Source organism: Phalangium opilio, unplaced genomic scaffold, assembly GCF_054372755.1.
Source record: "Phalangium opilio isolate 3A_F unplaced genomic scaffold, DU_Popi_V2 ptg000085l_1, whole genome shotgun sequence".
Classification (NCBI taxonomy): Eukaryota; Metazoa; Arthropoda; class Arachnida; order Opiliones; family Phalangiidae; genus Phalangium; species Phalangium opilio.
This window is the reverse complement of record NW_028324190.1, coordinates 696130-753791: the sequence shown is the minus strand read 5'-3', so window position 1 is coordinate 753791 and position 57662 is coordinate 696130. Positions and strand designations below refer to the sequence as shown.

Below are 57662 nucleotides of genomic sequence, written 5' to 3'. Positions count from 1 at the left end.
TATCTCTTGCGATTTATGCCTGAAATCTTTTTACAAATATAATTTGTTAAAAGAGCATAAATGCCCCGAGGATACAAAACCCTATATATGTTTTCGGTGTCAAGGAGAAGCTTTTCATTTAACCAGCGAGGATGTTTTAAAACGTTGCGACGAGTGCCACCGCTATTTCTTCCCCGGCCCCTGCTTCGACACTCATGTTCTTAATGGCACCTGTGCGAGTCAAAAACGATGTTTAGAATGTGGGCGGCTTATGGGCGAGGACCACGACTGCAATCCCGAATGCTCTCAATGTAAAATAGTTCATCCGCCAGGTGAACATTTTGTTATGCCTCTGGAAACCAAAATGAAAGCCTCGCGGTTTATTTATTACGACATTGAGACTATTCTCAGAAATAATATCCACGTACCCATTTTACTAGTTTGCGACGTAGAGACTGAAGCTGGCTTTGAAACCAAAATTTTTTACGGCGCCAATTGCGTCGAGCAATTTTTAAATTATTTATTTAGCGTAGAGCAGGTAGTTTTGACTGGACAGAAGCGTAAGACGTACCAACCGCGCTTTACTAACACGCAAGTCGTAGCTCATTACGCGAAAGCTTTTGATAACTTCTTAATTCTCAACGCTTTAGTCCATAGACACGTCACCCCTGCCGTTATTTTTGACGGCAGTAAAATTTTAATGATTCATCTCGAGGGACCGCAAATTAGATTTCTCGATAGCTTTAATTACATTAGTCAACCTTTGCGTAATTTCACCAGCATGTTTAGCCTCGGCGATGTGGCGAAGGGATTTTTTCCATTTGATTTTCATACCGAAGAAAATCTTAATTACATTGGCGTCATCCCTGAAGCTTCGTACTTTAACGTGGCTCAAATGAAGGCCAATGATTATCGAGATTTTCAAACTTGGTACGCGTCAATGGAAGGATCTATTTACAATATCAAAGAGGAGCTTATTAAATATTGCATTCAAGATGTCCGAGTCCTAAGACAAGGCGTCGAAGCTTTTAGAAAAATTTACGTAGATCTAACAAAATTAGACCCTTTTTGCTTAAAAAATATTACTTTGGCGGGTGCTTTAACCACTATCTATCTTAACAATTACTATAAACCTTACAGCATGGGTATTGTTCCTTCTAACGGCTATAACGCAAAATTCAATCACAGTCAGATTAGCTTAAAATATCTCGCTTGGGTGGAGAAAACGGAAAGTATTAAATTGCGAACGGCTTTAAGCTATGGGGGTGAATATCGGGTGGGTCGCTACTTAGTCGACGGCTATAGTGAAACTCCGCCCAAAATCTACGATTTCCACGGTTGCTACTTTCACGGTTGTCCATGCCAAAAACTTAATGCCTACAATACCCAACAAAGCCAGCAACAGATTTCTGTACGAGCGGACTCTAGATAGAGAGCTGTTTATTAAAGAGAAGATGGTCGGGTATGAATACACTTCCATCTTTGAGTGTCAATTTGCTAAGCTTTTAAAAGAAAACGCCGAAGCAAAGGCTTTCTGCAAAAGTTTAACTTTTCGACCTCAAATATCAGCCCGTAGCGCTCTCTATGGGGGACGAACGGAAAATTTTGTTCTCAACTGCCACGTGCAAGGCGAGGAGAAACTTTTCTACAAGGATATTATTTCTTTGTATCCAAAAGTTTGTCGCGATTGTCCGTACCCTAGCGGCCACCCCGTAATCTATAACAGATATTTTGACAAAACGCCAGGCTGGTATTTTGGCGTTATGAGTTGTCGTCTGCTGGCCCCTCAAGATCTCCACATCCCCTTAATTCCCTTTCGCAGCGGTGGTAAATTAGCCTACGCCCTCTGTCGCACGTGTTTAGAATTGCGAGCGGAAATCTGCGATCACACTGTCAATGAACGGGCTTTCGAATCAGTCTGGCCAACGGTCGAAGTCTATGCCGCTATGGAGCATGGTTATAAACTCCTCGATATATTCGAGGTTTACCATTATCCAAAAACGGAATACTTCTTCGCCCAGTACATGACTGATTTTATCGCCTTGAAAGTGAAGAATTCCGGATTTCCCGCTCACGCGCAAACGCCTCTGCAAAAAGAGGCGTATATCGCTGATATAAACAAGAATGAAAAGCTCTCGCTGACGGTGGCGGATATTCAATCAAATCCTTCCCTGCGTAATATCGCAAAAATTAATTTAAATTCTCTTTGGGGTCGCATGGCATTAAATACGGGAAAGATTCGCAGCATCTTTATCAACAATTATTACGAATTGATACGATACGCGAGCGATTACACTCTGGAATTAGTCGACTTACCGTTTAGGCGTAGTAAAAGAACTGCCCGACGCGCTTGTTGTCGGTGATGACGTGGCATAGTTCGGCCATGACAATTGTTTTTTTCGCGGGGGCATTTTAGGGGTGACCGGTAATGGCGGCGTGGGGACATTAGACATTGTTTGTGTTACGACCTCAAATTTAGGTAAAGGAATTTGTTTCTCGATACTTAAATATTTCTTAAAAGCGTCTAAATATTTATATAATTTATCGTAGGCATTCAATGGCGATTTTAAAATATCCTCAATCTCTCGGTCCAAAGCCGAGTGTTCTTGGGCAGCTGTTGAAGTTACTGCGCTAGCGGGCACAAGAACCATTTGTTTCATAGTTTAGCAGCTATGGCTTGGACAATTGAAGGCAAAATTGCGGCAAGCAACGTCGTAAGAAAACCACCTGATTGCTGCAACAACAGCTTTTTTTTGCTTTTCTGCGACAAGGTACTTGATCCGAGTTGTCTAATAATTTTCTTGTACTTTGCTAGCTTTTTCTTACGGTCTTTACTCAAAAAAATACCCCCGCCCTTTAAATTCTTACAAATTGTCTGAATGCTTTTTAATTGGGGCGTGCTACTATTGTTTAAGAGGGTTCGCCGTTGTTTACAGCTAGTTTGACGCAAACTTTGTAAATAAGGGACAAATTTGGCAAACTTTGTCGAGGGACGGGCTACGACGAGTCGGGAGCGTTTTCCTGATCGATGTTTAACGTGCGGGGCCATTATTCAAATGACAATTAAATTTAATCGACATAGACATACATAGGTGATTCGTGAGGTAAAACACGCGACCTTAATCGTAAATTTTCCGGAGTTTCTTGTTTTAAATCAATTAACAAATAACTATAGGGTTCTTTAGTGGCTAGCCTGTACGCATCCGTAATACGTCTCGGGTTATCTGGACTTATTTGTTGCGCTAAATATCTAATAGAGGCAGCATCTCGAGGATTTTTCATTATTATAAAATAGGAAGAGTTTTGAGAAATTATCCGCGATTGGCTACCCTTGGGAAACAGTTGTTGAGTAATAATAATGACCGTATACCCTAAATGATGCGACGTCACGCACACTAAATCGGCAATATGAGCTTGCTTAAATAATTGGCTAGCTAAGTCGTCTAGTATCAAGTAGGAATCGCGATTCATTTCCCAAAAGTCTGGATCAGCCGTTGGTAAGCCTTGAATAAATTGAATTCCCGGAATCAATTGTTTCAATTTTTCGTAGTTTGGCTGCCAGGCCGCGTAGCAATAAATAACCTTTTTATGCGGTGGGTCAAACATAAGCTGATGATTTTGCAATAAGTTACTTAAAAGAAAACTCTTCCCCGCTTGCGTTGGCCCCACAATTAGAAACTGGGCGGGTGTTTGGAACTTTAAAGAATGCGAGACTGACGCGGCTGGATTCATCTTGATTAATAAACATTTTTATTTTAATTAACAGTTTATATATATATAATATATATAATATATATAATCAAAAATACAATTAACCCAAAACCCAAAGACCCTTAATAAACACAAATTAGAAAATATTTAAACAATATAAACGAAACCCTTTTACCCAAAAAAAATCCCCTATTAAGTAATTGTTTTTTTAAAAAGTTTCTCTTCTAATTCCAGACAACGCTGGCGGAAGCGTTGGGCGTTGAGGAGGTTAAAGTTGACGCGCGACTCGGAGGGTGGTAGGATGTAAACACGCACTACAGTAGCGAACACGACGGATGGATGCGCACGCGCACTTTTTCGGTTCCCGACTGTTCTTTGTTGGTGGTTGGGCATGTCTGAACCAGATGGTCGCAAACATCCGTGCCCTCGCTGGTCGGGAAGTCGGGAAACCCCTGCCGCAGTGGTTTGTTGTTGCACGGCTTTTTGGAAACCATCGCGCACGATGGACTGTGCTTGCGGTGCTCCCTGGATGGACTGTCCGTGCAACGCCACTGGTACAAGGCGATGCCGCAAAAGGCGCAGCGCGTCGTCTGTGTTTCTACATCTGCAAGATAGAAACCGTCTTTGGCCAGGGCTTCGATGGGAACGCAAGATTCCCACAAGCCCTCGAAAGTATGTCTTCGCCTAGCCTCGTAATTCATGCGCGAGAGATGTTGAATCGGATGCTGACTCTTTAAAACCGTAGGGTCGACTGGTTGTCAAATCGGCGTTCAACAATCTCTTATTCGAGGTTTGGCGAAACCTTTTGGTGATTTTAACGGCCTCTAGCTGCAGCTTGTATTTGTCCCGTTTAAAATTAAAAGGGACATTGACTGTAACTTCCTTTTCCGGATTCATCGCCACACTTTCAAAGGTTTCAAAGTCAAGTTTTTCCAGATTTTCTCGATTTAACGTCAACCCTTTAATTTTCTTGACTTCTTTTCCTTTGCTAGTGCGAAACGAGTAACTTTTGGCACCGGTACTACAAAAGGAAGTTATATAATCACCGCCGAGTTCGTCCGCCCAGCAACCAATATGATTGCCAGTTGGAATGTCAAACTTTCCCGGTAGATGGCGGTAGATTATCGAGTCGGTGTCACAATACAAAGCTGCGCGGTCCAATTGAAGCAGCATCTTGTTCAATTCGAGTCGCCCGTAGCACGAGACGAAGCTCCCCACGATGGCAGACCCCAGTTTGTAGTCTAGAACGTAATCGCTTTTGGCTTTGTACGATACGCGAGCGATTACACTCTGGAATTAGTCGACTTACGGCCAGTTACGGAGTCGATCGCTCTCTTATCGTACAAAGCCAAAAGCGATTACGTTCTAGACTACAAACTGGGGTCTGCCATCGTGGGGAGCTTCGTCTCGTGCTACGGGGGACTCGGATTGAACAAGATGCTGCTTCAATTGCACCGCGCAGCTTTGTATTGTGACACCGACTCGATAATCTACCGCCATCTACCGGGAAAGTTTGACATTCCAACTGGCAATCATATTGGTTGCTGGGCGGACGAACTCGGCGGTGATTATATAACTTCCTTTTGTAGTACCGGTGCCAAAAGTTACTCGTTTCGCACTAGCAAAGGAAAAGAAGTCAAGAAAATTAAAGGGTTGACGTTAAATCGAGAAAATCTGGAAAAACTTGACTTTGAAACCTTTGAAAGTGTGGCGATGAATCCGGAAAAGGAAGTTACAGTCAATGTCCCTTTTAATTTTAAACGGGACAAATACAAGCTGCAGCTAGAGGCCGTTAAAATCACCAAAAGATTTCGCCAAACCTCGAATAAGAGATTGTTGAACGCCGATTTGACAACCAGTCGACCCTACGGTTTTAAAGAGTCAGCATCCGCTTCAACATCTCTCGCGCATGAATTACGAGGCTAGGCGAAGACATACTTTCGAGGGCTTGTGGGAATCTTGCGTTCCCATCGAAGCCCTGGCCAAAGACGGTTTCTATCTTGCAGATGTAGAAACACAGACGACGCGCTGCGCCTTTTGCGGCATCGCCTTGTACCAGTGGCGTTGCACGGACAGTCCATCCAGGGAGCACCGCAAGCACAGTCCATCGTGGGCGATGGTTTCCAAAAAGCCGTGCAACAACAAACCACTGCGGCAGGGGTTTCCCGACTTCCCGACCAGCGAGGGCACGGATGTTTGCGACCATCTGGTTCAGACATGCCCAACCACCAACAAAGAACAGTCGGGAACCGAAAAAGTGCGCGTGCGCATCCATCCGTCGTGTTCGCTACTGTAGTGCGTGTTTACATCCTACCACCCTCCGAGTCGCGCGTCAACTTTAACCTCCTCAACGCCCAACGCTTCCGCCAGCGTTGTCTGGAATTAGAAGAGAAACTTTTTAAAAAAACAATTACTTAATAGGGGAATTTTTTTTGGGGTAAAAGGGTTTCGTTTATATTGTTTAAATATTTTCTAATTTGTGTTTATTAAGGGTCTTTGGGTTTTGGGTTAATTGTATTTTTGATTATATATATTATATATATATAAACTGTTAATTAAAATAAAAATGTTTATTAATCAAGATGAATCCAGCCGCGTCAGTCTCGCATTCTTTAAAGTTCCAAACACCCGCCCAGTTTCTAATTGTGGGGCCAACGCAAGCGGGGAAGAGTTTTCTTTTAAGTAACTTATTGCAAAATCATCAGCTTATGTTTGACCCACCGCATAAAAAGGTTATTTATTGCTACGCGGCCTGGCAGCCAAACTACGAAAAATTGAAACAATTGATTCCGGGAATTCAATTTATTCAAGGCTTACCAACGGCTGATCCAGACTTTTGGGAAATGAATCGCGATTCCTACTTGATACTAGACGACTTAGCTAGCCAATTATTTAAGCAAGCTCATATTGCCGATTTAGTGTGCGTGACGTCGCATAATTTAGGGTATACGGTCATTATTATTACTCAACAACTGTTTCCCAAGGGTAGCCAATCGCGGATAATTTCTCAAAACTCTTCCTATTTTATAATAATGAAAAATCCTCGAGATCAGTCTTGGAAATAAGGATTTTTTTGAAACTAGTCCTCGGGACCAGTGACCCCCAGCGTCTATAATATTAAACTGGTTTTTGGGACCAGTGACCCTATCCCTTATTTATTTTTTACTAATCCTATTAAAAAATTAAGGGAGTATTTCGTTGACGCACAGCCCATTCGATCGCGCTATAAATGCAAAAGTATATCAAAAATCAGAGTTGACTCTTAACATTGCCATCAATGGGAGGAACACAGTTTTTTGGTCCTAATTTTGAAAATACTGGTTGAAATCTCTTGAAATTTTAATGAGATTTGCAAAATAATGTTTAATATTTTTGTGCAAAGTTTTTCTCTTACAAAGCTTTTTGTAACAACATTAAAACGAAAATTAACCATAATTTAATGGCTTAGTCTCAAACAGTTTAAATTTGTTTCCTTCAGTATCACTGGTTTCAGTCTCTTGAAATTTTAGTGAAAGGCATATTGAAAGGTTTTAAATTATCGTGCAAAATTTCGAAGTTTTAAAACGAATAGTTCTTGTCCTAAAATATCCCTAAGCGACTAAATAGGTTGTAGGATTATGAACAAACAAAATTTTAATGAATTTTTTGGAAGTGAATTGTTTCTTTGAAAACTTTGAAACTTTGCATCATAATTTAAAACCGTTCAATGTGCCTCTCACTAAAATTTCAAGAGATTTGAACAAGTGAAACGGAAGAAACTTATTAAACCGTTCCATGACCAAGCCCTTTAATTAGGGCTAATTTTCGTTGTAATATTTATACAAAAATCTATAAAAGGGAAACTTTTGAAAATTTCCAAAACATAGCAAACGTTGTTTTGCACATCAATTTGAAATTTCAAGAGATTTGCACCTGTAGTTTCAAAATTAGGGCTAAATAACTGTGTTCCTTCCATAGCCGGTCATGTTAAAAGGTGGCTCCTTGGATTTTTCGAGCGAAAAAGCCCAAAATTACCAACACGCGCTTTTACATAGGAAAAACATAGTGTGGAGGCCTGGAGGGGCTTCTATAGCGTGTGAAGCCAAAGCGTGATCGAGTGGGCTGTGGTTGTAGTATGGAAGGCAAGAATGAGAACCAGTCAAGGCTAGGAGTCTATATCCATGGAGTAGAAATTTATAATGACTAGATTTTTTAAACTGGTCCCTCCTGAATTTTCATAAAAATTCTCAATTAATAAACTGGTCCCAAGGACCAGTGACCCCCGGATTTTGAATAAAAAAACTGGTCCGAGCAATTAATAAACTGGTTTTTGACCTGTGGACCTGTGCTATTTCCAAGACTGCTCGAGATGCTGCCTCTATTAGATATTTAGCGCAACAAATAAGTCCAGATAACCCGAGACGTATTACGGATGCGTACAGGCTAGCCACTAAAGAACCCTATAGTTATTTGTTAATTGATTTAAAACAAGAAACTCCGGAAAATTTACGATTAAGGTCGCGTGTTTTACCTCACGAATCACCTATGTATGTCTATGTCGATTAAATTTAATTGTCATTTGAATAATGGCCCCGCACGTTAAACATCGATCAGGAAAACGCTCCCGACTCGTCGTAGCCCGTCCCTCGACAAAGTTTGCCAAATTTGTCCCTTATTTACAAAGTTTGCGTCAAACTAGCTGTAAACAACGGCGAACCCTCTTAAACAATAGTAGCACGCCCCAATTAAAAAGCATTCAGACAATTTGTAAGAATTTAAAGGGCGGGGGTATTTTTTTGAGTAAAGACCGTAAGAAAAAGCTAGCAAAGTACAAGAAAATTATTAGACAACTCGGATCAAGTACCTTGTCGCAGAAAAGCAAAAAAAAGCTGTTGTTGCAGCAATCAGGTGGTTTTCTTACGACGTTGCTTGCCGCAATTTTGCCTTCAATTGTCCAAGCCATAGCTGCTAAACTATGAAACAAATGGTTCTTGTGCCCGCTAGCGCAGTAACTTCAACAGCTGCCCAAGAACACTCGGCTTTGGACCGAGAGATTGAGGATATTTTAAAATCGCCATTGAATGCCTACGATAAATTATATAAATATTTAGACGCTTTTAAGAAATATTTAAGTATCGAGAAACAAATTCCTTTACCTAAATTTGAGGTCGTAACACAAACAATGTCCAATGTCCCCACGCCGCCATTACCGGTCACCCCTAAAATGCCCCCGCGAAAAAAACAATTGTCATGGCCGAACTATGCCACGTCATCACCGACAACAAGCGCGTCGGGCAGTTCTTTTACTACGCCTAAACGGTAAGTCGACTAATTCCAGAGTGTAATCGCTCGCGTATCGTATCAATTCGTAATAATTGTTGATAAAGATGCTGCGAATCTTTCCCGTATTTAATGCCATGCGACCCCAAAGAGAATTTAAATTAATTTTTGCGATATTACGCAGGGAAGGATTTGATTGAATATCCGCCACCGTCAGCGAGAGCTTTTCATTCTTGTTTATATCAGCGATATACGCCTCTTTTTGCAGAGGCGTTTGCGCGTGAGCGGGAAATCCGGAATTCTTCACTTTCAAGGCGATAAAATCAGTCATGTACTGGGCGAAGAAGTATTCCGTTTTTGGATAATGGTAAACCTCGAATATATCGAGGAGTTTATAACCATGCTCCATAGCGGCATAGACTTCGACCGTTGGCCAGACTGATTCGAAAGCCCGTTCATTGACAGTGTGATCGCAGATTTCCGCTCGCAATTCTAAACACGTGCGACAGAGGGCGTAGGCTAATTTACCACCGCTGCGAAAGGGAATTAAGGGGATGTGGAGATCTTGAGGGGCCAGCAGACGACAACTCATAACGCCAAAATACCAGCCTGGCGTTTTGTCAAAATCTCTGTTATAGATTACGGGGTAGCCGCTAGGGTACGGACAATCGCGACAAACTTTCGGATGCAAAGAAATAATATCCTTGTAGAAAATTTTCTCCTCGCCTTGCACGTGGCAGTTGAGAACAAAATTTTCCGTTCGTCCCCCATAGAGAGCGCTACGGGCTGATATTTGAGGTCGAAAAGTTAAACTTTTGCAGAAAGCCTTTGCTTCGGCGTTTTCTTTTAAAAGCTTAGCAAATTGACACTCAAAGATGGAAGTGTATTCATACCCGACCATCTTCTCTTTAATAAACAGCTCTCTATCTAGAGTCCGCTCGTACAGAAATCTGTTGCTGGCTTTAAGTTGGGTATTGTAGGCATTAAGTTTTTGGCATGGACAACCGTGAAAGTAGCAACCGTGGAAATCGTAGATTTTGGGCGGAGTTTCACTATAGCCGTCGACTAAGTAGCGACCCACCCGATATTCACCCCCATAGCTTAAAGCCGTTCGCAATTTAATACTTTCCGTTTTCTCCACCCAAGCGAGATATTTTAAGCTAATCTGACTGTGATTGAATTTTGCGTTATAGCCGTTAGAAGGAACAATACCCATGCTGTAAGGTTTATAGTAATTGTTAAGATAGATAGTGGTTAAAGCACCCGCCAAAGTAATATTTTTTAAGCAAAAAGGGTCTAATTTTGTTAGATCTACGTAAATTTTTCTAAAAGCTTCGACGCCTTGTCTTAGGACTCGGACATCTTGAATGCAATATTTAATAAGCTCCTCTTTGATATTGTAAATAGATCCTTCCATTGACGCGTACCAAGTTTGAAAATCTCGATAATCATTGGCCTTCATTTGAGCCACGTTAAAGTACGAAGCTTCAGGGATGACGCCAATGTAATTAAGATTTTCTTCGGTATGAAAATCAAATGGAAAAAATCCCTTCGCCACATCGCCGAGGCTAAACATGCTGGTGAAATTACGCAAAGGTTGACTAATGTAATTAAAGCTATCGAGAAATCTAATTTGCGGTCCCTCGAGATGAATCATTAAAATTTTACTGCCGTCAAAAATAACGGCAGGGGTGACGTGTCTATGGACTAAAGCGTTGAGAATTAAGAAGTTATCAAAAGCTTTCGCGTAATGAGCTACGACTTGCGTGTTAGTAAAGCGCGGTTGGTAAGTCTTACGCTTCTGTCCAGTCAAAACTACCTGCTCTACGCTAAATAAATAATTTAAAAATTGCTCGACGCAATTGGCGCCGTAAAAAATTTTGGTTTCAAAGCCAGCTTCTGTCTCTACGTCGCAAACTAGTAAAATGGGTACGTGGATATTATTTCTGAGAATAGTCTCAATGTCGTAATAAATAAACCACGAGGCTTTCATTTTGGTTTCCAGAGGCATAACAAAATGTTCACCTGGCGGATGAACTATTTTACATTGAGAGCATTCGGGATTGCAGTCGTGGTCCTCGCCCATAAGCCGCCCACATTCTAAACATCGTTTTTGACTCGCACAGGTGCCATTAAGAACATGAGTGTCGAAGCAGGGGCCGGGGAAGAAATAGCGGTGGCATTCGTCGCAACGTTTTAAAACATCCTCGCTGGTTAAATGAAAAGCTTCTCCTTGACACCGAAAACATATATAGGGTTTTGTATCCTCGGGGCATTTATGCTCTTTTAACAAATTATATTTGTAAAAAGATTTCAGGCATAAATCGCAAGAGATACAACCCCCCATCATGCCGTGCCAAGTTTTCGCGGGGTGTATATGGTCGCCAATTTTTAAGAGATAGATAAATTTAGGAGCTTGGGGTCCTTTGAAAAATATGGTAAAATTATTCGCAGCATCAACTATTACGATCCTATAATGGGGAGCTAAGTAATTTTGAAATTTTTGAATATCCTCTAGAGTAACGAAACCTTCGGGGACGCCGGCTTTTCGGTGCAAGATTTTCGCAATATTACCCACGAGGGTGCTATTGCGTTTCAGTTTGTCAAAATTGTTCTTGTTAAAGGGCGGACCTTGCTTATTTTGTTGGTAAAAATTGCGATCGGCCATCTCTTTACCCAGAACTAAACTTCGAGCGAAACAGAGGTTATCATTATTCTCCATAAAAATAAATTGGTTATTTTGTTTAACGAAATAATCCAAATTAACCAAAGTTCTATTTTTAATGGATTTATACAATGTCCCTATATTCGCATCGAGGTTTAAAAAAATTATGTCAAACTGAAAATCTTCACCATTAAAGACAAAGTCCCGACTAGATTGCGTCACTCTATAGATGGTGCGCATAATTCGCTTACTGGTGAATTTGTCAATTTTTATAAATTTAATATTAACGGGAGTCGTCAATCCGGGGAAACTTAAAACAAATCGAACCCGATTATACCCGGGATTCTCGGTTACTAATTTACGTATAACTTCGTCGAGAATTTTTCGAAAAATTCGAAAAAAATCTCGCGTTGGGATGTCATCCAAATTTTTGAAAGCTATACGCAAATCGATTTGTTTACAATGCCATTTGCGACTCGTTTTGTCAATCTGCCGCTCAATTGTGTAGTACCGGTTTACCTGCGCGTGTTCTTCTCCCTCACTACCCTCCGAGTCGCTGCCGCTGCTGCTGCTCGAACTCATTTTTTGAATTTCTATCAGAAATAAAACAATTAGAAAAAACTTGGCTTGCAGATTCATTGTTAAATAGATACGTACTTTACTGGGAGGCTGCTGTTTAGCCTCCTCGTCCTGTTTGACGGTCTCCACCAGCTTCTTGAAGGCGTTAAGGAATTTAACGCCTTCTTTGTTGTTTTTTTTTAAAACTATTTTCAGTCTTTTGTGGTTACACTCCCAGACCTTATCAGGCTGGGAATTTCTAATATCGAAAAATTTATAGACTGCCGCGTCTATAAAGTAATCCCCCTGGCGTGGGGGGACTTTAGTTTCGTAGTACTGCCCTTCCTTTCTAACGCGAAAGGAACCCTCAATACCACTGGACCCGACAATATTTTTCTGCAGGACGTCCTGCACAAAGCTTTCGTCGTCCGAGTCCAGCAGTATTTCGATGGGTTCTGGCTTCAGGAACTGGGTGATGGTTCTTTTTCCACTGCTGGTAGAAGGGGCTGGAAAATCTTCTTGCGACGACGGCGGTGAATTAAGGAGCGATTGTGATAGAGACTGCGATTCTTGATACTTGTTCATGGTGGCAAGTTAGATTGTGAAAATACAATGCCGATGCTCCAGCTTTTATACCAAAATCTCAGGGCCATTTTTTTAGAATACAGGCCCAGATATGGTTTTTTTTATAAAACCACCTTATTTTACTTTTATTAAGTGTATTAACAAGCGATTTGTTAATTTAACCTTAAATGCATTTTTTATTGACGAGTTGATACTGGAGATTATGAAGGATATTAGCGTAGATACGCATATAAAAAACACCTCTATAGTTTAATATTAATATACGTTTATTCATATTTAAATCATGTTAAAAATAATTTCACTTCCTCCCAAAATAATTACTTTTAACCTTCATCAAAAAATTTTCCTATAAGGAAATCTTATACATATTATTCAAAATATATTATTCAAATCACGCCCAGACAGGCTCAAACAAACTTTGCAGACCCATAAAAAAACCTGCCCCCCCTCGGCCTTCTGTCAAGGTAACTCCTTCTTAACCTTCGCGCATAAATTTTTAATATCACACGATCTTATTTGAATTATTTAAATCGTGACTAGACAAGTTTTGCATATAGAAAAATAAACCTAGACCTTGGAGAGATTTCTCATTCTATGAATATATACCTAATTAACTTTTTCCTTATTATCGAAAAAATAGTTTCTTAAGACTCTTGAAAGCTAGACACTATTAGATTTAACCTCCATAATTTACTATATAAGCCCCGTGTTTCAAGGTGAAAGTTATCAGTTGTTTAACTTCTGTTACTTAATCACCAATCCCAACCAAGATGTCTTTCTCTACCGCTCCTCGATTACCCGCCCTGTCGTTTGTCAAAATTCATCCGGCAGCGCTTACTCCTCGTCGTGCCACATGGGCTTATGGCGGGAAATTCAAACAGGGATCTGGCAAAATAACACAAGTCTGGGTTGATCCATTAAAAGGATCATAAAGGAGGCAAAGCATGCTGGAAGGCAGGGTATGTCAGGTAAGATAAAATAGGCTAATCTTGGTTTGGTTTGAGTTTGAGTTGGTTGGATGGCGGCCATCTTGGGGTGGCGGCCATCTTGGATCTCTGCGCAACTAGGTGGCTATCACTACTTTCTTCTAGTGGGATGCTCTAAAACTGGTCTTAAAAGATCACAAAGCTCGAAAACCTTTGTTCTTGGAAGCCTATAATAGTCTCTAAACACATGTTCGGGAAACTCAAACGCATTAGTTCTATCCCTAAAAATTCTCGGACGCCGCAGATCTCTTCGTTCGGCAACTGCGAGTAACTCCAGAAACTCCATTTTTGTTTTTGAAATTAAAATTCGCGCGCGTTTTGAAGTAGTTTTCCCGCGTTTTTCTACTTGCGATCGATAAAAAAGTTGCGTTACAAAAGAACACGTGATTAACGCATTTTGCGTCGATTTTTTATCATGAATACCAAGTTGCGTCAGGTGAAAAAAGTTGCGATTAGGGCGTTAAGGTCCGTCCACACTACGGCTTTTTTTCGGCTTCGCGCGCCAGTTACGCGCCTTGTCCACACACAAAAAACGTCGCTTCGCACGCATGAAACGCGTGGTACGCAGCTCCCCAAAAAATCTTTGAAATGTCGAACATTTTCGCGTCGTTCGCGCCTACGCAGCCAATCAGGAGAGACATTGAATTACGTCATCATTTAAGATGGCGCTGATCTGTGAAGCACATCGGAGACAGTTTTTAGAATTAAATAACCTTATTATTTATTCCCTGCTTCTAATAAAGCGTAGAAATAAATTAAAAAATAAAAACAAAAGAAGGATATGGGTTAGGGAAGTATTCGCTGACCGTGAGATGGACGGGGATTTTCACAATTTAATTCCGAAGTTGAGGCTGTACAATGAACTTCATGTTGATCCACTGTACATAGAATATTGCAGGATGACTCCGAACCAATTCGATTATCTTCTTGGCCTAGTTGGAGATAGATTGACTAAACAAGAAACTCACCTAAGGAAAACAATATCAGCAGAAGAGAGATTGTATTTAACCTTACGGTACGTGACTAAATCATTTTATGGCATTTTGTTTATAATTATATGGACTGTCAATGAAATTAATTAATATAACCATTGTAGATACTTGTCAACTGGCGATAGCTATCGATCGCTTTCCCTTGCCTTTAGAATGGGCAAATCTACAGTGGCGAAAATTATACCCGAGACATGCAACGCTATCTGGGAGACTCTTCAACCAATAGTTTTGTCACCAATATCAAAACAAACTATGATGAACACTGCACTTCACTTTTTTAAAAAATGGAACTTTCCAAACTGCGTGGGTGCCATAGATGGCAAGCATATAAATCTTATTGCGCCACCAAATTCAGGGTCTCAATATTTCAATTATAAAGGACATCACAGCATTGTTTTGATGGCATCATGTGATGCTTTCTACAAATTTAATTTTGTTGACATTGGCAATTTTGGAAGGATAAGCGATGGAGGAGTTCTCGCAGCATCTGATTTGGGAAGGATAATTGAAGATGACGATTTCTTTCCTGATGCCCGAAGAATTGAGCTAAATGGGGATGAACTACCTTTCTGTTTTATTGGAGACGAAGCGTTCCCATTGCAAAAGCATTTGATGAGACCATTTTCTGGGAGGTTTCTTCCAGATGACAAAGATATATTTAATTATAGATTATCTCGCGCAAGGAGATGCATAGAAAATGCTTTTGGAATTGCAAGAGCACGCTTTCGTGTATTAAGAAACGCCATTCCTCTGGAACCTCAAAATGCTGAAGCTATCGTAAAGGCTGTTGTCTGCCTACACAATTATTTATTGACCAAAGAAGAGGATACCATTGTTCGACACTATTGCCCACAAAAGTTTTCGGATTATATTGACGAAGATGGCAATTTACAAACTGGAGAATGGAGAAATAACCCGAATACCTGCATGGGAAGATTACAACGACAAGGAAAAAGAACCCATAAAAAAGATAATGCTCAAATTCGTGAAAAGTACAAAGAGTATTTTATAGGAAGTGGTCAAGTACAATGGCAAAGAAGAAACAAATAATATTCCGCCATACTATCATTCATTACATGTTCTTAATAAAAAATAAAATATTCTACAGGGCCGGTAGGCCCTTGTAGATATGACATGACACCCTTCCGTAATGTTAAAAGAAAATTCACAGTTTTTAGGGTTAGCGTCCCATAGAAAAAGCATTAAAAAATTTTCGGTTTTTTAAGGCAATTGTGGCAGGCCATACGGAAAAAGTATAGCGAAGTTAGTTTTCGGAATACTTCTAAATTAACAAGCATTTCTTAAATGGGAAACTTACGTGTTTCGATTTTTAATTAATGAATTCTAATTTTTGTAATTTAACTAATTAAGATAGTACGTCAAAAAATTACTTTTGGGTCAGAAGTCAGCCTAACCTTATAGCGCGCTTAAACCTATTTCTTCATTTCGTTCTCGTTGACAACTAGAAGGGCCTAGGTTTGTGGGTGCTAACAAGTTACGTTGACAAATTTCAAATGTTGGGTTTCTTGCTGATTTTCCTAATTTCTTAGCAGTAGACCCTAACAAATTACTTTGGTATTTCATCCGAGCTTGAGCACCTTTATATGTATTTTCTAATTAACTGTAGCACCCTTAATAAGAAATACGTCGTTATCAGGTCGAATTTTCGTCTAGAAAAGTAATTCAGGTAAATAATTACAGTTAATAGAGGTTTTTATATCATTTAAAGTAAGCTTTTCGACGTTCTTTACGGCCAAGGCTTAAGTTGTATGTTAGTTTGTCCATGGATGAAGGATGCGCGTGAGGAAATTTGTTTTCACTCTACAGGATAGGCAACTCCCTATCTCGAACGACAGAATATTCTGTATACACTCTGTTACCACGTCGGTTGTCAGCACGCGCAAAGCTATTTCTCTATGTAACGTAGCTTTGTACGTGCTGTCAAGAGACAAAAAACTTCAGGATCTTCAGGATTTAAAATATCCGCGAGTTTTTTTAGCTCGAGTGCACGGACCTCTAGACCTTGTTTCAAATACGTGTGAAATTGCATACAGTCTACTACACGCATTTGAAACTAAGGCCTAGAGGTCCGTGCACTCGAGCTAAAAAACTCGCGGATATTTTAAATCCTGAAGATCCTGAAGTTTTTTGTCTCTTGACAGCACGTACAAAGCTACGTTACATAGAGAAATAGCTTTGCGCGTGCTGACAACCGACGTTGTAACAGAGTGTATACAGAATATTCTGTCGTTCGAGATAGGGAGTTGCCTATCCTGTAGAGTGAAAACAAATTTCCTCACGCGCATCCTTCATCCATGGTTTGTCTATGTAATATAGTGCTTATAGATTATAGTGTCTTTCCTTTTAAAGATTATAAGAAAGCTAATTTCCAGCTCTGTTTGGAATTACAAAATACGTAGTCTGCTTCGATTCATGCTACTAATCCCAACCCTAGGGCCTAGGTTTTACGCTACTTGTAACTTAATACTGTATCTATGACAGTTTGTTGGCGCTTAAGTAAAAAATGGCATATATATCGAAATTATTATGGTTTAGAAATCAACGGTAGTGTTTTCACCCTGTGAAGAATTCGACTTCAAAATATTACAGGAAAGATGACAAAATTTTCAATGTGTTTTCCCTACGGCAGTTAAAAGAGTGGTGTTAATGTTAGCGCAGTTAAGTCAACATTCTCATTTGAGGACAGGTATAAACGGTTTCATTATTTGTTAATCTCACTAAAATTCTACTAATTGTGAAGGTGTGTGGTATAATTCCTGAAACTAAACCAATGTAGAGGACCAGATTATTCGTTAAAACAATTTTGATCCTAGTGAATCAGTCGTACTGTGATGTTACGTTATCATTTTATAAACTATTTGTTACCAGCAGTGGATTGTTTAATTCATAAGTAACAGTTGTGCTGGTTAATGCAGTAGGACAGTGTCGTTATATAATTTAATTAGGCAAATAATTTTCATGTTTACATCACAGATTCTCTCAATGTAACCACGTTGGAAACGGAGGGTTACGTTGTTTGCCATTTTCAACGGTCCACATTGCCGTTTGTTTATTGGTTTAAATTGCTATGAATTGTATAGGTATTTGATTTAATTACTGGTATTCAAGCTAAACTATAGAATAACATCATTCATTAACATATTGTATAGATAATCTTTATGTTACTACAAACCTAGCACAGGATATGATAAAAATTGAACGCAATTTGTTGGAAATAATCAAAAACTCCTCTAAACATTAGAGTTAAGGTGAATTATTTATTAAAAGTCATTTTATAAGCTTAATGAGCACTGACAACAAGTTAATTTCAACGTAATTAACTGTAATTAAGGTAAAATTAAACCAAAATATACATTTTTTTGGATGAAAAGTCAGATAACTCTTAAATGATGTTCTTGATTAAGATTGTATCTACCCAAGCCGTTGGTAAAGCCCCATGTTTTCTCTTTCACACTCAAGCTAATTTAAATTATCTCCAAAGTATCTTAATAGGCGCGAAATTCAAAACTTTAGCGTAAAATGAGAATCGAAAACTCCACTAAAAATTGCTATTAAGGTGAAGTATACATTTAAACTCATTTTATAACCTAAATGTATAGTGCCAAAACACAGTCCTACGTTAATTAAATATAATTAACGTGAAATTAAACCAAAATATACACTTTTTGGATAAAGGCTCAAATAACTTTTAAATAAACTCTTTAATTTTGATTAAAACTACCCAAGCCATTAAAGTCGAATATTTTCTATTTGACACATAAGTTAATTTAAACTATTTTAAAGTACAATAATTGCCGCGAAATTCAAAAGTTTTGGGTTAAAAAATGAATTTGCGGAAAAATATTAAACTGCACTAAACATTGCAATTAGGGTTAAAAATTCAAATAAATTTTAAGCTTAATCCACTTTAACGAACCACGCTCAAATTAAGATTAAAACATCACAAGTTTTTCGTACAGCCACAGTAGTTTCCTATTTCACTTTCAAATTAATTTAAATGATCGTTAAAATACATCAAAAGCTCATACATTGAAATTTTAGGGTGATTGCAATTAAAGTTAATATTTTATTGAAACTTGTATTATAAACTAAATCCACGCTAGATAAACAAGATAAGCCGTTAAATTAAACTTAAGTATAATTAATGTGAAATTAACCCAAAACACGAATGTTTTGGGTAAATTCATGGATACCTTATAATTAAACTAACAAATTAAAATTAAAACTACACTTATCTTTCACCCAGCCTCCATTTTCCTGTTCAATTCTTACGATTAATTAAATTGTCATTTAAAAGCCGTTAAATTATACGATTAATTAAATTGTCATTTAAAAGCATTTTTCCCATTTTTAAAAGAGAGCCATTGAAAAGGCGCGATATTCAAAAGTTTTGGGCAAAATAGTCATTGTTTCGCAAGAGTCAAACAGTCACTCCTCTAAAGTTTGCAATTTAGGAGAAGTTCTTATTCAAACTCGTATAATAAACTGCAATAACACTAATAAAAGAAGATAAGCCGTTAATTTCAACTTAATAACCATATTTAACGTGAAATTAATCGAAAACAATAGGTTTTTTTGGGTAACTTTAGATAACCCTTAACTGAAATAACAAAATAAGATTTAACTACGCGAGTTGTTCTTTCAGCCTAAACGTTTTCCTATTAAACACTGAAATTAATTACATTATCACTATAATGCATTTAATAGGCTCCAAATACAAAATTTTAGGGTTAGGAATGTGTCAAAATGTAACTTTTCCATTTAAATTTTAATATATCATTAACATAGTTCGCAAAATCACCAGCAACAATTTAATCTGGCAACATTCAATGCTGTTGGTCTGATCTCGACAATACTGTATGTGTATACAGTGTTACGAAACAAATATTTTTCTTCCATATTTCAAATACCGTCGTTTTTAAACTTCTTTCATAAATAAAGTACAACCATAAGTCTATTATGTAAGGTCCCCATAATAGACTTATGGTACAACATTATATGCTTATCGAAATCAATGTTTTTGAATATAAGTCAAATGTAATTAACGATACTTAAGTACTTCTTTGAGCAATTAGAAATAGATCAACCCCAAATGTATTACGGTAAAGCAAAAATAAAATTATTAAAATTTTAATTACAATAAGACTGAAGTGACAGATATTATAAAAAACGTCTTGGTTTGGACCAAGGCCGAAAAAACAAACGATATGTGTGAGGTTTATCATTTGACTGAAGTTTCAGATATTGCAATTGTTTTAGTTATTTTTATCCATTTAATCCTTAATCAATATTAAATTCAATCAACTGATTTTACTGTTAATCGATCCATTCCCTCTAAATTAATTGAAAAAATTACATATCTACGCTTTTTCAAGAACAATTACATTTTCCGAAAACATTTTATCATGAAATTAATTATTTTGAAGGGAGTACATTGACGGTCATAGTTTTAATTAAGGCTGGCTTGACAAATTTTGAAGTTTGCAGCAAAAAAGTTTAAATCTGTAGTAAGTTTCTGAGAAGACTGATGTTCAAGAAATTGATGATAAATAACTTATTTTGCTCAAACTAATTTATAAACTAATGTCGTCTTCTTAAGACAAAGCAACAACGTTTATCCCGAGTGGTTTCTTTTAGTAGGTGGCACTCTGTAGCACACGAAAAATATATTATTTTATTTTAATGTATGCGCTTTTGATGTAACTCCCCCCCTTCCTCTATAATTCCAATATATACAGTTTTACAATCACCAGTGGTTCCAGTGTATGGGTCATCTGAGCCGTCGCAACACACTCAGCCAATATTATCATATAGTTCGAGACCTTTTCACATTAGTGAACGGTACATGACTCTCCGGACTTGCCCGCCAACCTTAATAACCTAAAACTATAAAACATTCGTGTACATGAATGATTACGGTTCTGGCTTGACACTCGCTAGCGCCTGACGGACCGATCACTCAGTGTAATCGGTGAGGTGGTCTGAGGTGAGTGGACCATTTTGGAAATTACATACACATAACTAAAACACAGCGGTGATGCCACCATTGAGGTCTTCTCTCCCTTGCCTAGAAGCACCGCTATAGGCAGTGAGATTTGACTAGCCTCTTGCCTGTAGTGAACTTTGGCACAGTCTGGCGGTGACCCTTGGTGTGAGGGAGAATACCCCAATGGTGGCCTCGCCCCTGTGTGTTTTCCGAAATGGTCTTCATGCGTACTAAAATGATTACACGTAATACGTAACCGGTGTACAAGTAGCGCTAACAATGTAGAAAGGGGTTGTGACGTTTCAAATGAAGACTGAATTATGACCAAGAAATTCTAAAGCACGGAGAGGGAATTTACAGTGCAATCTTTTCTTCATAGAGGCGACAATAGAAATGTAGCATTTCGTTATACGAAATTAAATGTATGAATTCGTGCAACACCCTTGTTTGGCATCCACTATTAAATATTTACATTTTCCTTTCGAATTATGTCAAAGTTCACCTGCTCTTTTAAGAAAGTCAGTAGAATATTTCAAATATTCAATATTGACGCCTCAATACGTACTCCCTCCAAAATAATTAATTTCATGATAAAATGTTTTCGGAAAATGTAATTGTTCTTGAAAAAGCGTAGATATGTAATTTTTTCAATTAATTTAGAGGGAATGGATCGATTAACAGTAAAATCAGTTGATTGAATTTAATATTGATTAAGGATTAAATGGATAAAAATAACTAAAACAATTGCAATATCTGAAACTTCAGTCAAATGATAAACCTCACACATATCGTTTGTTTTTTCGGCCTTGGTCCAAACCAAGACGTTTTTTATAATCATAAAGTGAACCAAAATGTATTTCAATCTAAAAAATGAAATTAATGAAATGTTATTACTCTCTTGTGCCTTCCTGTTCTTCTTCCGTAATTAATTCATCTAATGTGGACAAAAACAATCGTTTGGCTTTTCGTTGATTACTAGGCCGTAAAGAATCAAAGTCTTTTGATAAACTGAGCAGAAACATTTCATTCGCACTATATTCTTTCTTCACTTCGGCAGGTTTGCAGACTTTATCCATCTTTTCGGTGTTTTCTTTCCATATTTTCAGCAGTGTCCTCGTATTGGTCTTTTTGCTGAAGTTTCCTTCTTTTGGTTGATTTGTGAACATTAGCATCGGATTGGTCTACCGAGCCCGAGTCAGCGGTTTCCGCAGTACGTTTGGTAGAATCAGAAGAATTTGTTTTACTGCAGGACTCTTCTTCTGAAAGCTCTTCATAATCTTCGATTATGTGGTCCCCAGTAACCGTTTCCACGACGTACGATTTATTAGTTGGTGTACCGTTTGAATCTCTTGTTAATGCTCCGTTTAAAATAGTTTTAGATGACTTTGGAATCACGTTACTCGCAGATGAGGTACTAGCAATGGTTTCAGCAATAATTACTGCATCCCCCGTTGAGCAAGACATATTGCTAATTGTGCTGAAATGATTTCAAAACCTATTTAATACTCGATTTATATTATATACATTTTAAATATACGGTTTAGTTTTAATTGTGTCGTTTAAGAAATCCATAGATGTAAAGAGATCCCATTTATCCCTCTATGTTCTACCACTTCCGCTTAATTGTGTTGTGGAAATTATCTTTTTTTCTCTCACGTATTTGTCACGAAGAGTTTTCCATCTGGCTCTCACTTCATCAACTACAATTTATATTAAAGATAACATATCCATTAAAATTTATAAACCTTTGATTTTATAAACAATGTATTAAGCCTTGGCTTAACTTACTTGTATAACCCATTCTTTCTGATATTCGTATCCACGCTGAATCTTTATTTCTGCTGTTTTTGTAAACCTGTAGCTTATTATTCCAAAGTTCTGGGAAACTTCTAACTTCGCTAATTAAATATTCGTCGTTAATTTGTGGTTTTTCGCTTGCCATGGCTAGAAAACCGATACAAATATCCAAATTGCAGAGTAGCAGACTACACTAAAGAGTTCGAAGTTCAGGGATTTGCTATTGGTTGAAATAAATAGGAGTGGCGGTGGCGCTCGTTTTAAAACCGTGTGTGTAGACGCTATGCGTTCGAAGCGCGCGTATCAAGCGAGCGATAAGCGCGCGCGAGGCGCGCGAAATACCCGTAGTGTGGACTAACCTTTACCTTTGACTGTATTAAATTTTGCGTCTGACGCAAAAATTGCGTTTTTATGAATTTGGCTCCAAGTGGCCAAACTTATCCCGATTCATAAAGAAAATAATTAAACTTAGAAGTTCCAAGGTTCCCGCTTAAAGGACTTATTGTTCAAGACTGATTTAAAACATCATAACTACAAATGATCCAGTGTATAAAGGGGACCCTACACGCTCAATAAATTGCGCAAAAAACGTGCGGCCCGTTATTTAAGCTACAAAGTATAAATAAAACGTTATTCACACTAAAATTTGTACAAAGTTCAAATATAATGCTACAATACATTTTGGGAAATGGAAATTATTTGCGGGAAATTTTGGACAATATTTGCGTAAAAACCTGAACATGTATATTGAGTGAGTTTTTATTGCTCAAAATGCCACTCAAAATACGAACAATATTTCGCATTCAAATAAAACTAAAGTTTGTGTATTTAACTATTTATATGTTATTTTTGGTCAATGAAATTGTACACGGTCTATGGACTCAACATCAACTTTTTAGTGTGATAAAATATATTCAATATAATCGTGTGGAATATGATCAATATGATTGTCCAATAAAATTTTAAATTTTTGTTATACATATTGAGCTTCAATATCATGATAGATTTTTATTTGCACAATTAGTGAAAAGTCTTGGGAATAATTTATAAGATGATGAATTTTATTAATGTCCCCCACTTAATTTGTGCAAAGCATTAAGCGTGTAAAGGGCGCTTGAGATGTAAGAGTGATCCAGTGGTTGTCATAATAAGACTTTTATTTACGTTCAATAACACAAAAGAAACAATCGCGGAGGTCGCAGAAAACGACATGACAAAACTGTCTTATATTCTATTTAGCCCACGCTTTTTACTGCGCACAAAAATACTAAGTGTTCGCGTTAAGGGCGCCACCCCAGAAAATGATGGAAAAGTTATGTATGTCTCCCCAGAGCAGACGACGTACTTTCCTAGGTAGTCTAGAGGATAAACGACAAATTTATATGAAATCATGCACTTTGTGAAGAAAGCATGAAACTTTGCACAATGAAAAATGAGGGTATTCCTAATTAATTCGAGATTAGAGCCCACCTCTAACTCATCTGTGACATTTGTGACAAGCTTTCAAAAGTCCCCATAATGACATATATATTTGAATTATGAAATTTATGAAATTCCCCAAACTTCGATTCAGAGCGAAAGGCGTCCCGCCGGGACTGGCTAGAGGCAATTCCATAGGGGCTGTCTCTAAAACGAAAACATACGCAATTTATGCAGCCTTAACGGATAGATACAATATTTTCTTAAAGCAATGGAATTATTTAAAATATCGAGAATGTACAAAATTTTGATTTTAATACTTAAAAGAGACAAATTTAAATGCATTTTAAGTAGCCCTCTTTCAAAATTTTTCTTTTTCATTTATTTACTTTCTTTTTAAATTCTTTTTCACATCCGCCACATTTACAAAGTGCGGTGCAAGGTAAATTTGCTTTGACGCATTTGCACTTGCCATGACAACCTTTTAGGCACCCACATTTTACCATTTCGAGACAAGCTTCTGCGGCTGGTGGAATTGCCAACCATGTTGGTTGCCATTCTATGATATTATCTGGTTGAACCAGTTTGGTCCACCCAAAGTTAGACGGGTCCGGTAGATCCGGCTGTTTTTCCAATGTCCTCCATCAAATGTGCCCACCCTGAAAAGCCACTCGAAGCACGTGTTGGAGCAACGCGTGTGCCGAAGGTGGAATATTTTCAATGTCACGATTTTTATGTGTGAATAAGGTTTTTCTTACTTGGTTGACTTTTTCGTCAGAACTACACCGATCATACGTTGGTATCACAAATATCTCTACAGTTGGGAAAATTTCCTTAACGGCCGTTATAGAAGGCCTTCTAGATATGGCTTGTAAAGCGGGAGTTAGTTCTTTGAATACATTCCAAGTTGGCCACGCGGTTTCCAAAAACCAACTTGAAATATCGGCCTTGAAGAATGATCGAAATTTATTTCAAGACTATATATCGGTTGTCAGGGCCGTATGGGCGATCTAGAGGATTTTTTTCGACACGAAAACAAACCTTGCCCACCCTCATTGTCGGATAATGGTGTCATACGCTTCGGTACCAAGTCTGACCTAACGCATTGCTTAGAAGATATGTTGACAGACGACGACGATATCACTACAACATCCGAATCTGATTTGATCGTACTACAAGGTGCTGTGATTGTCAATATCATCAAACCAGGCAACGCTAAAACGTTCTCTGATTACGCAACTATATTTTAAAAATAGATACGTTCCCAGTTCATCGGTTCCGTTCGCCGAATAGATATCGTCTTTGACGTGTACCTGAATGGCAGCCTTTAAGAGGCTACTAGAAAGAAGCGTGGCAAAGGATTGAGAGTTAGAGTTGAAGGTTGAAATGATTTGCCAAGCAATTGGCCAGAATTTCTAAGGCACGAAGAAAACAAGAAGGAATTGTTTGCCTTTTTAAGTCAAGAGGTTGTCGCGGCTCAGTTTCCAGGAGCCATATTCGTCACAAACGGTGAAAACGTAATTTGCTCTGTTGAAGGCAATCTCGGAGACATTTCTCTTTGCTTTGACGAAGAAGCAGATACGAGGATACTTCTTCATGTTTTGGACGGCGTGAAGTAAGGACAGAGATTAGAACCGTGGATACTGATGTCTTGGTTCTAAGCGTCTCACTGGCACATATTACTGGTGTCCGTTACATAGATGCAACACGTCTCGCTTACAAAATAGGAAAAGACAAATGCGAAGCGATGCCAGTCCTCCACGCTCTCACAGGATGTGATACCACCTCACATTTTAACGGAAAAGGAAAGAAAACCGCGTGGTCAACTTGGAATGTATTCAAAGAACTAACTCCGGCCGCTTTACAATCCATATCTAGAAGGCCGTTAAAGAAATTTTCCCAACTATAGAGATATTTGTGATACTAACGTATGATCGGTGTAGTTCTGACGAAAAAGTCAACCAGGCAAGAAAAACCTTATTCACACAAAAAAATCGTGACATTGAAAATATACCAACTTCGGCACACGCGTTGCTCCAACACGTGCTTCGAGTGGCTTTTCAGGGTGGGCACATTTGATGGCAGACATTGGAAAACAGCCGGATCTACCGGACCCGTCTAACTTTGGGTGGACCAAACTGGTTCAACCAGATAATATCATAGAATGGCAACCAACATGGTTGGCAATTCCACCAGCCGCAGAAGCTTGTCTCGAAATGGTAAAATGTGGGTGCCTAAAAGGTTGTCATGGCAAGTGCAAATGCGTCAAAGCAAATTTACCTTGCACCGCACTTTGTAAATGTGGCGGATGTGAAAAAGAATTTAAAAAGAAAACAAATAAATGAAAAAGAAAAATATTGAAAGAGGGCTACTTAAAATGCATTTAAATTTGTCTCTTTTAAGTATTAAAATCAAAATTTTGTACATTCTCGATATTTTAAATAATTCCATTGCTTTAAGAAAATATTATATCTATCCGTTAAGGCTGCGTAAATTGCGTATGTTTTCGCTTTAGAGACGGCCCCTATGGAAATGCCTCTAGCCAGTCCCGGCGGGACGCCTTTCGCTCTGCATCGAAGTTTGGGGAATTTTGATAAATTTCAGAATTCAAATATATATGTCATTATGGGGACTTTTGAAAGCTTGTCACAAATGTCACAGATGAGTTAGAGGTGGGCTCTAATCTCGAATTAATTAGGAATACGCTTATTTATCATTGTGCAAAGTTTCATGCTTTCTTCACAAAGTGCATGATTTCATATAAATTTGTGGTTTATCCTCTAGACTATTAGGAACGCGAGAAAACTAAATCATACTCAGTCTTCAAAAAAGAATGAGACCTCTTCAAATACTCATATTATTAATAAATATACTGAAATAATAAATACTGATCACTCGTGGCATAACTGCAAAGACTTGAGGTCAGCTGTCAAAGCTTTTTATTTTAAAAAAATGGAAATTACGCACTGAACTATGACAGGTATCTACCTTTACTTAACACATTTTGGGTTGATAATAATTGTAATATTTTTGTACTGTATCAGTGTTCAACGCAGTGAATGCTCGGGAAATTGCACTCCGATATATTCCCCTTATAATTCACCGTAAGTTTTTAATAATTTAAACCTAGTAAATAATCAAATGTAACCTTTTCTACTAGGTATATTATTATTATTAAACCATTATTTATTTGGATATTCCTATTCAGTCGAAACAGTTTTACAAAGGAGTCCTTATCTTAATTAAATGATAAATGTGCCGTTTTGCTTCCCTCTTAAAGTTAACTGCAGTCAGATGCAAAGAAATCTGAAATGGAAAGTAGCCTTCTGACTGTAAAAGCGACATGCATAAATGGGCATCAATTTGTTTGGAAATCACAGCCTCTTCTAGGAAGAATGGCAGCAGGGAATATATTGATAGCAGCAGCTACGCTTCTTTCAGGTGGAACATTTAATCGCTTTCACTCATTCTTTGAATTTATGGGTTTGAAAGCAATCGGCAAGACTACCTTTTACTCATTGCAACAAAAACTATTGGTTCCTGAGAAGAAGCGAACATGGAAAATTGAACAACAGAAAATTCTGAATGAATTAAAGAGAAGTCCAACTGTAAATCTCTCAGCGGATGGAATATGCGACTCACCAGGTCACAGTGCAAAATATTGTACCTACACCTTAATGGATCAATTGACTGATAAATGCGTGCATTTTGAATTAGTTCAAAAACTGATGCAGAATTTAAATCCACAAATATGGAAATGCTTAAAAAAAATGGACGATGAGGACATACCCGTAACACGTTTAACAACAGATCGCCACATACAATGTAGGGCTTTTATTAGGCAAGAATATTCGAACATAGATCATCAGTTTGATGTGTGGCATTTGAGTAAAGGATTTGGCAAAAAGGTTCTTGCACTTTCAAAGAAAAAAGAATGTGAAGAATTATCACCCTGGGTTAAGTCTTTGATAAAACAGCTGTGGTGTTGCTCTGAAAAATGTGACAAGGACCCAGATAAGCTGGAAGATATGTGGAAATCAATTGGCTACCATGTTTTAAATGTACACAACTTTCGAGATTTGCCAAATTATAAAAAGTGCGCACACCCAAGGCTAACACAAGATGCTGAAAGAAGAAAAAAATGGCTAAAAAAGGTTCTCCAGCTCATGATGGGCTTTTAAAGCTCATCAACAACACGCTACTAGTGAGGGATTTAAGGCAAACAAATGGTTATTCTCACACATCATGTTTAGAAAACTATCACAGTTTAATGAATAAATACTGCCCAAAACAACTCGACTTTGATTTTGAAGTAATGGAAGCGAGAATAATCCTCACTATCTTAGATCACAATTCTAATACCAAACGAGGATGCCTTTATAAAATGAACGATTCTGAAGTTCAAAATAAAGAAGAATTTGAATATTACTATTCAAAATTTACTAATGAATGGCAAGCACGACCAATCAAAGAACCAAAGTCATATGACTTCATATTCACACTTCTTGAAAACATAATAAAAAGTTACGAGGGTGGCAAACTAACCCTACCAGAAAAAAACCAACGACCCAAAAACATAGCACCTATTCCAAGACCAGAAAAATCCGAACTTCAGCGTGAAGCCAAAAAAAGAAGACTCGAATTTTAATATCTTATTTAAACAAGTTGGGAAGCCACAAGTTGTTTAATCACAAAACATTAACAAGGCCCATTTATCATATCACAAGATGTTTTGCATTTATTTTTGGCATAAGTGTTGGTCTTTACCTTATCACAAGAAAATTTGTACTGATTTTATCACAAAAATGTTATCAGATCCATAAATTAAAAAAATTACATTTGAAATATCACACAGTCTGCTAGTTTTTTTCATTTTAAAGCCTTCACTTAATAATATTGGTTTCATTTTAGAAATTTTATGAATTTTTAGAATGTAGGGTAGTTAAGGGTGGCCTTTCCACAATTAAGCATTCCATGCAGCTACAACTTCAGGTACAGGTTTATAGGTAACATACAAGTCAGCTGATTCCTCTGGGTATTCTTTTCTTATACTAAAAAGAACGCACATAGGAAGTGCTCTTCTATTATTTTTACCCAAAACATCATAAATCATATGAGTAAAACTTCTATATGCTGCATATCTATAGGTTCTGGAATATATAACGCTCAAGAGTAAGTAATTAAACTAAACAGGAAATCCCAATTTTAAGCATACTGATTTGACAAGGCTCTCGGTGGGACTGGTCTTCTTCTGGCATGCAAATATGTGCGATAGATAGTTCGCAAAACTACGCGGTTCAAACAATTTGGTCCATAATCCTCAAATTGTGTGATGCAAACAGGGGTATTGATTGGAACTTCTTCCCTGAGGAATGTTTGTACCTTTCTAATTTGCTTGCAACATATGACTCCATTTTCAATATCTTTATTATTTATGTAAGTTTTGAGATTAGAGCCTCGCTCATCTTGACCAAGGCCTAACCATTCCGGCACGCAAGGAAAACAAGAACAATTATCTTTAACCATGTCAACGTTTATTACCAACTCTTGAACTTGATTATTGGCGGCATTTTCTTATATTAATCTCAATTCTTCATCGCTATACTCTGGTTCATCCTCGTAGGGAATAATGCCGCGTCTAAAAGACATTTTTGGTTTTTTCAGTTACCGATATATTTATATTAACTATAAGCAGTCGACATTTTGGCGATTGTGCCTGCAATTGGCTATTATTAAGATCCAATGGTGGAACCCGGGGTTCGACGTCATAAACCAAAACGGCGGGGTACATGGCGGGCTTATTTAAATTAATTAAAATAATTTAAGCGATTTCAAAATTTTTTAGACCTCGATAAAATATGTTTATGGAGAGAAAAAGATAAGTTGGAATTTTCCTTTAAAAAGTTTCGCTACTTTAGATTTTACTCCTTCCGTGGTTTTTCTAAATTTTCGTTTAGCATGAGCAGGGCGTTGATACTCGTGTAAACCATGTAGCTTAAGTGGTGACGTTTCAAGAGCCACTAACGAACTCTTAAAGGTTTCTAACTGTCGTTCGTTCCCTTGAGTTACTGTAAAAGGTTCACTTTCTTCTTGGGCACTATCACTTTTCTCATTTAGACTCTGTAACTCATCTGGTTCAGCAACTCAGGAAAAGAATTGAGGTTATAAACGTATTTAAAACTTAAAAATGTCAAGAGATTCATGAAAAAAACCGGAATGTAACTTCTTTTCCTGTGCCCCAATTTAATAAAAGTGTTAAATTTTTTAAACGTGGCTTAGTACTTAAAAATATTTACAATGACGTCTCCATGGTTCCACCATTGAGCAGACTGGTTCCACCCTCTTGTGGTGCGGGTGATGAAGATGGTGGGGGTGGGGTGGGGGTGTCACCGCTACCACAGGCGACTCAACGCCCGCCGAATCCGTTTCCGCCAGTGAGACCAGTAACTTGTCGTCTACCATGCAACGGTATATAAGTCAACTATATATGCTTGAGCTTTTAACACCTTTGGCTGGATTGTGTTCATTATTATTTTTTATAATTCATTTTGGTCTCACATGCAGAGAATTTCTGTCCTACAATTTCATTCTAAATTCCCTTTCTCTCTATATACTATTATACCATAGAATATCTTCCTACCCCGTTGCCAAATATTAAAACAAAATTCCTTGTGTCCCATTAGACCGAACGCGTTTCCCATTCAACCGAAAACAGCCCAAATGTGCGGTTTTGGGAAAATATATATCAAAATTTAAAAAGCACACGTTTTCACTATTTTTAAGGAATTTTTTTTACCCTACAGTTTTCGTTGCAAATATATATTGATGTTTGAAGAATTGCATTGTTTTGGAAAAAGTGGCATCTAACTATTAGGAGAATATTTTGGAAAAGGCGGCAGCAAATTAGTAGGAGAATGTTTTGGAAAAGGTGGCAGCTAATTAATAGGAGAATATTTAGGAAAAGGTGGCAATTAATTAATAGGAGAATATTTTGGAAAAGGTGGCAACTAATTAATAGGAGAATATTTTGGAAAAGGTGGCAACTAATTAATAGGAGAATATTTTGGAAAAGGTGGCAACGAATTATTGAAACCATTGTTTTGGAAAAGGTGGCAGCTAACTATTAGGAGAATATTTTGGAAAAGGTGGCGGCTAACTATTAGGAGAATATTTTGGAAAAGGTGGCAGCTAATTAGTAGGAGATTGCTTAGGAAAAGGTGGCAGCTAAGTATTAGGAGAATATTTTGGGAAAGGTGGCAGCTAATTAGTGGGAGAATGCTTTGGAAAAGGTAGCAGCTAATTAATAGGAGAATATTTAGGAAAAGGTGGCAGATAATTAATAGGAGAATACTTAGGAAAAGGTGGCAATTAATTAATAGGAGAATATTTTGGAAAAGGTGGCAACTAATTAATAGGAGAATGTTTTGGAAAAGGTGGCAACGAATTATTGGAACCATTGTTTTGGAAAAGGTGGCAGCTAACTATTAGGAGAATATTTTGGAAAAGGTGACAGCTTACTATTAGGAGAATATTTTGGAAAAGGTGGCAGCTAATTAGTAGGAGATTGCTTAGGAAAAGGTGGCAGCTAACTATTAGGAGAATATTTTGGAAAAGGTGGCAGCTAATTAGTAGGAGAATACTTTGGAAAAGGTGGCAGCTAATTAATAGGAGAATATTTAGGAAAAGGTGGCAATTAATTAATAGGAGAATATTTTGGAAAAGGTGGCAACGAATTATTGAAACCATTGTTCTGGAAAAGGTGGCAGCTAACTATTAGGAGAATATTTTGGAAAAAGTTGCAGCTAATTAGTAGGAGAATGTTTAGGAAAAGTTGGTAGCTAACTATTAGGAGAATATTTTGGAAAAGATGGCAGCTAATTAGTAGGATAATAACCTAACCAAACCTAACCAAAGTAGGGGAAATATGCCGTTCCCAGTGCAGGTACAGTGGAAGGCAGGGAGGATTGAGAATTGAGGATTGAGGATATGAGGATTGAGGATATGAGGATTGAGGATTGCAAGATGGCGGGTGAGAAAACGTATACCTTTTTGATTGACTCACCCCTCTCTCAGACCTACAAGTGGGCGTTTTTTGATTGACTCACCCCTCTCATCCCCGCACCTGCAAGGGGTGTTTTTGACAGGTCAATGAAGCGTGTTCGATTCTCGGATGTAGAAGTACATACATTGGAGTATGAAGATAGGGTGAATTTTGATTTAAGAAATAAACAGTATTTTAATATGTTAATTAGATTAAAATTTGAACCATTAATTTCGCCCGTATTAATCAAATGGTTAAGGGGGTATGAAACTCCAGATGACGTTGGGGGGGAAATAAAGAATCCCCGTAAAAACCCAGCTCTACCGATTATTCTAGATCATTCTAGATCATTCTAGAAAAATTAAAATTCCCCGTAAAACCCAAGTTAACGTTGTTTAAGGCCATGACGTAAAATGTACAGTCAAAGTTGTAGATTGTTCGAGAATAATCTTCTCGGAAAAAAACCCACCATTAATGTACAGTCAAAGCTAGGATGATGATCATATTAAATGGTATAAATAGCCAGGACCCCAAGTTAAACCACCATCACAATCTCACTCAAGCTCGACGAGGAAGGAAGGACCATCCAACAAGTACAATGTAAGTATAGTTTTTGTGTACTTATTATTTTTAAAGTTATAGTTTGGAGGTAAAACTTAGTTTTATCCATTCGACAGAATGTCTGCCGTAGTGCTATTTCCCCTATCAGATGAGAAAGTAATTGAGGTTACCCCGAAGTTAGACGTACGACTAGGGTTCAAAGACAGTTCTACGGGACTCATACTTCACCAGTCCGATTTCCACGAGTTATACGCTAGGAAGGATGAAATATTCAAGTTCTTCGAAACCGACGACGCCCCGGAAACGTCATGGTTCTTTACCGGTTCTGAAACGAAGCGTGTGGAGTTGCGAACATATCGAGACCGTAAGATTATAGACATCAGGGAACTATACCCCGGAACAGGTGCTATGTACGGCAAGTTCTTCCCAACAAAGAAGGGATTCGCCGTTGGACACTACCTTGCCAAGACGTTAATGGATACGTATAAAGACGTAGTCACATTTCTTAACGAGGCGAGTCGAGTACGTGTGTTATTAAAAAATTGTATTGTAGAACAATTGAAATCAAACATCCGTAAATGTTGTTACGGATGTAGTATTGATCACCCCTCTCAAACTCAACACGATTGTTTGAATGGGTGGGAAATGCGTGTTTCAATGAACTTTGACACCGCGAAAAGTAATCTTGATTATGTTGAAATTTATAAGATATTTACCCTAAGCACTTTTCTAAGTGACGAATTTTGTAAGTCTATGATTGGTCAAATCGTATGTAATGCCAAAGAATATTTGTGAATAAAAAACAACTTGATTCTTAAAAAATGATTCATTCCTTAAAATGGACTTCAGCTTACAACACCCATTTAATGGTCTCATAGCCGGGGCGACACAATCGGGAAAATCATACTTTGTAGCTAGCCTTATAAAGTATAAAGATATATGTATATCACCCCCTCCAGATAGGATAATATGGTGTTACACTGAATATCAACCGAAATTATTTAATTCGGTATTAGATCACACGCCTTCTGTAGAATTTCACGAAGGTATATTAAATGTGAATATATTAGACCCCAATATCAAGAATTTTGTTATACTTGATGATTTACTTTGTGAAATATCTAATAACAAGGATGCACCATAAAAACACCTCTGTTTTTATTTTGATGCAAAATTTATATTACCCCGGGAAGGAAATTAGAACATTAAATTTAAACGCCCACTACTTGATAATATTCAAATCTCCTCGAGATAAATCGGCTATATTTCATTTAGCCAAACAGATTTGTCCCACTAATAGTAAATACGTTATCGACGCGTTCCATCAGGCAATTGCTAGAGATTTTGGGTATTTATGGGTTGATTTAAAGCCAACGACGTCAGATGATCATAGACTACGGACGGGACTCATACCGGGCGAAGAAGCTGCAGTCTATATTCCAAAATGAAAAGAGTGCATACGCATCAACATTTCTTAAAGTATCTGACCACTTGTAATGCGTGTCAGAGAAAATACGCTATCAAACACGCTAGTAATGACTCTATCAAGGCCATAGTGGAATGTTGTATAAATGTCCTACGCGGTAACGTGAAGTTATCAGATGACCAGAAGAAACGATTGAAGAAGCACTGTCTAATGTTAAGGAAGTTATCTAAACAAAGCACTGTAGCAAAACGAAAAAAGATCCTTATTCAAAAAGGGGGATTCTTACCTCTTTTGTTAGCACCCCTTTTATCACTTGTTAGCACTGCTGCTGGTGCAGCTATAAGTAGAGCAATTAAAAATGGCTAGAAAGATGATTTTGGTACCTGAAGAGGTTTACCGCCGATTAAACTCACAACCAAAAGTTGAACATAGTGAAAATTTGGATACGAAGACTGTTTTGGTAGACAACAAATTGAACCAGACGCAAAAAGTTAACATGTACAATCATTTACTAACGAGTGCTATTAACAAAAGAAAAAAGAAGAAACCTGTTAAACAACAGAAAAAGAAAGATTGGTATTCTGAAATAGCCATGACAATACCAGATTCACACCTCAAACCAGCCATTGCCTTATACAAGTGGATTGATATGAACTCCAAGATTAATTGGTCTCCTAACGGGGAACTTATATACAGGGGGCAACCAATCGTCGGGTCGAATATTATGGATATTTTACACGAATCAGTTAAAGGTTATAAAAGTAAACCGAAACACACTGTCGTTGGAATAAATCAGTTTTACGAAATGTTAATAAAAGAAAATGTACCAAAAACTATCGTGAGAAACAAATTCCCATTTGGAAACTCTACGAGTGTTGTACCAAATACCTATCTCGATGTATCTAAAAGCGATTTACCGAGCATTGATTATTATCCCCCAACCCCTGATTCCCACTACGGTAATGGTCTCAACACTTGGATAAACTTGAAATAAAGAATATATATCAATACCACGTTTCATTTCTTTCACAAATTACTTACACGTTATCATGGAAGGATGTAACGACCCTTCTCCCACAGGGCTTCTAGCCTCCCTGTCCGTTTCATTTTTAAATAATCCCAAAGTTATTACGGCGCTTTTGATATTATTTCTTATTATAATTATCGAGTTATCTGATTTCGCTTATTGGTATACTCAAAAAACCTTAAACTGTACGACTAATGGATAAACTAGAAGAAATATACTTCAATGAAAAAGATCCGGGGAGCTTCGGAGGTGTACAAGGCCTATATAGGGCTGCGAGGGAAAAGGGGATTAACGTTTCCTTAAATGATGTTATTGAGTTCCTACAACGTCAAGATACGTATACACTGCACAAACCCGCGAGGCACAACTTCAGAAGGAACAAGACTATTGTGTACGGTATAGATGAACAATGGCAACTTGATCTGGCAGACATGCAAAACATTAAGCGTCATAATGACGGATATAGATTTCTACTGTGCTGTATTGACGTATTCAGTAAATTTGCTTTCGCCGTCGCTATTAAAGACAAGAAAGGACCTACGATGGTTGCGGCGTTTAGATCCGTTTTAGAGTCTGGTAGAAAACCCAAGATTGTTCAGTCGGATCATGGGAATGAATTTCTAAATAAAGAACTGCAAAGTGAATTGAAACGTTTGGACATCAAGTTTTTCGCCACACACTCGGAAGTGAAATGCAGTATAGTTGAACGATTTAATCGAACCTTGAAGGAGCGAATGTACCGATATTTTACACAAAACGACACCTACAAATACATTGACGTATTACCCGACTTATTGGAATCGTATAATAACAACTACCACAAATCAATTAAATGCAAACCCACTGAAGTGACAGAGGAAAATTCGAAAGAAATCTGGTTAAATTTGTACGGAAAAGTAAACTTTTCGCCGCCAGTTTCATACCCCTTTGAAATTGATGATTTAGTTAGAATTAGCAAAAATAAAAGAACGTTTGAAAAAGGGTATTTGGCCAATTAGCAAAAATAAAAGAACGTTTGAAGAAGGGTATTTGGCCAATTATACCGAAGAACTATTCAAAGTAACAGAACGAATCCCGAGAGATCCACCGGTATATAAACTGAAGGATTTGAACTCCGAGCTCATTTCCGGTGTGTTCTACAAAGAGGAAATACAGAGAGTTGGCAAGGACCTAGAAAACTGTAAATTTAAAATTGAAAAAGTATTACGAAAACGTAAAAAACCTGACGGTACTAAAGAACTCCTCGTACGGTGGAGAGGGTATAGTTCCGAATTTGATTCCTGGGTGCAAGAAATCGACGTAAAATGAGTTTCTACATCACACTACCCTCTGACTCGTCAACGCAATATTTCAAAGGAAATACTATAAGCAAGTTCAGAACGTATCTACCAGAACCTATAATTCTAGAGGGATCTCACGAGGTTGCTCTGGCTGAAATAAGCTATCCTAGAACTTGGAATAATGTAAAAAGGGAATGCGCAGTTCGCATTTGGGATAATTCGTTCGTAGGTGTTGCTTCGGATGCAATGGATGAATTCCCAGAAGAGGGATCTGGTTTTGGTGAAAGTGGACAGACAATTAACGGAGTGAATGAAAACCGAGGTATATCGATAATTATACCTCCCGGATATTACGGTTCTGTAGAGGAATTACTCGAAATATTGTCAGCCGACGACGATGCTGGTGCTACTCAAAAAATAAAATCTAGGGTTGAGTTTTCATACAACAAACCAAATCGACGGGTGATGGTTGAGTTAAAAGGGACGAACCAACTTTATATCCCAAGCGAAATTGCCATTATATTAGGGTTCACGAGGAATTCCAAAAAAGACTTCACTGTGGTCGCCTCTATGACGGCCCCATTCAGTTGTGATATGGATGCTGGAATGCACTCCTTATTCGTATACTCTGATATAATTCAGTCTCGATCGGTAGGAGACTCTGACGTCCCTCTCTTAAGAATTATAAGTATCAACGGGAAAGATGGTGACACGGTGGAAAAAGAGTTTGCTAAACCCCATTACATGCCCATAGCGAAAAACAACTTCCAAACAATTGAAATAAACATTATGAGTGAAATGGGTAAACCGGTTAAGTTCGAACGTGGGAAAGTTCACGTCACTCTGCATTTTAGGCCCAGAAGAACTTGGCACTTGTTATAAGAACTACGTTGAATTCAATCTCCGCCCCATTTATGACGTGATTGTCAAAGTGTAAGGATGTCTCCATATAATACGGGTCACGTTTCTGTTAAGGATTATGAGGACTATTATCTAAATCAAATTGGACATGGATCCATCCCAGTATATAGAGGTTTGGCCGTGCAACGTGGTTATGGCCTGGGGTCAATTATCTCCTCGGCGTTCAGATCGGCCATGCCATTACTTAAAAGGGGTGCCACGTTCCTAGGTCGAAAGTTTTTAAACACTGGCGCGAAAATTGCGACGGATTATACAAGCGGTGTACCCATTAAACAAGCATTGAGAACTAGGAGTAAAGAAGCGGGTAAAGAAACATTGAGAAGGGCCGCCGAAGAAGTGACCAAGCTAACTGGAAACGGACGTAAAAGGAAACGCAAAGTGTCACCCATCATCAGTTCTGTTCGAGCTAAGAAGAAGAGAAGGTCGTCATCTTTACACCCGGATATATTTTCATAATGTCGCTCGCACACCCAAACTCTATGAACAGCGTCAGCTCGGAACTAAATGTTTTTCACGTACCCTATACCCAAACTGGGATAGTAGGAAGTCAATGGGTGGAGTATAACTCTACCTCCAATGTGGATGAAAATCAGGCTATTATATTTCCCGTCACCGGGAACTCCGAGACATACATGGACTTGAAAAACACGCTCCTGCATTTACAAGTAAAAGTGGTTAAAGCGGATGGGTCTCTACCTAAAGCCGCTGTGTACGATGCGAATGGTGATATAACTACTCAGGCGGATAAAGTTGGACCCGAAAACCTATTACTCTCCAGTCTTTTTAGTGAACTACACGTATCGTTGAATGATAGATCAGTTACATCATGTCCTCAACAATACGCATACAAGAGCATGATTCAAACGCTATTGACATTTGGTGGTCCAGCGAAAAAGAGTTTTTTGACCGGGGCACTATTCTACAAAGATACGGCGGGACATTTTGACGACTTTTCCGAAAATGAAGGGTTTTTGAAACGGAGTGAATTCGCCCAAAATGGGGTTATAGACTTGATTGGCGTCGTACACGCCGATATATGTCAGCAAAATCGCTTTATCCCCAATCTGGTCGATGTGAATTTTAAATTTATCAAAAGTCCCAACGAATTCTGCTTACATGCGGATGGAAATAAAGCGAAAGTTATATTTACCCACGCTTCGTTATTCATAAGAAGAGTTAAACTAACCCCCGAGATTATGATATCACACGCCAAAACCCTGGAATTGGCTACGATGAAATACCCCATAACACGTACGGAATGTAATACGTTTTCCATATCTCAAGGAAGTAAAATAGCAGTCAAAGACAATTTATTTAGCGGTCAACAACCGAATAAAGTTGTAATTGGATTTGTAGACCAGAACGCGTTTTTGGGTGATTATAAAATGTCGCCTTTTAATTTTAAAAATGAAGCGGTGACTCAAATCACCTTATCCGTTGATGGGGTTAGCGTACCCCATAAACCCTTAAGCCCCAACTTTAAGGATAACCTATGTATGAGATCGTACGCCAATCTCTTTCTTCAAACCGGACAATGGAATATCGACGAGGGTAATTTCATTGACCGTGACGAGTTCGCCAATGGTAATGCTCTTTTCGTATTCGACTTGACCCCCGACCTGAATGGTAGTTCGACTGAAAGTTTCAACTTTATAAAGAACGGTAGTGTCCGATTGGAGTTAATATTTGCCGAAGCGCTACCGGCTACAATTGCCGTCGTTTACTATTCTGAATTCCAATCTTTGATTGAAATTGACAAAAACCGAGCTGTTCTATTCGATCAAAGCTCATAATGGACTCCCAACAACTTGAGAGAATATTAAGGCGCGATCCATACGCTAAAAATCTGTTTAGGGGTATTTTTGCGGCGGATAAACTACCACTAACTGTTAAAACGTTTCCCTCTCTATACATTGTGAATACTGACACCTCAAAAGGGGGAGGAAAACATTGGACGGCTATATACATTTCGAGGAAAAAGAATACTGAATTCTTTGAAAGCTATGGAAATCCTCCGGATTTATTTAAATTTAATGATTTTGTAGAGCGAAACAGCCTAACTGTTACGTTTAATTCACGCCAACTACAGGGGGAATTAAGTCAAACTTGTGGCGGATATTGTGTCTATTTCTCGTTGTATAGATGTAGGGGAGTTAAAATGTTTGATATAATAAAACGATTTACTAAAAATAAAAATGTTAATGATCGTATGATTTCCGAATATATGTATAAGAATTACTCAATAAATTTGTCATAATTTTTCTCTTTATTTTGTATTTTTATGCCCGTGGGCTAGTGTGGTAATACCATCATTTAAAATATGACGCTTATCGTCACATGGGTTTAAACACAGTTTGGTTTGTTTTACAGTTTTTAAAATGTGCTTGTCACTGACAATCCTTATCATCTCCGCGGTGGTCAGCTCGCGGTTCAGCAAGCATTCGCGATAATGCGCGTGCCGGACACGTTTCTGCACGACGCGCTTGCACACGCCCTTGCACGTCTTTTTCTCTCCCTTGGCCGACAGGATACTGTACATTTTGGGTCTCAGCCCACAGAACTCCGCGATCGGTGTCCCATCTAGTTCATCCTTGAATTTACCAAGGCGTTTCTTGTTCACATCGCTGTGAAGTGGATGGTCACGTGGGTACCCCGAGAAGTCGTACATATCCGACTGAGCGGCGAAGTCTTTGTACAAGTCTTTGGTTTCTATGTGATACGTGAGACTGTCTGTAATTATACGTAATTTCCGCAAATGTTAATGTAAATGTTATACTAAAGTAAATGATATATAAGGACGTAAAACTTACCAGTATCTGTGAAGAGGAGTTTTGCTTTCTCCCCGTATTGTGCCCGAATTACATCATAGTGGAACTGGTACATGAGCAATTTTGATAGATCCAGAATTGCGAAACCCGTGTATATCGGTCGATTTAGGACCAGCTTCTTTTTTGCGGAGTTGATTCCAACTAGTTCGTTGTGGAATATGGTGAACCGTTCGAATGCTGGTGAACTAGCCTTTTTAACGGCTTTTTCGGCAGTCGTCACTAGTTGGAAATCCTGACGGTTCCGAAGGTTCTCCATCGTTTTTCCTAAGGGAGAAAGCAAATCATTATTATCCATACTATTTTATGTTCATTCTAATTTTATAAATACATACCAAACACGGCATTGTTCATTAATTTAAATAGGTCCTTCTCGAAATCATCAGTCGCCTTCGTCCTCTTCTCGGTGTTAAATTCTATGTACCCCTTTAACCACGCTCCTTGTTGAAACTTCAAAATTCTGTGAATTTTGCTGATTCTCAGCCCCTTTGATACGTAGTACTTTAAATTACGATAGTGAACCACGTATCGTTCCTTCTTGTTTAGGTTGGGTAGTAGTTTGGGTAGAGATTCCTTGATTTTGATGTTCAGCGAAGTCATCTGCTCTTTGGAATAGTGAGAGAGCATCTGGGGTTTTATGGACATGGATTCTGGAGCTAGTGGATAGCAGTTGTGACTATCATGGAGATATTCGGGGTACTCCATATCCACTTCAATAATATAACCCTCCGGCGAGTCATCTGGGCAACTTAGAATTTCGAGCTCGGAATTGGGGTTGGGTTCTACCCACTGGAAATTCCTCATGGGTAGAGCGTCACACATGACCGTCCCATAAAGGTTGTTGCAATCTATTATCGTTGATTGTTAGTATGTGAAAATTTAATTTAGGATAACTTGTATATCTTACCTAGATAACATATGTAACTTTCCGGTTTTGATGCGTCGTAATTATCTAGATATGTGTTGTTGGCCGCAGCGAAGCGATGACTTATCATGGATACCCCTCCCCTAATCCCCTTTTCGATGAAGAGGTGCATGTTCTCATCCAATAGCAAGTCTAGGTGCATCTTTGACATGCATAGAGCGGCTTGCCAGGCGAAACCGGGTAAGGTATATGAGTGTGCAGGGTCTAGACGATAGTACGTCATGCACATTTTGCGGAAGTTTTGAAAAACATCCGCTAGGAGGAGAGTATCGGACAGAACATACAAATCGTGGTACCCTCCTTTAAAAAATGCAATACAAATATTAGCAAATGTTCGTCTCGAATGAATGTTATCATGATCATACCCAAATTCCGAATGTTGAATGATTGCCACACGTTTTGAGCGTGAGTGTAATCATCCTGTTTAAGGGGCTCGTCCGTAAGATCGTTGTAGAAACACTCAATTGGCGGTAGTTGCTTTTCGGAGAAGCGCTTCTCGGAATCCATGTAAGTGTAGGGGTATACACCCTTCCGAAGAAGTAATTTAACTTCAGCCGGATTGAAAACGGCGTTCATGAGTGGGAATTTCTCTTGTCCTCCTTTCGCTACATTTGACACCAACGATTCGAGGGATGCAGGCAAGAATCGGATGCTATCCACAAAGCGTAGATTTCCCAGCGTGAATGAAATGTATGTCTCACTATTGGTTGCTATACAGTCAATCTTTTTGTTTCGAATCATCGCAATTTGCTGCATGATGAGATGCGCATCGTACCTATTCGGTAATCGATAATTATTACATAGATCTAATTAGACATAATGATTATTTAAATTACCTGCTGAGATTGTGCATCACAACTGGTATGAATTTTGGTGCTTTCAATTTCAAGTTGCAACTTTGACACGCACCCCCTCTATATTTTCCAGTGTAGTGGTCGTGCGTTTTGATTATAGATTCCGTGAAGGATTCTTCACAAACGTAACAACAGGTCGCAGCTTCGTGTGAAGCTTCTTCGACCGTTGTTAATTGCATTGGTTTGTTCTCCTTCAGCTTCCCAACGATGATGTCGGATTCATCCAACAGCATTTTCAGGAATTTTATTGCCCCGTCAACTCCTCTGTATACTTCGTGTTTAACGAGATTTCCTATGATAGCATGAATAATTGTAAGCTAAATGGTTAATCCATTTAGGGGATTGGAATTTACCGGTTGGTCCGACGATTGCGTATGAAAAACCACACGCCTTATGTAACGCCAATGTAGTTGTTGAAGACAACGATGTGTCTGGTAAACATGTTGTCACCTTTGCGAGAATCGATTCAAAATCGGCTACAATAATATATGGAAACTATATCGATGTAATGAAACATTATAATTTTGTCTTGCACTTGGTTATATTTAGTACATTACCATTTGATTCCATCCAAAGTTTTTAAATTTCAATGTGGGTTCACTATGCGGCATAATCACGCGTTGCGGGTCGTGTACACTACACTCACGCACGTGGTTATCGTGAACTGCTTCGGTGGCGCTTCTCTTCAAGCAATATCGGCAGTAGAAGGATTGGTGACAATGTTTCGTGAAACCGTTAAACAATCGGCTAAGGTGGCGAATTAACACGTAGTGTTTTGATTTTCCATTGGAAACCAAGAGGAGATCAATTTGTCTAGATTCGTGCACTTTGTTCTCGCTTACGTAACGTGGAAAATATCCTTTTTCGTACGCGAAAATATTCACTGATAAATTGTTCACCTCCTCAAACCGTTTAAGTTTAAATGTATCTAATTCAAAAGGGAAAGTGATTCCACACAAATCGAGCTCGTTCTCGTACGGCCTATAATGTGTTACACGACTTGGGGTGATTAAAGCCGGATGGAGTTTTGCTATTATCGACCACAAGAAACACTTATTGTCAGTTGGATCTTCCGGGTTAACATTTACCGTTGCCTTTTTATTTTCAATCACGGGTGGTAATTGAAAATATGTTCCACCCACTAGGGGTAAGTACTGGATAATGTTGATTTGTATAAATAATATTCGGTCTAAAACCCACCCACTTCCCATAGCTTCGAAGCTAATCATACTCTCGGCAATTTTATCTCGACTCAAGTCGATTTGTTGTGGGATAACTTCCGGTGCCAATGTGGCATGCGTAAATCCTCGGAAATATGGGCTAATTTCGGTTTCAGCGCCTGTATTTCCAAGTTCACGTGTATACCGCGCGCGAACCGTTAAATACCATTTAATCCCCTTTTTAACACTCAATTTGTTTCTGAGATATGATTCTAGTTTTTCCCGGTGTTTGTTTATGAATAAAATCGGGTCCGTTACACCGTTAGGGGCGGTGATTCGAGCCGAGAAAATCGCGTTATCGAGCGCGTTAATTTCCTCAATGTCCGGTTGTTGACTCCCGGGTTGTTCTACCGCGTTTTGTTCGGCCTCCCAATTGTCCATAAATTCATTTAACCCGACGTCATCTTGCGAGAGCATAACATCACCATCTTCATTTTCCCTACCTCCCCCATCTTGATTTTGTCTATCCTCCCACATCTTTATAAACTCATCAAGCCCTTCGATATCTTGGGTAGATAACGGGTCATCTGGAATTGGCGCATTTTCTACATATAAATTAGGAATTAATTCCTACACCAATTCAGAAAAGATAGATTGTCTTAAACCCCTGGTTGTTAGCTACACCCTATGCATCAATGTGCAGCGGGTAAGACACCTTACAGGGGAAATCAATAAACCAAATATTTACCATTTTCTACTTTTTTTTTCTTTCCTCCGTTTGTCGGAATCGGTGCCGCTTTTCTCTTTACGGGAGAATTGGGAGGGCTGACGCGGTGTGACGGTCCGGGTTGCGGGGTTGGTGGACGCGTATTATTTTCCGCGACTTTATTTACTGCGGCTCCAACGTGGTTCATTTGCCGTTGATGGCGGTTTAAATTATCTTTCCGCGCATAACTCTTATTACAAACTGGACACGCAAAAGAAATATTACCATGTTTGGTCCGCATATGACGACTAAGGTTCGGCTGGTTGGTGAAGACATCGGCGCAAGTAGAGCAGGAGTACATCTTGAAATCGAATGTGACATAGCACCCATTTCACCTCCCTTTTATACAATTTTTAGGCCTACGTATATATTGTTTCACCCTTTCCAGTGATTCCCATTGGATAAAAATATTGGCAGCCTTAAACAGTGTATTTTTCTTGGATTTTCCGGGGTTTCCCCATCAACGTACAGAAATCCAATTGCGCCTGGTTTAAGAAGGTGTAATATGGAAGACCCAAAAAGAACCTTCTAGAAACAATGGAATGTTCTGGAATCGGAAAGAATATTCTAGATGGTCCAAGATGACCGACACTTCGTTGTACATCCGAATTCGGCTTATATTGTAGATAGTGTAAAGTCAACTATGACACTTTGATGTGAAGACTCCCTCGAGTCTAAGAAATTTACTCCTCCGATAAAAACCCAACTTGTATCTTTAACAATAGTAGCAGGTACACTCGTACACGAGGGGTTTGACACCCGAGTTCCGAATGTATATATATGTTATAGCGTTTGACCACCCAGGATAGAGGCTGAATATCACCTCGATCGAGAAGTCAAGTTGACATGTTTGGTTAAGACGCACGTGTTTTCGCCTTCTAGATGGTTCGAAACGAGGGGTCGGATACGTACTAATTCAATGTACCATGTCCTTTAAGTTATCAGTATATTTTGAACAAGTGGATGACCACCCAGCTAAGCTTGATTTCTTCGCGCTTTTTGGGTTTTTTGGGGGAATCCCGAATGAAACCAGTGATTCATAGTTGTATGGTTTTTAATCCTACAATTCATACTAACTGTTTGAAGTTCTATTGTAATTTGGAGAAAATCCGAGGAAGGGTTAGAGGTTTTCATACTACATGTTGGACCCAGGGGAATGGGCCATTTTTGAAAATTTGGTCACAACGATTTTTTCTGTCCTAGTGGCAAGTTGAGTCCCATTAATTTTTTAAAAACTTTTAAATTAAATTGAAAATGGTTCTGGGTCGCGTCCCTATGGGGGACATGTCTTGGGTGTACGCACCAGAAACTCCTCCTCCACTAATAATTGAGGAAATGGAGGAAGATTTTATCTTAGATGAGGGAGATAATGAGGTGTTAAACTTCATCGTCGAAAACGGAGATGATGCTGACTCCGTAAACACTTTCCCAATCATCCATCCCGGGGATATGTAAGTGTATTTTTCTATTATTATTGTTGTGTAGTATCAATACTTAAGATTGTTTTAATGTGATTAGCGCCGACCTCGGTGATTTTGATGATTTTGATGAGGAAATTGTTCTCAACATAAATTGTGACGGATACCGGTAAATACATCCATATTTATACACCCCACCATTTGTACCGCTAATTGATTTCGTTTAGAATTATGGACACCATACGGGTTTTGTTACATCCCAGCATGGCCACCCCCTCCATCCAGGCCCTCTTGGTCACTCTAGAGGACATTATTGCGGGATATATACGCCCAAGGTGTGTATTGAAGATATAGATAATATATTGATTAATTATTAATTATTACTAGTATTTCATTTATTTGTTAATATATTTTTCTACCCCTCCGCTTAGTCCGACAAGGGATGCCGATGGGGCTTACCCCACCCCGGACGGGGGATCACCATCCCCTAACTGCGATGGATATGGGTATGACACACTATCAAATATTTAATTCTATTTACATTAATTACAATATACATATATTCGCTAAAACAATTTTTTCTTCTTATGTACTATTATCAGCGTTCAAAACGCCATATTCACGCTCATGATGAGGAGGCGGGATGCCCGCAATAATAGTGGGGAGGAACAGGAGCTCGCCGCCCACCTCGACAGGGCGGTAATTGAGCATGTTGGGATTGCGGTCAATCGGAGTATATGTGATAATTACGCGGTGTCGTATAAAATTTAAAAAAAAAAAAAAAAACATAATAAATAAAAATAAAACTATATTCTGATTTTTTAATTTTATTCGTCTCCTAAATTTTTATTTACAATTTCTTTGTGTTTATAAATCCACTCGGAAAATAATATACATTTTGAGAGTGCACACAAATACTTCTTATTATTACGGACAGTTTTATGATTAAGCATGCATGTAATCATGGGTCCATCATCGTCTATTTCGTTGGCTTTGGGGCACCCCACACCATTCAAGTCTATAACTTCCCGATTAATAATGTTCAGCAAAAATAAACACTTTTCCTCTCCCTTACAAAATACGCGGTCGTAGCCTTGAACTGCAGATCGGAGGCACTCGACGAGTTTTTCGTAGGGCGTTACTCCATCACTCCATCCCAGACCATGCAGGTTGTTAAGAAGCCACCTGTTCTGACGCACAGTGTCGTATGTAAGTTCTTTTTCACTGTAAGGGGGCGCGAAAGACCATGAGCCAACCCTCGGTGTTTTCTCCACGGTAGTAACCGCCACCTCCTTGGCTACTTGTTCCCGTTCAAGTCCAACAATTCGCCCGCTAAGAAAATCAAACTCAACGACCACGGATTTCTTAAGCCTTGGTGAGGGTAAAAAAAATCTCCCATTAACACTGATATTTACGGTTCAAACTTTAACTTTAAAAATAATAAGTACACAAAAACTATACTTACATTGTACTTGTTGGATGGTCCTTCCTTCCTCGTCGGGCTTTAGAGAGATTGTGATGGTGGTTTAACTCAGGGTCCTGGCTATTTATACTATTTAATAAGATCATCATCCTAGCTTTGACTGTACATTATTGGTGGGTTTTTTCGGGAAGATTATTCTCGAACAATCTACAACTTTGACTGTGCATTTTACGTCATGGCCTTAAACAACGTTAACCTGGGTTTTTTAGGGCGAATTTTAATTTTTCTAGAATGATCTAGAATAATCGGTTGAGCTGGGTTTTTACTGGGATTCTTTATTTTCCCCCAACGTCATCTGGAGTTTCATACCCCCTTAACCATTTGATTAATACGGGCGAAATTAATGGTTCAAATTTTAATCTAATTAACATATTAAAATACTGTTTATTTCTTAAATCAAAATTCACCCTATCTTCATACTCCAATGTATGCACTTCTACATCCGAGAATCGAACACGCTTCATTGACCTGTCAAAAACACCCCTTGCAGGTGCGGGGATGAGAGGGGTGAGTCAATCAAAAAACGCCCACTTGTAGGTCTGAGAGAGGGGTGAGTCAATCAAAAAGGTATACGTTTTCTCACCCGCCATCTTGCAATCCTCAATCCTCATATCCTCAATCCTCAATCCTCCCTGCCTTCCACTGTACCTGCACTGGGAACGGCATATTTCCCCTACTAACCAAACTTACAATTTCCTTCTCTGGGTTTGAACCCGAGCCTCTGAATTAAAAGTCTGATATTCTACCATGCTTCTGCGGTGATTCGAAATCCTCACAGACAATAATTAACTAATTCTTTCAAATAAATTCCCATTCAGCAGGAACCCGCCATTGGGCTGGAAATTTAAATATATTCTCCATAAAAAACCAAAAAGCGGTTCGGGACCATACCACAAAATTACGCTATGAGATCCATGGCGATAAAAGGCTCTAGCTAAGATTGCTTGCATTAGGGCCTTTTTTTAATTTTGAATAAGTATTTTCTTACTTTATTAAAATAAAAACTCGTTTTCTTCAACGAGGATTTTAACCAAGTGCATGGAATGTTTTAGGTAGCTCCAGGAAAAGGCATCGAAAATTGGTAGTACCTCTATTTTGCGGCAGTCCCGCTTTAGGTGGCCCGGCTTCTTGGACTTGTGGCAGGTGCGGATGCACTTCCATTGACAGCCCCGTTTACTTTGGCCGCCTCGCCCTCGACCGCCGCCGTAAAAGTAGGCTTTGACTACTTTGATATTTTTTGATGCACTCAAAGATTTCCAAGCCGTCTTATCTGAACAAATCGAGTCTCAAAGTGATGAATTACTACGCCTGAAAACCTGTTTCTCAGACTTTCAGGGTAACGATCATTCCATCTCAATCTCTGCCAGTACCAATTTCTCTCCGTCTACTACACCGAAAACCAATTCAGCAATCGCTTCGTTACAAACCAATCAACCACACTCCTCGAACTCTGCCCGTCCTCATTCTACAAGCGGCCATCCTTCTACCCACACCCAAATTTATCAAAATAAAATCTGGATATTTCTAGGCACAACCGTAACGCTATTCTCTTACAAGTACCGGACTCAAATGACTATGATGAAGACGCTAGGTTTTCTTCCTCGAGACTTAGACTTTACCCCCCCCCACCAATGTCAGTATATTCGTATATCGAGGCTCGGCTATTTCAAACCTGGTCAAAATCGCTCTCTACGTCTCGAGTTTCAATCGATTAGTCATCGCCAATATTTCGGAAGAGGAATTACTCAATGGAGACAGTATTATGGCTTTGAATACCCCGTATCTCCAGACCGTTCAGAATCTCAGCGTATCGCCCGCCCTCAATTGGTGGCTGAACTTCTTGATCGCCGTGCAAGGGGTGAAACCAATCTTTTGATTCGCCGCGGTCAAATTGTTCTCAATGATACGTCCACTTTTAATGTTACAGATGTCGCCGCTCCTCGGAATCAGAATCTTTCATCAAACTCACTCTTTTCACCCAACAACATTCCGCTATCTAACCAATACCACCACATCCTACCTACCCAAAAAAAACTAACTGCAATACCCCCCATTCCAAGTCTCGTTGTGAACTCATTTAATGCACAGCATCTTTGCTGTAAGCGCCCAGAACTTTTGACCCTTTCTCCTAACCCCCAGTAGCACAAGCCTTCCGCATAACAGTCGGTTAAAGGTCGAATAGTCGGTTTTCGGTCCAGTCAGCTGTACCATGCTTATTCCGACACTTTTCCTACTCATGAAGCCGACTACTTCTTTTAGTTGGCAATGCCGACATCTATCTGACAGTTGGAACAGAGATGGTTTAAAGTAGGCTTGCCTACCGTCTAGAAAATTCCAACACATTTTTTGTCAATTGATTACCAACTCTCTCACGCTAGTCGTTATTGTGACGTTTAAAAAGAGTAAAATTGAAAGCAAAGTTATGCTTAGGCCGTTTAGTAACCGACATTTATCCGACAGTTGGAACTGAGATGGTTTAAAGTAGGCTTGCCTACCGTCTAGAAAATTCCAACACATTTTTTGTCAATTGATTACCAACTCTCTCACGCTAGTCGTTATTGTGACGTTTAAGAAGAGTAAAATTAAAAGCAAAGTTATTCTTAGGCCGTTTAGTAACCGACATTTATCCGACAGTTGGAACTGTGGTGGTTTTGAAGTAGGCTTGCCTACCGTCCTAAACATGTAACCCATTTTTGCCAATTGATTACCAACTACTTCCCGCTAGTCGGTATGGTCACGTTTTAAAAGAGTTAAATGAAAAACGAAGTGGTTGTATAGGCCTTCTTTTTCCGTGGGACGGTTTTTTTGACTTTTACTATTCCGCATATGCCACCAAATTTTTTTTGTTATATATTTAACTTATACTATATTTCGATCCACAAGCAGAAGTTGATAATACTATATTTTTGGCAACACTAGAAACATAAGGTTACAAAAAACTGCAAAGCAAGAAAACACATCTGATTTTCTAGTTTGAATTTTCCCTCCTGTAATTTCTCGGGTCAGGTGACACGCCTCTGTTCTATTGGCGTAACTAGGGTAACGCCATGCACGTCATCATCGAAGAGGGCGCTGCTAGTGCGAAAGCAAGTTAGCCTTTCCAGTATCTCTGACGCGGCTGGGTCGTTAGAATGTTTAAACGAGATTTTTGTGGTCGAAAATGATTAGTTCTAGGCTTGCTAACTTTTAATTTCATCGCTAAGGTTCTTTGTCACACTATATAAACTAGAAACGTCTTCGTTTGTCACGTAAGGTTTGAATTTTGTTATTGAATTATCAATTTATCTACCTCTTAGAGCCAGATTTATGCATAAGCCTTTGCTTTTTTACCTAGCTTCTCATCTGCTGGGAACCACACCCCTATAAAGTGAAACCAAAACTTAAACGTTTATGTATACCTTCAGTTTCTTTGTTTGAATATAAAAGAAGCAAGTGTTTTGGGGCGCTTGAAGTTCAAAAACCTTATTTATTAAGTATTTTAGAGATGTTTGGTTGTGAAAATATTACTGAATTCCAAAATAGATCTCAATTTGTTTTAGTTACAGAATTTTTATGCGGTTTCAAACATTTTAAGAGAAAAATGTGTGAAATAATACCCTTTAGAATTGTATGTTTTTCTTTTTCCTTAAAAAATCTGGCAGCGTATAATAATATTTTTCATTAAGATTTTTGTATTTAAGAGATAGTAACTGGCCACATCGAAGATATTAACAATGAATATTAATAAATGCTTTAATTTATGTAAATATTATACTCGCCCTGAAAAAGTTTACTTTTCGTTGAAACCAATTAGCTAGGCAGCTAATATTTCCATTAGACTAGTCGTGTAATATCGAATACATTGTTTAATATTTGAAATTGTTATAATTGATGCTCAACCTGTATGATACTTGAAATATTCGAAGTACAAATTCTAAAGTGATTTTCGTTGAAAATACATTAAAGAAATTTCAATACTAGGTATCAGTATCCTTTACTATAAGCGAATGAAGCCTCGAGTTAAGGCTTGATCGTCGCAAAACCGTCGGGCCTTGAGTTAAGGTTTGATCGTCGCAAAAGTGTCGGACCTCTTGCTGACAGGCGGTTAAGTCGACTCTACAAAGTGATGTATGAGGGTCGTATTTCATTCGTGTCGTAACAGTCGGAAAACCGGCGGGCCGTCGTCCCGCCGGGCGGACATTTCGACTCTCAAACACTTACTCTACCAGCCCTTTACCGACGATTTACCGTTCCTATACTAAAAAGCCGCGAAATCGTCGGATTGAGCGCGGCTTTAGGTAAGCATAAGGACGCCGACATATAGTCGGCCAACAGTCGTTTTATAGTCGCCTCTTAACAGTCGGAAAACCGGCGGGCCGTCGTCCCGCCGGGCGGACATTTCGACTCTCAAACCCTTACTCTACCAGCCCTTTACCGACGATTTACCGTTCCTATACTAAAAAGCCGCGAAATCGTCGGATTGAGTGCGGCTTTATGTAGGCATAATGACGCCGACATATAGTCGGCCAACAGTCGTTTTATAGTAGCCTCAAAACAGTAGGAAAACCGGCGGGCCGTCGTCCCTCCAGGCGGACATTTCGACTTTCAAACCATTACTCTCCCGACTTATTAGTGACTTTTTACCAACTCGTCGGTAACACACAAGGCCGACCATGTAGGCCCTACGTCGGCAGTGCTACTAGGGACTCCTGCTTGGAGTGCCGACTGCATCTGTATCACTGAAACATGGGCTACTTCTTCACAAGATGATGCAGTTTTTAACCTTCCGGGGTACTCTATCTTGCGCCAAGACCGTTTGGATCGAAATGGTGATGGGGTACTAATCTGCATTCGTCAAGATGTTGTTTTCCATAAGCTCGACGTCTCTGTGACCCATCCAGAATATCTATGGCTTGAACTTAAAGGAATACTGACAGTCATTTTTCAAAGTTCTTTCTTTCTTGTCTAAATCATAGTTTCATAAGATTTAAATAGCCTGTGCGATTTTTTTTTGTTTTAATATTATAAAGAAGGAATTTACTATAAGAAGGCCTAAAAAGGCGTCCGGTGCACGCGTGATAGTCGACAATCCCCCCTCATGGGTGGGAGGAGGCTGGAAACCAAGGCGGGACTTAATATTTTATCTTACTCTGTTTTCGACCATCTATCTCTTTTACCTTTTCGGTAAGCCTTGGTTTGGTTTTTGGAACTCACGAAATCATAAGTATAGTACACTTGATTCGATTTAGAAACAATTATAGAACGAACGATTTTCACGTAGAGACACGTATTCAAAATCCATTAAGTTAGGTTCAAAACCTTTAACTAACTTGTTAATGGCAATTATAAACCATTCACGTAGCGGTTCAGCACCGCTGGCAGCCTCCATTTTCAGTTTACTTTGCTCGAGGTTTTTTTCTCTATTCGGAATACGTCATTTGCGTATGTATGACCTATCCCCACGGGATCCAATAGGAAACCTCAGAGCAATGACGGACATGAAAAGGGTGGGGGTTACTTGTCCGCTAACACCGGCGTAAAGGCCCGTTCGCAAAAGCGCTTTTAGCTCAAGCTGATTGCTGATTGAACAGAATGCAGTTCTTGCTTCCAATTTACTCGATAAGTGTCTTTTTTACGCCGTCAGCTTCAGCTTCCGCGAATTCGTTCACATAAACGCTGGTTTGGTTGCGCTGATTCTTGAATCTAATCACTGGCGTCAAGAAAATAGAGGACAAACACAGGGAGCGCAGCCAAAACTTATAAATTCCTTACATGAAAAATAGGATTTTATAGGAGAAAAACAGTTTTTTATAGGCAAAATAGGAATAAAAATTTTTATATATAATATTATTATGGCGTAAATTATGTGGAAAAATCTCATAAGAAAAAATACTGTACTTTGAAAGGACGAACTTAATTAAAATATAATTTAAAAAATCTAAGCAAGCAAAGAAAGCTCCACAATTTCGGTGTCTTGTCAAATGCGATCGCGATAAAAGAGCTAAATATTGTTAAATTGAATCTAAACCATTGGAAAACTTCCACAAAGTCAAAAATATCGGATATTTAGGACATTTCATGAAATTATAGGACACTATAGGACATGATCAAAAATATTAGATTTGAATAGGAATTGTGAGAAGACGGAAATCGAGCTAAAGCTTCGCTTTTATTGTTAAAAAGAAAAAAAGCTAAACCAAAATTATCAATATATTTCGTTCTCTGTTCAGCTTTTAAAGCCTTTTCAGCTTCTTCATTTTATTTTAGAGACATGTTAACCGCACAAGCACGAAAATCTCGCTTCTGTGCGTTATAGCAGACGACAAGAAATAACGCTGATCAGCTATATATCTAGCAGCGATAGATCGAGGCCGACACCAACAATCAGCCTGTGCTACCATCGTACGCCCGTATGAAACCCGCCTAAGCTCATTTGAGAACAGTCATGGAAGACGCCGAGAGCAAACTCAGCCTACTCTCTCAGCAATCAGCTTGAGCTTAAAGCGCCTTTGCGAACGGGCCTTTGGAGTAGAAGCGTAAAATCTAGTGACTTAGGCATTCTTATAGTAAATAAATTCTTGATATTATTAAATTAGGGAATGAGCAATATTAAATTTAGTACAATGTTTGGGTCAATTTGAATTCAGTGTTGTAGGCGTGGTTTAAAATGACGTAGGTGATCAAACTAAACACGATTGGTTTGCTTCTTTCTCTATTGTGATAGGCTGTCTTTTGGCACGTGTCTCACGGAGTCACGGTGGCTTCTAAGATTTTTCCAGTGTCATTTGACTCAATACTTCACTTAAAATAAGTTATTTAGCATGATTATAATAATGTCTGAAACTGATTCGGGCTCCTCTATATATTATTCTTACCGGTCGGAAGATGAAGAAGACCCTTATGAAAACTTATTTTCATCGTCTCAGAGCTCTAATGATGCCGAAGCAATGGGCGGCGCGTTAGGCCTTGGCCAAATTCATAGTATAAGACCATATCAATTTCAACCTCTAGCATCGTCAGAGAGCGATGAAAATGAAGAAATAGGCCTACAACCAAATGAAGCTCACATTAATAGACTTGAAAACACGGACTGGTATGCATAATTTCACATTAGCTAGGGGTTTGTTGGTTGTGCTAAAAATTTGGCCATTATAGGTGTACATGCGGATTTTGCCAGAGGATGGACACAATAGTGGAAAGTGTGTGTTGTAGAGAGCAGGAAGAAGTAAACGAAGAGATTATCCATGGTACATGTATAACCCAGCATGATGAATTTTATGGTACATGTATCCATCAACCGCAATTAAGGCTTGCGTACTTGGAATTCGTTAATCCCGAAGGAAGAGAAATAAATGAACCCCTCAAGGTTTGATACACGAGTAAGTGAACATAATTAAATTCCTTGTCATGCCATAACTGTATGCTTAAATGTTTATAGAACATATAGATATCTTGCCTATCGTCGATTCATGAGATGGATCTATTGGTTTTTACCAAATAGAAGAATACCGATACCGAGCTGTGTGTTTGTAAAGTTAGATCTGCTTTCCCCTCCGACGAGTATTGTGGTTTCCAACCTATTCCTGCCCTTCGACGAAGACTTTATCGATGAGTTCATGCTGGCTTATTGAGACTTTGTTTATTTTGTTGATTAAAATATCAAATTATTTTTTACGAGTATCACATATTTTTTAATGATACAAATGTTTCACATATTTTTTAATGATACAAATGTTTCACATATTTTTTAATGATACAAATGTTTCACATATTTTTTAATGATACAAATGTTTCACATATTTTTTAATGATACAAATGTTTCACATATTTTTTAATGATACAAATGTTTCACATATTTTTTAATGATACAAATGTTTCACATATTTTTTAATCTTAAAAATGATCCAAATGTTTCCTTCAAAATCTTTTAGTGTCTGCATAGCTTTTCACCCCATCATCTTTGTTATGTTTCACATATTTAGAAGTTAATGGTTCTGGTGCTTCACCTAGTTCCAATAAACTCCTTCCGTTCCCTTGTTGATACGTTTCTGCTATTGCCGATATACTCACCATTTCCATAAAATTTTAAACATATTCTGAAATAAGTTTACATAACTAGGTTTTTTCCTTTCAAAGAGTCCAGTAACATTCTTTGCTCATTAGTCCAAACCTCAGTAGAAACCAAAATATATAGTTTAATAATTAATTGTAGCTGCAATTCCAAATTTTGTATATAATTTATGTACATTCTTACATTTTCTACGGCTCGAAAAAGATAAGCCTTCTGAATGCGGAAAAACGTTCGTAAGTCAAACATTGCAATGTTTGTAAAACGGAGCATGCGTAATGCTTTCTCGGGGTTTAACCCTGAAAACAATATTGCTGCCGCTACTATTATGTTGCCCACTGGTTTTTGACCTTATAACGGTTGACTGCGCCATGTTGTGGAGTGATTATTGGGACAGGTTGTTCGGACTGTGATCATAGTACCAGAAATTGACGTCACAGCTGTGCATTTAGCTAAGCACTGGGTGCAAAAAACAAAAAGTTGCAGTAGGGCTGCTTCGAAGACAATTAATTTGCGATCCTCGTATGATCCCTGATCCCGCCTTGAACTTTGTTTAAAAAAATTTTAGAACAACTACCAACAATTTTCAAGTTAAACCTTTTTATACTTGTCAATGTCCTCATCTCCCACTGAAGAAGGATTGTAACTAGTATCCAATGGATTTATTATTTCCCCATCGTCAGGATCGTCATTGAACTCTTCTTCGTAGTCGTAAATATCTTCAGTACGAGATGCAATTAGTTCTTCCACAAAAACATCATTTTGCATATTCGTGTGGGTACTTTTATGTAAGCTTTCGGGAAGAGTCTGACAGCCTAGAATTTTTAATATGGTTATATTGGTCTCTAATCAATTTGTAACTACCTCATTTATACTTTTATTAATTTGAATTTTTGAAGTTTGTGTAGCAGACGTTTTTGATTTTGAAGAGACAGACACTTGTATGCCTCTTGAAATACTCCTTGGATGTAAAACAGACTGAATTCCTATTGATTCAGTTTGGATATTTTTAAATACTGATACGTTTGAGTCATATTTTTAAGAAAGATAATTAATTACTATACATTAATTCATTCAAATAAGTAAGTAAATGATGCTTAGTAATTATATATATTTCTTACCAAAGATCTAGCCTTTTTTCGGCTGGGGGATTTAAAAAGGTGTAGAATATTCTCTACCTCCACCTTCGCTGGTGATTTTGAAAATTCATTAATTACTATATTACTCTCAGTTGTTGAGTGCGTAATATCCGCGAGCTTTCTCATAGCCATTGGTATTGCCTGTTTTTTTAAATATTTAGCCATATAATTGTATTTTGGTTCTAAATTTACTACAGCGTCCAATTTATGCTCGTAAGAGTCACTTGAAAAATGTTCAGAACATATTCTACTGCTTGTTTTGATCTGTTCAGGTTGTATTCCCATTTCTGATATCCATTTAGCTCTTAAACATTCTTCTTTTGGGAAACGGTGGAAGGATAAATTGTTAACTTTGGAAAGACTAAAGTTATCATTATCACACCCAGGGGCTATGCACTTATATGACACATACGAAGCGCAAGGCTTAGCCATTCTGATTTTTTTTTCACAGTAATTATCGTTTTAATAATATCCGCACTCTTGATATAACTATAATAAAGATGACCGATTGGTGATCTGGCGAATTTTTCAATTAAAACATTAAAATTTTGCGTCACAAACACAGGTTTTATAAACAGAAAGCTCCCTACACTAGTTTTATTTCACGAGCTTCAGACGTTAGAAGAACGGTAGCGCCGCGTAGGGCGAGACCACGGCAGTCAGACTGTCACGTGTGTTGTGACGTGGGAAGTAAAAATCCGTGAGGGAAAGAGCCTCTACCCTGCAAAATCGAAAAGCTGAAAATTAGAAGAGGCGGCGCTAAACTAAGTCAGTATAGAGTTTTAAAATATGATTTTTGAAAAAACTATTGATCCTAGAAAAGAACATGGACATAATCGAATTCGGCGTTTCTATTTTCATAAAACAATTATAGTTTCAAATTGAAATAAAAATAGAATTAATGACTGTCGGTAACCCTTTAAACTTAAGCCTCGTAACTCATCCTCTTGGGTCACCCTTGCCTGTATATATCGTCCCCCGAACTCTTCAAAATCTGACAATCAAAAACTTTTTAATAATATACGTTCCTTTTCTCATCGTAATAATGAACTTATTATTACTGGTGATTTTAACCTGCTTACCATCTGTTGGAAAACTGTAACTAGTACCTCATGCTCATCATCTATTCAAAATGACTTCATTGATCTACTTCACTCTTCAGCCCTCCATCAAAATATTGTCTTCCCAACACGTTTTAGTCAAATTTCCTCTATGCGGGCTAGCACTCTGGATCTCCTCATCACAAGGGCCAACGTTACTCCTACAGTGACTCTCCTCCCTCCGGTAGGGATCAGAAACCATATTACGTTACTTACAACATTTCCCCTGCCAGTGTCTACTACAACTCCACTAAAATTTAACCTCGATTTTGATTACTGCCGCGGTGACTATGCACAACTAAACCTACTCTTAGTTAGCCATGACTGGTCCCCACTATCTAAATTAAGTACCGAAGATGCGTGGACCTTCTTTGAAAAGTCTCTCTTTGAATGTGTTGAAAAAACTATCCCCTTGTTCAACCATTCGTCCAAGACTTCTTCCAAACCATGGATTTCGATCTCTACTAAGCGTGCAATCAGAAAAAAAAGAGCACCTCTGGAAGAAATTGCGTCATGCTGCCCCACCAGGTGACCAGCTTCGCCATGATCACCTCCAACTACTTTACAAATCCAAGACCAAACATGTCAAGACTCTCCTACGCCAAGCTACGGCCAAATCCATAAAACGGAAACTAAGATCAGTTAATACCAACCCTCGCGCGTTCCATCGGTTTGTGCGTCGTCAGATTCGCTCCCTAACTTCACGTCTAAACATTCACCTTAAAAATGGT

General features: G+C 38.5%; 4 protein-coding genes and 2 long non-coding RNA genes across 6 annotated transcripts; 4 read left to right on the top strand and 2 right to left on the bottom strand.

The window, feature by feature from the left end:
• Window positions 1–15832: 15832 nt before the first annotated feature.
• LOC149650608 (uncharacterized) lies at window positions 15833–18040 on the top strand. Its single transcript, XR_016371523.1, has 2 exons — window positions 15833–16422; window positions 17292–18040. It is a non-coding gene; the product is annotated as an uncharacterized LOC149650608 (long non-coding RNA).
• Window positions 18041–32492: 14452 nt separating this feature from the next.
• LOC149650607 (uncharacterized) lies at window positions 32493–33646 on the top strand. The gene is made up of 2 exons (XM_089849114.1): window positions 32493–32599; window positions 32677–33646. The coding sequence occupies exons 1-2, from the start codon at window positions 32493–32495 to the stop codon at window positions 33353–33355; spliced, it is 786 nt and encodes a 261-aa protein (XP_089705240.1). The 3' UTR covers window positions 33356–33646.
• Window positions 33647–37669: 4023 nt separating this feature from the next.
• Window positions 37670–39007, top strand: LOC149650606 (uncharacterized protein F54H12.2-like). Its single transcript, XM_089849113.1, has one exon. It carries the CDS (start codon window positions 37670–37672, stop codon window positions 39005–39007), a length of 1338 nt encoding a protein of 445 aa, XP_089705239.1.
• Window positions 39008–39480: 473 nt separating this feature from the next.
• LOC149650605 (uncharacterized) lies at window positions 39481–44045 on the bottom strand. The gene is made up of 11 exons (XM_089849112.1): window positions 43970–44045; window positions 43727–43918; window positions 43023–43583; window positions 42376–42746; window positions 42172–42313; window positions 41801–42110; window positions 41330–41739; window positions 40947–41264; window positions 40375–40887; window positions 40025–40306; window positions 39481–39944 (listed from the first exon to the last, which is right to left on the bottom strand). The coding sequence occupies exons 1-11, from the start codon at window positions 44043–44045 to the stop codon at window positions 39481–39483; spliced, it is 3639 nt and encodes a 1212-aa protein (XP_089705238.1).
• An 874-nt stretch (window positions 44046–44919) lies between these two features.
• On the top strand, window positions 44920–45403 carry LOC149650604 (uncharacterized). Its single transcript, XR_016371522.1, has 2 exons — window positions 44920–45195; window positions 45263–45403. It is a non-coding gene; the product is annotated as an uncharacterized LOC149650604 (long non-coding RNA).
• A 586-nt stretch (window positions 45404–45989) lies between these two features.
• On the bottom strand, window positions 45990–46835 carry LOC149650603 (uncharacterized). Its single transcript, XM_089849111.1, has 2 exons — window positions 46628–46835; window positions 45990–46533 (listed from the first exon to the last, which is right to left on the bottom strand). Exons 1-2 carry the CDS (start codon window positions 46732–46734, stop codon window positions 45990–45992), a joined length of 651 nt encoding a protein of 216 aa, XP_089705237.1. The 5' UTR covers window positions 46735–46835.
• Between the last annotated feature and the right edge of the window lie 10827 nt (window positions 46836–57662).

What these genes read in the sequence shown, in the direction of transcription:
- LOC149650603 (XM_089849111.1), bottom strand. Translation starts at nt 46,734, where the DNA reads ATGATGATCTTATTAAATAGTATAAATAGCCAGGACCCTGAGTTAAAC. An exon ending in GACCATCCAACAAGTACAAT is followed by an intron (nt 46,534 to 46,627) that starts GTAAGTATAGTT and finishes ACCCTCACCAAG; the next exon opens with GCTTAAGAAATCCGTGGTCG.
- LOC149650606 (XM_089849113.1), top strand. Translation starts at nt 37,670, where the DNA reads ATGTCGCTCGCACACCCAAACTCTATGAACAGCGTCAGCTCGGAACTA.
- LOC149650605 (XM_089849112.1), bottom strand. Translation starts at nt 44,045, where the DNA reads ATGTACTCCTGCTCTACTTGCGCCGATGTCTTCACCAACCAGCCGAAC. An exon ending in CGCAATCGTCGGACCAACCG is followed by an intron (nt 42,111 to 42,171) that starts GTAAATTCCAAT and finishes ATGCTATCATAG; the next exon opens with GAAATCTCGTTAAACACGAA. An exon ending in GTGATGCACAATCTCAGCAG is followed by an intron (nt 41,740 to 41,800) that starts GTAATTTAAATA and finishes ATTACCGAATAG; the next exon opens with GTACGATGCGCATCTCATCA.
- LOC149650607 (XM_089849114.1), top strand. Translation starts at nt 32,493, where the DNA reads ATGATGATCATATTAAATGGTATAAATAGCCAGGACCCCAAGTTAAAC. An exon ending in GACCATCCAACAAGTACAAT is followed by an intron (nt 32,600 to 32,676) that starts GTAAGTATAGTT and finishes TCCATTCGACAG; the next exon opens with AATGTCTGCCGTAGTGCTAT.